The sequence below is a fragment of the Rhinolophus sinicus genome, chromosome 2 (assembly GCF_057876585.1).
Source record: "Rhinolophus sinicus isolate RSI-liver-muscle chromosome 2, RSI-T2T, whole genome shotgun sequence".
Classification (NCBI taxonomy): domain Eukaryota; kingdom Metazoa; phylum Chordata; class Mammalia; order Chiroptera; family Rhinolophidae; genus Rhinolophus; species Rhinolophus sinicus.
Genome location: NC_142502.1, coordinates 183,273,563 through 183,345,501, shown reverse-complemented (window position 1 = coordinate 183,345,501; position 71,939 = coordinate 183,273,563). Strand labels below are relative to the sequence as shown.

The window sequence follows — 71,939 nt, the reverse complement described above, 5'->3', positions numbered from 1 at the left end:
GAGTGGGCATATTTGGAACTAGCTCTCCTTTTTAGTCAAAAGTGTCCTACTGTGGGCAATAAATTATATGGTCCCCTTTCTCTCCCCCACTGGAAAATATGTATAAATGCATGTAAAAGCTCAGAGGGCTCCCGGAGTCTTCTAAACTCCCCTTTCCCGGTCCCTTGGCTTGCTTTATTTATTTATTTATTTATTTATTTATTTATTTATTTAGTTGTTTGTTCCCCAACCAGATTGATTCTGATTTATCAGGATACATTAAGACCTGGAGTCTCATGCCTCTGCCTGAGTTCAGGCACCTTTCCTGTTGTGTTTCTGCCCAGACCAGAGGACTGGGACCTCCAGAGGTAGTTAAGAATAAATGCGGGTGGGGTGGGAGGCGGGAAACATCAACCTTACATGACTCTCAATGTTGAATTAATTTGCGATCCAGGCAGGTGTAGGAGTGGGGGTGCGCTAAGAGACTAGGATCCATGCAGCCCAGCACTCTGGTTAGGAACCAGGAGCCCTGGTGTAAGGTGTGGGTGCAGAGGTTTGTTTCACTCAGCCACCCAGGGCCTCTGGGCACTGTCCTGGAAGGGGAAGAGTGAGTGATTAAATTTGGTCCGAGTCAAAAGGTGACTTCAGCTGGTCTGCTGAAAATCATCCAAGCCCGGAGTGGGGGAGGGGGCAGGAGGAGGGTGACACGAACTAAAAGCAGTCAATTTTTTTAAATTTGGAAGATGTTGGAAAAAGATGATGAAACTAATTTTTGAAACCCCATTCAGCACTGATACCAACACATTGTTCACCAGAGACGAGCTCCTTGCTCGCGCACCATCTGAGTACCATGATGCTCAGAGGGTGCCTGGCTTTCTGGGGAAAGGCGCCGGGAAGATGAACTAGGTGTGAAAAAGTACACTAGGTACTGCAGGAACTGCTTGCTAGGGGGAGACCGGTGGGCAGTTGCCGCGCCACCCCACCCTCCTTTTCCAAGGCCAGTGCGCTCACTCCCTAGCCCCGGGCCGCGGAAGGATATTGCACTTTGTTTACAGAGCCCAGGCCTCGAGCCGCTAGGCCAGCGCCCGCGCCCCGGGCCGGGAGCTGCAATGGCAGTGGCAGCCGCCGGCGCCGCCGGCGGGCGAGGGGAGCCGCCCGAGGACTGGCAGCCGCGAGGCTGATTGATGGGCGCCCGGCTCAATGAGGGGGGCCCCGGCGTGGGCGGGGCGGGGCCGGCTCCGAGTCGAGCCAGTCGCGGGTGCCGCGGAGGCTGGGGGGCGGGGGGGCGGAGGCTCCGTGGAAATGTGTCGGTGACATTGAATGGGGAGACCGAGCGCGAGCGAGGCGCGCGCGCGCACACACGCGCACACCCGGCCCCGCTCGCTCCGAGATCCCCGGCCACGTAAGTAACTATTAATACCGCCTCGCCGGGAGATGCGGGCGTGCTGAGCTCGGGGATTGGCCTCGGGCACCGTCGGCCATCCCCTTCAATTTTAAATACACATTCCTCTTACCTTTGAGGGGGGAAGAAACAAATAAAAGAAGAAGAAAAGCCCTCAATTTCCTCCAAAACCTACCCGGCCAGGCAATCGGGTGTAGGGTAGGGGGAGACCGAGTGGTTGCAAATTCTTCCAAGGCAAGATCCAGTTACCCAGCGGGAAAGGAGCGCGGCGAGTTAGCAGGGCTGGGGGCGCATCCCCAACCAGCGCCCGGAGGATCCCTGGAAGCTCGGGCTGGGGAAATCGGAGACCATTGATCTGCCCGGGTCCCTGCCCGCACTTCTCCCAGTATTCGGAGGACGACCAGGAGCGCGAGCGAGCGGCGACAGCATGAGCCTGTGCTGACCTCCGCCCGGCCCGCCGAGCCCTGGGCTTTGTCGCGGTACCTGCGCCTGGCCCGCGCCACTACTCTGCACCCAGCTTTTGCAATCTTTTGTTGGCAGCGTTGACCGCTCTAAGTTAAATGCTCCCTTGCTATTTTTTTTGTCTGTTTGTTTAATTTTGGGAGAGCTCTTGCGATCTTGGAAAAGCCTCAGACGCCATCTACAGTTAAATCGTAGGTAACTACCCTCTCCGGCACCCCCCCCTTCCACGCCCCCCACCCTTTCCACCAAAAAAGGGGGTGCAGCGCGGATTCCGTCTGCCGAGCGGCGCGAGCCGGTAGACCCGTGCTGATTTCCTTTTTCTTTTTGTTGGGTTTCTAACGCGCGGAGAGCAATCCGCAGCCGTGCGCTCGGCGAAGATTGCACCAACTAGAGCAGGGCTCCACCGCCTCGTCTGCGAGTCGGAAGCCTGCGTGGGGATTGCTCCGGGGGACCCGGCGCTGCAGCTTCCACCTTAGCAACCCAGTTCCTCGTCTACATCCACGTTGGGAAGAGAGGGAGAGAGAGAAACTAAAAGTGCGGAGATTGTGCACATCGCTGGCTGCTTTGGGGTAACAAAAGGACCCGAGCTGCTGCCGACCGAGTACCCCTGGGAGCCGGGCTCGGAGCAGACCAGGTGCCCCGCGGCGCCCTTTGGGGGGTTCTAACTCTTTCTCCACGTAGCCCCCTTCTCGTTCCTTCCCCTCGCGTCCCCTTTTAAAATCCGTGGCACGGAGGCGCCTGCAGCCGCACTCGCCAGCGACTCATCCCTCCAGAGGGTTTTTTTTGTTTGTCGTGTGCGATCCCACACTCATGAACATACACAGGTCTACCCCCATCACAATTGCAAGATATGGGAGATCGCGGAACAAAACCCAGGATTTCGAAGAGTTGTCGTCTATAAGGTCCGCGGAGCCCAGCCAGAGTTTCAGCCCGAACCTCGGCTCCCCGAGCCCGCCGGAGACTCCGAACTTGTCGCATTGCGTTTCTTGCATCGGGAAACACTTATTGTTGGAACCTCTGGAGGGAGACCACGTTTTCCGTGCAGTACATGTGCACAGTGGCGAGGAGCTGGTGTGCAAGGTAAAGAGCCCGGGGTTGGCTTTTGCTTCTTGTCTTTTCAAAACATTTCCCGGCGGTGTGGAGGGGGGCTGGATGGTGCGGGAGGTCGCGGAGCCCTGGAGTCTGGGCGAGGGAGACTCGCGGGATAATAGTCCGTGGCCTCGTTACATAGACATATTTATTTATTTTGTTCCTGTGCGACTAGCTGTGAAGTTTTTAGAGCGTTGCAGACAATGGGGCGGGCTGTGGCGGGGCCGTTTTGGGGAGAGCCGGGGGCGGGGAGGGCGGCGGAGCCGCGCGGGGGCCACAGACACGCGAGCTCCCAGGATCTCGTGGAGCTCCTCCGCGCGAGGCCAGGTTCCACTGCCCAGGGGATTTCTCCCGGTGTCTAGCCCCCTCCCCTTCCAACATGGAGCAGGGAATCCCCCGCTAATTTTAAGGCACTGATGACTTGGTTCCTTTTGCAGCCATTGTTCTTAGCTGCGTGCAGGTGTTAAACCTTTGTTCCGAAGGTGCCCTTTAAAAGGACACACAAAGGTGTCCCTTCTGGCTGAGCCTAGGGGCCCAGCGCGGGGTAGGAGTTTACAAAGAGCTTTCTTGTGCCTGGGTCTTTGAAAGGAGGGTTGGGGGTGGAAATCAAAGCCGCCTGCGCACCTTGGGGTGTAGGAAACAGTGACTCCTTTGGGTCTTTCTTGTCTCGGTTTCTTCTCATCCCCAGACTTCCGTGCTTGAATCCCCTTCGTCCTCCCTCACTCCCCGACCCCACATATACCTTTGCGTGTACGGTTTGGAGCTCCAGGGATACGCAGTGCTAATACAGAGCTGGACACTGCAATTTCCTTTTTGTCTTTGACCCTAAAGAGTGACTGGTGTCTGTATGTGTGTCTGTGTGTCTTTGTATGCACCCGCAGGGCTCCAGACAAGCCGGTGAGCACGGGAATAGTTGCAAAAAAAGAGAAGACAGTAGAGCCTACCAGCTACCCAGGAATTGGACATAGATCAAGAATTCATTGTCACTTAATTTTAGATTTTGCTCACTGTTGTTTTTTCCTGGGGGGAATGTAATTGGGGGGGTCGTGAGTAGTGGGGACCCCTGCTGTCTTTGAAATGGGCACTCAGCACAGCTTTGCTACAAATAATGTGTGACACTTTTACCATTAACCACAGACTGCTTTGTGGAATTTATTTGGTAGGGCACTGGAGTATTTCATTGTAAAACATGGGTTTTGTGGAGGTCTGCAGTCAGTTTTGCAATTGTTCAGTTCAGACCTTGGGGGAAAATAAGAGACTCTTTTAAATACTACTCTGCTTGTAGTGAGCATTTGGTATTTTGCATCTTCTCCAAGTTATTGACACCCAGACCAACTGTGCCTGGTTAACCAAAATGCAGTAGGCTGTTCAGAGCTGGATTGAATTCTCAGAAGACCTACACGTTGCACAATAGAATAGTCATCCTTTGAAATGAATGAATTCCACAGAGCTGCCACTCTCTGATGAAATATGCACAATCACCCAGCAGTGAGTGATTTCACTGCTTTTGCTCAACTTCGGGACAGCATTTTCATATTTTTCAAAGGCTGGAGATGCTTTTAAGTGCAGGGACTCTGCCGCCAAATTCTGCAGGAACATCTTGCTGTTATTTCTTTGTTTAAAAGCAGAGGTAACTCTGGCCCTTGCTCTTTTTTTCTCCTTACAGATTCTTAAAGACATATTTCACTTTGGGCTGACCTTACAGTGTCATTTGCAGACTTGCTCTGTGGATTGAAACTGTACTTAATCTGCTGGTTTAGTTATTGCAAAGATTGAATCAACCCCTCACCAATTACTGTGTGGCTGCAAGTGGATTTAAGTGCAGTATCATTGTTCTGCTTGACAGAGGTCATCCCTTTAAGACACAGCAGCTTCTGTTTTCCTCCCTTTTTACCAGAGGTGAAGTGGGTGACTTCTTCTGCAAGCATAGTTGTACATATCCTAGGAAACTCCAAGTGGTTTTATAAGGCTGCTTCTACGAACTACTCTCAGATGGTTACTGTGAACTCTTGGCTTACTGCAAGGATCAGTGAAATCTACACATTGATCAAGTTCCTTTTGATGTCTTTAGGATATAGTGTTCTTGTCTCCTAGTTATGTGTTGAGCCAAGAAAAAAGTCTTTGCAAAAACAGATCAAATGTAAAGATGCCAATTGTCGTAGGAGACTATATAGAGAATTCTATAGGACATTATTTGGGGGGAGAGAGATTTGAGGGTCATTGAACCAAAATAATCAAGCCTGTTTATTGTCTTCATGTGACTACTTTAAGCTAGGCAAAGGAAGGAAGGGGGCTTTAGGGGGTCTTTAGCTTATTGTTTTCATGGCAATACTGGTAGCTACTGTGTAGGTTGACATAATTATACTATCTTGGCAGAATGGGTGCTTTTTTTTTTCAGTTGCTATTAAAGATGGCCCACTCTTACTGCTTTATCTGAATTGTCACATTATATAACTAAGGCTCCAAATTAAACATTTAAAAGAAACTCGCAACCAGGCTTATGGCTTGATTTTGCACTTGAGGGTGATGGTTTAAATACCAATCCAAGCCCATAAATGCCTGTTACAGCTACTAATAAAGTTTGGTTCCTACCCATCTGGGAAAACCTAAGTCCTTGCTTTATTTTTCATACTCTGTCCACCATCTTGAAATTTGGTCTCTTCTACAAAGGGTATGGCTATATTTTGAAGCTGCCATGAATACGTTTTCTTTTTCTTTCTTTCTTTTTTTTTAATGTTATGTCCATTCAGTTTTTCAGCAGTGGGGCCGGATAATAGATGAAAGGTGCTGAGCAAAAATCACCTTTTATTTTTTCAAAATGCACTCGAAGCAGGAAGTATGTTATAAACAATCCTACTCCATGAGCACTGGCCGCAGAGCATGCAGCCTGTGGCTTCAGAATTCGGCATCCCGTTATATAATGCAGTGTTTACATTAGCCACTGCAAAGCGTTTATTACTCTCTCTGAAATTTTTGAGGCTTTCCTACGGCCCTGCTGCTTGCAGTCTGGGTGTTCAAGTTGACTCAAGCATCTCAGATTGTTAATTGAACGGCCCTCGGAGGTCACTGCTCGGAGGTCATCGTTTGACAGTATCAGGGTGTGATTTGTGGTCTCTGGAGATGCTGAGCGAACTCATTCTTAAATTCTAGGTTGTAGTGGCAGCAGCTGTGCCGCTGTCCTGAGATGCCTCATTATGTTTCATTCACAACGTTACTCTGCTTCCTTACCCTGGGTGCAGCACCAGCTCTACTGAGGTTCTTGCTGACCCTGTTTGATTCACAGATTTTATTTTTCTGAAGCGAAGTGCGACTTACGGATTCTTAAATGGCAGCCTGTATCCCATGGGTTTCAGAAGGCCTGGGAATCCCCTTAAATCTGAAACCGTGCATGCATTTGAGGATGGGCATTTTCTGCTAAGGGGACAGAGCTTTCATCAGATTCTCAGGTGGTATCTGGACCCAAAAATGGTCAACAGGGTTCAAAATCAACATCTGCAGTTTACGAAGAAGAGGGAGGTTCTATTGACCTGAAGTGCTGTATCCACCTCATCCAGATTAGTGATGGCTGAGCCAGGATTAGGGCCTCAAATTTGGTGATTTTTAGGCCAGCATTTTCCCACCGCCCTGCAAAATGATGATGAAGGAGAGTATGTTCTAACTAATGAAAGATTTGAGAAGCTAAATGATGGTGAACTGATAAGATGACGCGTATTGTTGTTAGAGCATTCCGGCCTTACATGCTTTCCAGCAAAGCGCCCCCACGCCTGCCCCCTCCTGCAGGCTCAGAATAGAGATCCACATTCCTGAGCAGATAGTAAAACCACATTCCAAACCCAGGGTTTTGTAGTCCTGATTTAGTAGAGGTCTGCAAATGAATGAAAGCTTTTCATTTTAACCTCAAAAATTTTCTGTAGGCTAATTCCTCTTACTAGGTCTGTTTCAAAAAGGTGTGGAGGGTGTTTTTCTCTTTAAATAACTCCCGCAATGAGGTGGCATTTCACAGGCTCATTTTGATTCATAGAAAATTATTGCATAACTGATTCATTGAGCCTAGATATCTGTGGAGGGAATAGAAAAAGAAGCAAGCTTTGGCTTTCCTCCTAGCAAGGACTGCGTCCTGTTTGTTCTCAGCTCTGCCAGGCGGGGCTTGATTTGACTTGTGCTCTGAGCCTCAGTTTCCACATCTGTAAAATGAACATATTGAATTAGGTCACCGTTAGGCAAAGCCAAGATATTTAATCTGTTAATTGCTAACATGTTGTGTGATGCTACACTTCACAATTGTATAATACAGAGTAGGTTGGCTATACATGGTTGTATAGTGTTGATATACATTTTTGTTCTTTTGTTGTTGTTGTTGCAGGTAAATAAGGTGTTGTCTATGTCGCTTGGGGTGGGACCCTCTCAGATTTTGCCTTCGTTCTTCTATAAACAGAGGCAATTGGCTTAGAGAGAAAAATAATAAAACGTACCATTTGTGCAGTGTTTTGCATCTTGCAAAAGCACTTTTACCTTCATTTCTCATATCCTCCCAACACTGTGAGTCAAGTATCATTGGCCCGTTTTACACATGAAGACTTGGGGGCTCAGAGAGGTCAAGTGACTAATTCAAGGCCACACAGCTGATAGGATGCAGGGTCAGTGTGATCTGGGTTCAAGTTCAGCATACCTTGTGTCATCTCAAAAGCCTGTCCTATGGAAAGCGACTGCATTCTGTGATTTGGTTGTAAGAGAGGCACCTCTGACTCTTGGTCTTATTGTCAATCCTGCCCTAGGTGTTTGATATCAGCTGCTACCAGGAGTCCCTGGCCCCGTGTTTTTGCCTGTCTGCCCACAGCAACATCAATCAAATCACTGAAATTATCCTGGGGGAGACCAAAGCCTATGTGTTCTTCGAGCGAAGCTATGGGGACATGCATTCCTTTGTCCGCACCTGCAAGAAGCTGAGGGAGGAGGAGGCAGCTAGACTGTTCTACCAGATCGCGTCGGCTGTGGCCCACTGTCATGACGGGGGGCTGGTGCTGCGTGATCTCAAGCTGCGGAAGTTCATCTTTAAGGACGAAGAAAGGTGAGTCTCATTCCTGTCCAGACCCATGCAGGCTGCTCAGAGCACCTGCTCGAGAGGTTGGAATAGAGACTGTTTTGCTGCGTGTTGCCCAGGTGGGGAGAGGAAGCATGGAGGGACAACGGGAGGTGCGTATTGCTGTGTTTGATGTGCCCTTGGAAAAGAAATCACCACTACTCTAAGGGCGTTAGCCAATGCTCAAAGGACAGGGGCAGGAGAATCTGTGACCCCGTAATTATTTTTGGTTTGGTGTTGTGAACTCTGAAGGTGGCTGCAAGCCTGTGTGGCATTTGCAATGTGCATAAGGCAAGATTTTGAAAATTCTACCTTCAGAATGCTCAGTGCCTGACATCAGTCATTCATCATTCATTCATTCACTCACTCATTCGGTAGTCATTTCCTAAATATGTATTAAATATTAATCACAATTCTCAGTACTATGAATGGGAAGATGCGCTCGCTCGTAAACTGACCTATAAAGTGTTACAGGTCCTAAATAAAGGTATGAATGAGTTAGGTGGGAACTGGGGGCTGGGTTTCAGTTATAACTAGGATTCAGAGAGTTGAGAAAGTTTTTTAGAAGAGATGATTTTGGAGCCAAGACTTGAAAGATGAGTATGTTATAGTCAGTGTGGGAAGGTCCCAACATTCCAGGTGAGGAAACTGCCAGTGCGAACGCAGGGCCACGTGAAGGTCTCGGCTGTGTGAGGAGACAGCGGGGACGGAGGCTGGCATCTGGCTTCCATTCACGGTTCTTCCATTAACTCATTACATCCTATTTAGCAGACCCCACTGGGGCCCTGCTTTCTCCTCCAGCTGACTTTGATTGTTAAAAACTCTTTCAAGTGACTTTTTTCCTTTCTGATGTGCTTTTGTAGAGGGGTGGAGGCAACTGATTTATAGTCATTGTTGACTATGCCAAGAATTGTTCTGGAGGCTCTGCATACATGATACCGTGCAATTCTCATGACTGCCTGGGCAATCCTCATCTCCTTTAGGAAGTGGAGAGTCCACTGCCACAAAGCTATAAGGGACCATCTGCATACAATTCTAATACACGTCATTCATGCCCTCTCAGCACACGTGTCTGGGATACCTTGTGTGTGTCTTGCTCTCAAACCTTTCTGCCTTCGGATTAGTTGGCCCCGCATCCCAGGGTCCTGTGATACTTTTAGGCTACTGCTTATAGAAGGCTGATGGCATCCAAATCAGAGCTAGTGGTGTGTGTTTTGGTGTTTCCACCTTCGTGGTTTGAGCTATTTGGGAAATAAATGTCTGGGGAGCATTTTGGGATTCACAAAGGTAAAGTGCCTGTGGTTACTTAACCCAAATGGGATAATTTCATGAGCACTTATAATCCAGCTGAGTGTACAAAGTGCAGACGGCCGCTGGGTTTCCTAGGCCCACAGAGGTTGTTTATCGTTCCATATTTTTACCCATAAAAGGGTTGTCAGAGGCATGTGTGGCAGCTGACATTCTAATCTTTGACAGTGGATAGCTTCTTGTTTTATTAACAAACTGAAGAGGAGGGAGCGACTCTAAGATCCAGAGTGTGGGGCAACCCTTGGAGCTTGGAGCCCCAGGTCCTTATCCTGGTATTGCCCTTGATACACCCTCTGTGATCTGCCCTCAAGTTCCCATCCTTTTATTGTCCTGGCTCTGTTATATTGGCTCTAACTTTCAGGTGTGTGCTGCTTTGAATATTCTCATTTGGAAGATACATATGGGGATATATATCTTCCAAATGAGAATACTCAAAGAAGCACATACCTGAAAGAGCCAATATAACAAATATATATATATATCTATCTATCTATCTATCTATCTATCTATCATCTATCTATATATCTGTATATATATATATACACAGATATATATCCGACACCCAACAGAATACTGACAAATGTATCCTTTTTGCCCTTCTGTGTTCCACTGTCCGTGGAGATCTAATAACTATAACTACAACTATAAGAGGTACTATTTGGTGGCTTCTATAAGATCCTACTATCAGGTTATCATTTAACTTACCGCTCTACAAATTGGAGAGATGAGACTCTGGTTTTGTCACTGAGCATATTTCTCCCTCTGTGTTACCCTGCAGCCACTGAGTTTCACAGCAGTCTCTCCTTGTTGGCCTTTACAGTGGCCTGAGGGGCACAGGAGTCAGGGGCTCTGGGACCACATTGGAGCTTACGATGCTGGCAGCCTTCACCTTCTATCCCAAGAAATAGGACCGAATCAATAGGCATTTTAATAGGACTAAAGCTTGTTCCTCTACACCTTTGAAAATGTGAGGAAACAATGGGTTGAATTGGAAGGGCTTTTGAAAGTTAAATAATGGCATCTGTCTGTTTTCTGAACCTTTATGCATTGGTCCTCTGGGGGAACAGCCTACAAGAGACTTGGAAGTACTGCTTTATTAAGCTTCAAATCACCAGACACCGTTATCTGTCTTCTCTCAAGGATGTGCTTCTTGTTCCTTGATCTTGAAAATGAAGGTGAAAGCATTGCCTAGTGAGACTGGCTGAGCCCCGCCTGGTTCAGAACGAGATCTGCCTATGGGTTGACTCCCTGTGCGTAGATTTTAGATTCTGGACCATCTGTATTCTGAATCCATGGCCATCCATGAAAACATTCTTAGTGGAACTATCAGCACCGTAAGTCCAGATTCCCACGAGCAGCTTTGCAGACATTGTACAAAGATGACAGTCAGCATTATGGGAGACCCCACGCCGGTGTGCCTTCTGCTGGTGTTGAATCAGGGGCACCTCAGATACTTACTTCTGCTTCTGTTTGTTCTGTGTTGATTTGGGTTCTAGATTCAGCTTCTGGCTCTGCCACTTACTGGTTCCCAGGTCTTAGATAGGTCATCGAATGCTTCTGAGCTTCAGTTTCCTCAATGAAAAATAATAATAATTGTATCCCTGTAGGCTGTGAAAGTTAAATAGGATGCTTCTGTGGCTCACGGAGCAGGGCGGGCATTCACTCATGGGCAGCTGGGCCTAGAGTTATTGACAAAACGGTCCCATTATGGGGAGCAGTTCCCAGGGCTCTGAGTTCATGGAGAATGTGGTCTGTCTCTTTAGCAGCCATTTCTGTGAAGAGTGGGGTCCTTGTGAGGTAAGCGTTCGGATTTAAGCCACACCCTCTTTTGTTTGTTTAATTATAATCACTGAACCAGTCCTTAGAGGGCCACTGAGAGATCAAGTGCCTGTGGTGTGGAACCTGCAGCGTGGAAAGGCCAGAAGGTTGGCAAGATGTACGTGAGGCTCACTTAGGAATGAAGGGTCCCATCACCTGGACCGGCCACTGTGCTTTGCCCTGTGTTGCTGCTTCTTTCTCTCTGTCCTGGGATGGGGATGTTTCTGCAGAGCCAGTCCTCCTTTTGTTTGCATTTTGAGGAAGTTGAGCCCTTACCCTGATTGAATTCACCCTGGGCACACCCTCTGCCCCTTTGCATCCACAGTTCCTGGAGAAAAGTCCCAGCAGGAGGGCCCCCCTGTGGATTGCGGCCCAGAATCTGATAGAGGGCAGTGTCCACATTTCCAAAGGGCGTGCCCATGTCCTCCCGCTTCCCTCGCCCTGCTGTGGCATGAGTGATCTGCGTGGTCAGCTGTTCTTTGAGGCCTTGTGTTTCAGGGAAGGGCTGTGACTCCCCTGTGGGGTCAGAGTCAGGGTCTCGGTACCCAATAGCTCTTGCACTTATTAGTGAACTTAACCTTGACAAGTTACCGAACCTTTTCTGCTCAGATTGCCTCTTCTGTAAAGTGGAGATAACAAGACTTTTCTCTTGGAATTAAACGAATTAGTGCAAGTGAACCCCGTGTTTGGCACATAATCAGCCATCAGCAAGCGGTAGCTCCTGCTGTCCTTAGCCTCCCCTGCACTGAGGTCTGGCCCTCTGGGTGACATCAGGGCAGCTTCCTGGCTCAGGATGTGGCGTCCTTAACCTGGCGCACCCTTGCGCTGCAGTCAGGGCTGCCTAAGGAAAGTTCCTACAGCAGTCCTGTTTTGATTTCTCTTCTCCCTGGGGACAAGGCTCTTTGCCATCCAGTCGAGGTTCAGTGTTGACATTTCTTGCACAGAAATACCCTACGTGAACTGAGAGACATGGCTCTGTACACGTTTCTTCTTTGGTTAGAAGATCTTTATCTCTTGACGTCAGAGGTTTCATTTCCTCTGCTTTGTGGAAGCTGATGGTGTTCACTTCTGCAGGAGGGAGCCGGGACCCTTTGTAGGAACCCAGCAGCCCTGGGGCTTTCTGGGTAACAAAAGCCATCTGCCCCGTCCCCAGACCTGCACTTCCTGGTGGGGTGGGCTGAAGGTCTTTCCCCTCCCTCTCAGCCGGGGTCAGCGCTCTCTTTCTCAGGTGTTAGGATCTCTGTTGGCTGTTCCTTTAGATCCCCAGGTTGTCCCACCTCTGTTGAAGCTACAGTATGTGACGAAGACGTGCAGAGGGCAGGCAGTGGAGCCCTGGAGACCAGGGTCTGCTTTCTTTCATTAATAATGATTTACATCATTTCAAATTGCAGGCTCATCATATTCTAGGAAAACACCTTGCTTTTTCCTTTGAAGGAGACAGAGGTCCTGGAATTCCCTTATTTACGTTGACCACTCTTATGTACTTCAGGCCCTGCCAACCCTTGGGGAAGGCTTACCGCCATCCCTTCTTCCCAGGATAGTAAGTGATCCCCTCCCACAGCACCCACACTCACCTCTGTCTCCCCTCTATCCTAATTGTCCAGTGTGCAGCCTGAGGCTGTCCTCGCCTCATGCTGGGCTGGGTGCTTCTTTGGCACCAAGGCTGTCTCCTGTTCACTGGAATGTGTTGGGCATTGAATCAATGAAAATCTCCTTTACTGAGTAGCAGCAGCTCCGATTGGATTCCAGTGACAGAATGAGAGAGACAGGGGTAAGTACAGATCATTAGCCTCCAGGCCATTGCCCAGAATGTGGGCCCTGAAAGATGAAAACGTAGGAATCTGCCATGTGGACACCTTTTCAAAGGAGCAACTTTCAACGTTTAATAAATTACCCATCATCCCCATTTTGATTTAATAATTTATGCGAAGGTGACTCTTAGGTAAGACATTGTTATCAGTGTCTGTGATGGGGTGTAATTTCCTTTATGAAGATCTCTTCTAATCACAGTTAGAGGGGAGACCTTCCTCAGGGTTCTGTGTTCAGGACTTCTGGCTGGGCTGGTTACTATTTGTACTTAATAAATTAGTTGATGGGCTGAACTTAGGCCTGAAGCAAATGGAACTGAGGATACAGTGGTAGGAATTTTGATTTCTCCAGTTAGCTGTTTGACCTTGGCCTACCTTCTCTGTCATGGGTTGGACGCGATGAACTTCAGGTATCCAGCACGGTGCACTGCAGGGACTTAAAAAGAAAGCCGTCGTGATTGCTCTCAGTCGTCATCTGGTGGCTTTGGGCCTCCCAACCCAACAAACTGGAGATGCATTTATTCATTCAACAAAAATGTATTGAGCACCTATTATATGCCAGGCAGTATTCTAGGTGCTGGAGATACTGCAATGACAAATGAGACAGAAACCCTTGCCCTCATGAGAATTATATTTTAGTGAAGTAGTGTTTAGGATCCACCATGTGCCAGGCCCGATTCTGTGACACTTAAATGAACTAATTCAATCCAAATTAACTACTATATTTATTTACATTAGTTTAAAACCAGTAAGTAAGGTAGTGTTGTTATCACCATTGTATGTATGAGAAAATTGAGTCGCAGGGTCTCACAGCTAATTGGTGGTGGACCTGAGATTTGTACCCAGTATCCCTGACTCCTGAGCCTAGGCCCTCAAATACCACGTTGGCTCCAGGAAACAGACACCTTGGGAACAAGGTAGAATACCACCCCTTGTTCCCAACCCATAGGAGCAATTTTCTCGGTCAGTCAGGCAGCAAGTGTGCACCAGGAGAACGTCATCGGCTGGAGTCCAAATGAAGCTCAGTGCCTGATTTTCTCTGGGCAGTCACGACAGTCGTGGACTGGGCTACCAGCCCCATGGGCAGCCCTAGCATGTGTTGTTGTTCCAGTTAATGGAGTAGGTTTTGTTTTCTTTACAGAATTGTGAGATGGGGTCCATTTATCTTTCTATCTCCCATGCCTAGCTCAGGACTAAGCCTTGTAAGTACTTGATAATGTGTGACAATTGACTAAATGGGTATACAGATAGCCCCATATGCTCTGGAGGCATAGAAAATCCCCTAGATATATTGATGATAGAAGGCAGGGGATGGAAACACATTTTAAATGTCCTTTACCCAGCATTCTTGGGAGTTTCTCTAAGCCATGAAATAGAGTCCAGCCCGTTTGAAATGTCCTTGGACTCTAGACATTGCAATTCTCAGGCATAATTGTGCCTAGATGCCCTGAGTCTAGATACCTGGCTAGACATGGGAGTCACACTATCTTGCAAACATTTATTAAGCACCCATTACGCACTACTCTCAGTACTAGCTGCTGGGCTTGCCAGTATCAATACTGGGAATCCTTGCTTAACGGAAGACACAGTGTAGAAGTTATTTTTCATACCATGTTGCAGAGGACAGGTGTGCATTAGAGAGCTATCTGGGGCAAGAAAACAATGTTCCTACAGTGGAGTGGGGTGTAGAGAGTGATTGGGTCAGGGAGGAGGTGGGCTGCTTCATGGGTTGGTCTGAGTGACATAGGGGAGGGGAAGGAGTCCAGAAAGTGAGCGAAGGCCAAGAGGCCGCACCCAGGTGTGTGTAGGGAGGGACATGCTGTGGGAGGGCACCGTGTGGAGGGGACAGATGAGGCTGAAGAGGACAGCAGAGGTTTAGGGCCTTGGATACACGCCCCTGACCTTGAACTTGACCTAAAATCCAAGAGGAGCCCTTGGAGAGTTTTTCTAGACAGGGCGGGGGTGGGGTCAGGTTGTGGTTCCGGAAGTGTGTGTGAAGGATGGGCTTGGTCTGGGCATTGACTTCAGGCTGAACCAGGACTAAGTTAGTGGGGTTGGGGGCTGCGAGTAAGAAGGGAATTTAAACCCAACTGTTTTATGTTTATAGATAAAGAAATTGGGAGGAAGTTCCCCAAAGTCCCATAATGTGTTAGTGGCACAACCAAAAGCAGAACGCAGGTGTTGTGATTCCCTGAGCTTTTTCAGCGTGTGCCTGGGGCATCTCGGGGGACCCGCATGTTAGGGCTGTCTGCCTTGGGGACCATCCCAGTCGGGCCCAGCGTGTGGACTGACCAGTGGCTCACAGGGTCGGAGGGACTGGCCTGAACGCTGCTCCCACCCAACAATGGGGCCTTGGAAGGAAGGTTCTGGACCCCCAAATCAGCAATATCAGCTCCCTGGGAGAGTCGGGGCTGGGTGGGCCTGCCACTGTCCAGCACTGAGTCATAGATTGTGTGCAGAAGCTTTTCGGAGAGACCAAATCAATTGATGATTGATTTGGAGCCGGGGGATCCTTCAGGAGCCAGGTGTAAATGCAGGAGAGCGGGCTAGAGGCGATTGGCGTGTTGATGAGGAGTCTGGTTCTGCTCTGCCTTTCTTGGATTCCCTGTTTGTTCCTCTGGAGCCCGCATGCAGACTGCATCGTGCGTGTGCGTCAGTGTGGTGTCTCCCTGCAGTGGGAAGGCGTGGGAGGTGGCATGGCTTCCCCGTTCTCCCGGTGGCCAAGTGGCCATGATGAGTCAAGTGACTGAGCCTGCAGGCAGACAACGCAGCTGGTGCTGTGCAAACACCTGTGTCCTTGAGTGGGATTGAGTTTCTCATCCCAACTATGGGATTTCCTAGCAAGTTACTTCATCTGTCTATGCTGCGATTTTCTCCTTCGTCAGTCTTGTTCAGGAACCCCCACCGCCCAGATTGTGTAACGTGCTGAGAGGACATACCGCCCTGTAGAACTAAGGAGTCCCTCCCCTGTGGCCCCTCGACCCTCCGCGGGCTTGGATCTACCCCATAGCTTTGGACCCACCCCATAGCTTGGCCTTCAGTGGCTTCTCCGGATTCTGCTGACCTCAGGCCACCGGACTTCCCATCCTGGCCAGGCCTACTTCATCTGGCTGAACGCCCAGCCTGGCCCTACCCTGGCCCGTCCTGTCCTGATCTCTTCCTGCTGCGAGCCCTGGGCAGTGTTTAGAGGTTTAAAAGCAAAGCATGATGTGCTTGTGTAGGCTAGTTTTGATATTTTGGATGGAGCACTAAATTTGAAGGTTGAACACTTGGGTTTGAATCCTAGCTCTGCCACTCACTTGTTAGATGGCCTTGGACAAGTCACATCTGTGTTCTGTACCTCAGTTTCTTCGTCTGGCAAATGGGCAGGTGCAGCTTCCTCTATCCACCTCAAGAGCTACAGCCATTAGACCATGTATGTGATGGTTTTGTATGTGATTTAGTGCTGAATAAACCGGGGGCCATATTTGTCTCCATACACCCAGGGTCTTCCTTTAAAAGTTTCTCTGTTTTTGACACTAAGTAAATCTGTGATGTTGGTGCCAGAGTATATTTTGGAAAGTGTACCAACATGAGAATCCTCCTGACGTGGATTCAGAGCTCAGATTTTTTCAGTTTGCCCTATAGAGGACCTAGGACATTTAATTCTGTCTCAGTTTCTGTGTTTTTTTTTAGAAAGTTTGCACATACATATATTTGCCTTTCAGGTTTGTTACAAGAAATAGGGATGTACACTGAAAAAAGTATGTCATGGGTGTTACTTGTCATATCTGTACCCTCAGTGCCTTGTTTAAATGCCTGAATGGTTAGTGGGACATTTGGATTACTAGACCACCGATGTTCCTGTTGATTTTTATGAACACTGATTTCTTTGCCTGGAAATTTGTAATCCCCAGACTCTTGCGGGGACCTCTGGTGTTTAATTCATGGTTGCTGTTGTTGTTACTGCAATTATCAGCGTAACAAGATGTCATATAGGAAGTGTTGCAATCCTTATAGCTTAAACATGAAAATCAGGAGTTTTGGAGCTAGAAGAGCCCTATTCAGTCCCTGTAGCCATAGGTTCTCACTTTACAGAAGGGAAACTGAGGCTGAAAGAGCCTGAGGCCACACTGCACATTCAACTTAGTGGCCACAGGGAGCCCTTGGATCCTCTGCTGAGAGTGGGCGGGGCATCGGGACTCTCAGGGCCAGTGTTACTGCTCCACAGAGGCAGGGAGGGGGCTGTATCCTGCTGGTTCTGGCTTCCTCACCTGGCGCCGGTCCGATGACACACGGCCTGGCACTGAGCTGGGCAGGCACACAGGCCGCCCTGTGGAAGCCTTGTTCATTCAGAGGTTGAAAGCAAAGCAGGCTGTTCCTGCCCATGCCAGGGACAGGTTGCAGGACACATGCTGGGATGCAGCACCTCGGCCAAGTCCGCCGTCCTGCCCTGGGCACGTGGCTCTTTCCTCTGAGAAACTGCAGTCGATAGCCACTGTCATTTACAGCTTTTTGGTCACAGAAATCTCCACCATCCCCCCTTGTCACTTTCAGGCATCTGTCTTTGACACGTACCATCTTTAGTCCCGCCACTTCCATGAGCTCTGTCCTGATGACCTTACTCAGGACTGAACAGAATGAGCAGGGGTGAGCTGGACACTTGGCGGGAAGAACATTCCAGGCAGGGGGACAAACAAGTGCACAGAGTGCCGAGGAAGGAGCCGGGCACAGAATTCACATCCACTTCAAGCTGCCTGAGGCTTGTTTGTCTTCTGCTCTAGGCTGCAGGGTTGAAGGTGGGGCCTTCTCTTAATCCTACAATCCATCATAGCTGCCGCAACTGTTGCTAGGTTCTTCCATAGACAACTGTACACGTACTGTGCAAGCCTTGTTCTTTTCATCCTCACAGAAACGGAGCAGATGAGTGTTGCTTGTCATGTCTGTACCCCCGGTGCCTAGTTTGCATGCCTGAATCGTTAGTGGGACATTTGGATTACTAGAATCACTCACTTATTGTCCTGTTGATTTTTATGAAAATTGATTTCGTTACCTGGAAATTTATAAACCCCAGACTCTTCAGGAGATATTAGAGGTTGAAAGCAGTTTCATTCGTTTCCTCATATTTGGACTCGTGCAGGCGCTCCGCCAGGCCCTCCTGACACACGCTTTTGAGAGGAGAGGGCCGTGGCTCCCATTCCCAGAGAGGGGGCCATGCCCTAGAGACCTTCCTTGCATAATAAGTCCGTGGGGACCGGAGCCGGAACTCCAGCCAGGCCTCAGGTCCCTGACTTGTGTGCACCCTGGAAGGTCCTTGTTTAAAGACGCAATCCAGACCTCTTGCCTCGACCCTTGCCTAGGAGTGATGTAAACAAGTTCAGGACGTTCCGAGAAGTCGGTAAGGTCAGAAGAATGCCTGCGATGCTGTTTCCTCCCGTCCTTTTCCAGGCTTCTCTCTCCCTTCTCCCTCCCCAGCGAGGCCCGCTCTCCCTGACCGGGTGCACGTGCGTTGCCCACTCTGACCTCTGACGGAGCCACATGGACTGAGCCCTGCTGGGTGAGGTTTCAGGTGCTCGGTGCTGGTGAGGGGGTTGGCTTGAGCGCCAGGTGCTCACAGCGCGGAGAGACGGGGGTGCTCCGCCCCCAACTAGCCTTACAGCTTCGCCAGCTGCGCTGACTTACCCTTTCTGAGCATCAGCGTCCACATGAAGGAATGATAATTCCTACTTTGGAAATTGACTTTATGAACTTTAAAGAGAAAATATATGCAGATACCTAGCACACGTTTAGATCCGTAGATAGTATTTGATATTTGGTGCCTGGTAATTTTCATAGGCAGAATTTGAACCCAGTTTTCCCTGACTTCATGACTGAGTTGACCTGGTTTCTGGGTGGCTGCCCTGCCCCAGCACACACTGCACCTGAAGTGACAGGCAGGTGCAGGCACTGAAGACCCAGCCTCTGCAGAGAGGAGGATGATGTGGCAGATGGGGGAGCTGAGGGGCCGCTGAACCACAGCAAGTAGCACGTCTTTTTATTTCACAGATTCCTTAGGTATTTGCATAGCTGCTTAGTCCTGTACTGAAGTGTGGGGGGCGGGGGGAGAGAGGTGAACTCCACTGAAGGGGTTAACTGATAAGGTAAAAAAAAGAACCCTCCTCATTTTCTAGGGCCCTTTTTTATGATCTGGAGAAGGATTCCAGAAGAGGGGTTACCATGCAAGTGTGGTCACTGCTGCCTGGAAGTGGGAGGGGGCTGGGGGGCGGGGAACTGGGTGAAGGACCGAGTCAGAACCTTGGGTTGTGACCTGGAAGGGGATAAGAATGAAAAAAGGGCTATAATTTGGCTTAGCATAATGAGCTGGAGGTGGTGAAGCCTGTCCCCTGAAAGGGCTGAGTCACAGCTTCCTGGGGCACTCACTGAAGGTGCCTGAGGCGTTGTCATTTACAAAGCCTAGCTTTCATAGATCCTTCACTTGACCTCCACTGAATCCTGGCCAGGTAGGCAGAGCAGGGACCCGTGTTCCATGAAAGGTGAGCACATGGAAGCTCCAAGGAGTTTGCAGTGTGACTGTCCCCTTCACTTTCGGATTAAGGGTCTGCTGTGTGCTCGGTACTAGTTGAGCTGCTTCAGGTGTGGCAGTAAACGCAGGTGGTGATCTCTACGTGCAAAGTGACCCCAGCCTCCTGCCCATGGGCTCCTGGGGGTGAGGAATGAGGCGGTCCCCCTGCGATGAGCACTGGAATCCTATAGAGTGAACATGCATAACTGGAAATGCGGCGTTTCGTGTGGTCCTGAGGGGCCTGGGGAAAGGGGGTGGGGTGGGCGTGCTCCTTTATATAGGATCGTTGGGCAAGGCCTCGTTAATAAAGCTCATCTGAGCAGAGACCTGAACAAAGTGAGCAGGAGGGAACTGTGCATGTGTCTGGGGAAAGAGTATTCCGGGTGGGGAGAACCTGTACAAATGCCCCAGGAAGGATGGAGGGCAGGCAGCATATCTGAGGAGCAGTGAAGAGGCTGGGATGGAGAGAGGGAATGTGGCTGAAAATGTGGTTGAGAGCCTGGGGTCACTCTGCAGCCTTGGCAGACGTTGACCCCCACTTGGTAGAGCTGAAACGGCACTGCAGGGTTTTGGCAGAGGAACCCAGCCCCAAACCTGATCCCCTGCTGGACAGTCCCTTGTCACACAGATGGGTGGGCTTATTATTTCCACTGCTGTAATTACTCCCATAGCTACTCTGCTTCCAAGACAGTGAACTTGGAGGTGAGGAGTCTGCCTTGCTCCTGAGGCTCGAGTTTAAGGGTGAGATGGGGAGGAGGAAGCAGCAGAGAGAGCCCACTTTTGCTGTGGCTGTGTCTCCCTCCCCACCCCACCCCCCGCCCCTCGGGTGTCACTGACTCCCCTCCAATCTTGGGACATCTAGCCAGGCTGGAGTGAGTGGGTCAGTGCCACCCGCCACTGTAAATGAGAAAAGGCAAAAGGAAGGAGATTTGTGTTTAATCAGCTCAATTCCAGATTAGCACATCTAGTCTCTTCCTGTTTTTATACATCATTAGCTGGAGGGAGAGGAGAAGAACACGTGTCCTCTGGATGATAATAGAACATGCGAGAACAAATAAAGTTACTCTCTGTGCCTTGATGTTCTTATCTGTAAAATGGGATAATGAAATCTTCCATGTCAAACAAAAGCACTGGTGTGAGGCTAAAATGTAATGAGTAATGTGAAAGGTCCTTGCAGCCTATGTTACATCATGTTAGCCAGGAGTTTGCCAGAAGTGGACAGAGCTTCTGTGAGTGTCCCAGTTGGTTGGACTTGAGTTCAAATCCTGGAAATCCCCATCACTCGGATGTGACTTTGAGAAAATCACTTCACCTCATGTTCCCTCAGCACTAAGACAGGACGATGATGTGATTTATGGTTTGTTTACTTGCTGAAGGTTGAAGTCCCCTAATAGATTGTAAGCTTCATGCAAAGTCCTTGGCAGTCTGTTCGCTCCTGTGTCCCCAGCCCTGGAATGGTGTCTGGCACCTAGGAGGTGCTGCGTAAGTAATGTTTGGCTGGTTGAATGAATGAATGAAGGGTCATTGGAAACTTAGCAGGAGCTGTGATCTAAGGATGGGATTCTTGGGTTTCAGAGTACCCTTGGAGCTCATGTTTTCCTCCCTTTCTTGCAGGACTCGGGTCAAGCTGGAAAGCCTGGAAGACGCCTACATTCTGCGGGGAGACGATGACTCCCTCTCTGACAAGCACGGCTGCCCCGCTTACGTGAGCCCGGAGATCTTGAACACCAGTGGCAGCTACTCGGGCAAAGCAGCCGACGTGTGGAGCCTGGGAGTGATGCTTTACACCATGTTGGTCGGGCGGTACCCTTTCCATGACATTGAGCCCAGTTCCCTCTTCAGCAAGATCCGGCGTGGCCAGTTCAACATTCCAGAGACTCTGTCACCCAAGGCCAAGTGCCTCATCCGAAGCATCCTGCGGAGGGAGCCCTCCGAGCGGCTGACCTCGCAGGAAATTCTGGACCATCCTTGGTTTTCTACAGATTTTAGCGTCTCGAATTCAGGATACGGTGCTAAGGAAGTGTCTGATCAGCTGGTGCCGGATGTCAACATGGAAGAGAACTTGGACCCTTTCTTTAACTGAGCTCACACCCCACAGAGACTGCGCAGGTACCAGGAGTGAGAGAGGGCAGCAGAAAGGAGTTCTTCCAGGGAACACATGTCACCTGGCTTGGTAGCAAGAAAGACACTGACAGTCACAAGTTTCTTGGTTCAAAGAAGGAGAGCCTTCAAGGAGCGGACTGAACATGTAGCATGGGGGCAAGAGGTGTGGGGTGGGGGTCGGGCTCTGGGGTCGGGTCAGCTGGGTGGGAGCCCCTGGAGCCCCTTTTCCCTGATGTAGCCCCAGAGACCACCCCTGTCAGTTGGGCCACTTCCGCCTACCCCACTTTTCAATTTTTTTCAAAAATAGTTGTAGATCCTAACAGATTTGAAACTCTCTGCCTCAAACACACATCTTGGCATCGCACTGTTAGCATTTAACTTCTTGTCATGATTCAGGGAAGGTACAATTGGCCAAGGGTTTTTTATGTTGTTGTTTTTTTTTTCTTCTTCTTCTTCTTTTTAAACAAGCCAACCACCTATCTGATAATTAATGGGGTTCATTTAAAAAAATTCGGTGCACACAGACTGACATGAAACCTGGGTGCTAAACTAAAAGAAAATAAAGTCCAGTTTGTGTCTCTTAATCGTTCTCTTCAACTCCTTTCTTCTAAACAAAGTATTTAATATCCTAGTCAGGAAATGACGTGCTAATGCTTTGCTCCCTGAAGGGGAAAAAAAAAAATCTGTCCTCTAATAAGCTACTCTGTTTTGTGTCCATTGGTTTGTGGCAGGAAGCTATTAGAAGTCAAACTTCCAGATGCATTACTGCTATCATAATTTAAAGAAAGAAGGGAAAAAAATGGAAAAGAGAACTTGAACTTCTTAATTTTCTCCTTTCGACTGATGAGGGTTGCGTTACAAGCATTCCTCTTGGCTGAGATGATATCAGTGGTCTGAGATAGCAGGAAGCTTCTGGAGTCTTAAGCTTTTGCAACCCTCTGCTCTCAACTAAACATTTGTGTTTTATTGGAAACTAGTGAAACAAAGCAGGTTGTCCCACATGTATAAAATACAGGGCAGCTATTTAGTTTTCTTTATGAAGAACGATGCTTTTGGCTTGGAAGGCCCTCTGGTTTGGACAAAAACTCTCGGTAGAGACAAGTGGGAAAGAAAATAAGCTGAAAGCTAGGCCGATATAAATAAAAACAGCTCTCTATCCCAATACGCACCTTCGTATCTTCAAGAATTCTTCTATTTATTAAGGAAAATGTCACATTGTGATGTATTAAGCCAGTACTTCAATTACGGGTTGACTCGGGATGACATGTTACATGCTGTCGTTAACATTTATATATATTTTATTTCTTGTTTGAGTATTTCTGTCCCTGAAATAACCTTTAGCTTTTCCAGGTAGCTTTATTTGATTTTGAGTGGCCAATGTTTTTTTTTTTTTGTTTTTCTTTCTTTCTTTTTTTTTTTTTTTTTTTTTAATTAACTGCTTTTCTATTGCTGTATGATACAGAACTCTTTTGGCATAAATATTTGTGTTTCCAGTACCTCAGTTGTTTGGATTTTACTGCCTGTATACGTTTTGTGAAATGGTCATGTTTTTGGGTAGGTAACACGTGGACTCTAGTATGTAAATGTTACTTGAATCTGTGCTTCATTATAGTATGTGGCATGTATGTGCAGACCTTGGATGCTTTATGCCTGCTCAGCAGGAGCCCAGCCTTCACCTTCCCACGGGGGCGGCTTAAACCTTCACGTCAGGAGACAAGGCGGCCATGGATTTGCCCTTGATTCTATTTTGCTATTGGAAGATAGAAAGGAGAGAGGTTTTTTTACATTCTGAAGCTGGTGCTGTGTCAAGGAAGACCTGTTTTTCTTCCCTCTCCCCTATTTTTTAAGTACCCTGGAGGAGGAAAGATTGGTGACATGCATGGCGGGAATCTATGGCCTCTGGTGCTTTGTCCTGTATTTGGTTTAATGTTTTTGTCCTAATCTCTTCAATCAATAAAATTGTGCGTATTTAACTAAAATTCTGGGGTCCGGCAAGTGATGATTTTCTGCCACCTGTGGTCTATGGCCACCACACACACCAGCCGGGAACTCATACATTCTCTTAGGTCTTCACTTTTTCAGTGTCAACCATGCCTACTATTTATATAAAGCAAAACTTACCTTCTGTCGCGATTGGGCATATGCTGGCCAATTTACATATGTAGTATCTCACTGAAGTTATTGTCACCAACTACCTTCAGAGGTGCTGTTTATATTCCTATTACAGATGAGGAAATAAGCCCGGAAACATGCATAAATTGCCCAAAGGTAAACCATCTGTAAGTGACGTGTCAGGAACGGACCCCAAGTCTGTTGAATCCAGAAGTCTGTTACTCTTGCTATGATTTTGGAGCTCAGAGTTTCTCAGGGTGAGTGTAATAAAAAGCTCTGGAGTAGCCAGACTTACCTGGGACCCCATAATCCAGGCTTCCACACGATTCCCCAGGAAAAGCATCTACTGCAAACCTGATTGGAAACCTCCAAGGAGGAGATCATCCAACTCCCAGAATGAACCTCCTCCCAGTAGCCCTTCTCGGTCAGATCCACGGGGTGTCAGAGCTGGGTGGGTTCTAGCAGCAATCCCATCCATAGTGCACCTCACTTCATAGAAGTAACTATAACCCACAGAGTCAATTCAATCCTGAAACTTTTGGTGAGTGCCTCCTTTGCCATTTCAGTGCAGGTTGGGGAAACAGACATGGACACAGACAAAGGCAGTGGGCAGAATGGAGTGTTGCAGTAGGCACACGGAATCATGGAAGCCCTTACGATGGGCACACCTGTCGGAGTCTGTCAGGAGGTGTCCTGGACTCAAAGAAATGGCTTAGGGAGTGAAGGAAGAGAGACAGCAGAACCTCTAACTGAAAATTATCTAGAGACTTGCTCAAGTGAACGCCTTTGGTGCCAAGCTGTGAGTAGAGGTCATCAAAGGCCTTGTGAAGATGGGTTTGTGGAATACGAAGACATGGTGACAGGGAGGCTTTTCAGCTGATTGGACCAGTCTTCTGAATTCGCAAAATGCATATCGTCCAGTTATCTCTGCATCCCTACCATCACCCAGCCCCGTGCCTGTCACATGGGAAGTTTTCCGTAAACAACTGTGTTAATGGATGTATAATTCATGCCAGAGGATTCTCTATGCTATAAAATTTCCTTCCAACCCCAGGTTTCGAAGAGATGCATCATTAGAAAATAGCCTTTGCAAGTCTTAAAGCCCACCAGTGGCTTTTGCTAGGGCACAGATAGGCTGATCCAATTTCCTTGCTCTTTCACTGCCTGTGATTAAGCAGCAATGGACCTGCTGCCTAGTGAATGCCAGTTTGAATTGTGTTCTGTCAAACCTTTGCATGTTTGGTTGCTGGGGAGAGAGAGTTGCAGGAACACACACTCCCAGCCTGTATGTCAGGAGCTTCCACATTGGTGGGGACCCAGAATCAGCAAGTTCCTTCCCCCTTAATGTCTCAAGGCTTAGCCGGCAGAAATCTCATATTTTCTAATCCTTGTGGGGAATAGGTACTTCTCTCCTTTGTTACTTAATCTGGACCTGGGTTGGAGCGAGGAGCCTGGGCCACTGGGAGTGAGGCAGGGTTTGGGGAGGGAGGTGGCCTGGGCTCTGAATCCTTACCTTCATATTAGCTGTGACCTGTAGCCGGGCAAGTCACCTAACCTTCACAAGGACCAAGGCTGTTGAGAGGATTGACTGAATTAAGATGTGTGGGCTTCATCCTGTGCTGGGCTGAATAGTGACCCTGTGCTCAGCCAAGGGCACGATAGGGTGGAGTTCTTTCACTGGGGATGGTACTGGAGTTGAGAATTGATCAAGCACGTTCATGGGGAGGTTACAGGCACTCCTGCCACACGAAAGAAGTTCCACTTTTACGGTTTTACATGTGTAGTTCTAATGTAGATTTATAGGGAGGAAGACAAAGGTTCTGCTGCTAGATATGTTTGAAAACTACTGATCAAGTCCAACTCTTGATAGAGTTGATAAAGCAACAAGGTCCAGAGAAATAAAGGGTGACCCAGAGAGTAGCTAATGGACTCTGCATGGAGGACCGAGGTGTGTAGGAGCTTTGTAAGCGGGTGACCCTATACACATTTTGGGGTTTTGTTGTTCACCCAACTCCTCTCACCATAATCTTAGGTCCTTTCCGTGGGGGCCGTCTTCCCTGATCCAGTCCATCCTCTTTGGTGACTAGCCTGATGACCAGTCTTTAATGGGTGTCAGATGATAATCGGCAATAATTAGGAACCACTGTGGGGACAGAGCCCCAGAGAGCAGTTTCCAGGCTCTTGGCCTCACGTGGAAAAGTGCTCGCTCGGGTAGTAGATGGCCATCCGCTGTGGCTGGGAGGCCATCAGCTGTAACCAGTTAGCCAATTAGCCACTGATATAACTGCCATGACTGTGCTGGTTGGTTGGTTGGTTGGTTGGTTGGTTGACAGGCAGAAAAGTGGACGGTGGATTAGGGATCGTGTGGATCCTACTTCCTGTGTGTGTCTTGCCCGGCCGCCAACGAGACTGCGGGTCAGGAAGACCCCTTGTTGGGGTACTGGCGGATGTTTGCTCCCTGTATTTCCAACCCAGCCACCAGTGAGAATATAGTAGTGTGACTCTTGTCGTGCGGGGCGTCTGGTGGGGTCTCTGCTCCCGCTCCCCATACAAGAACACAGGATATGGTGAGGCCAAAAAGGAACACCCACGGAGCCATAGGTAGGGGAGTCATGCCACTATATTCTCTCTGGCGGCACTATACTCTCACTGGAGGCTGGATCCACACTGTCCGCAAACCGCCATCCACACTTGCCAGCCCAGCCGCCATCTTCTTGCTAGCCCCCATTCTTCCTCTCTCTTCTCTGCTGGCGTAGCCACAGCAGTTATATTAGTGGCCAATGGCTCACTGGTTACAGCTGACGGCCAACTAGCCACAGCTGATGGCCATGCAATCACAGTTGGCCATTTACTACCTGAGCCAACACCTTTCTATGTGAGGCCGAGAGCCTGGAAACTACTTTCTGGGGCTCTGCCCCCACAACTCCCCTACCTATGCCTCCGTGGGTGTTCCTTTTTGGCCTCACTATGTCCTGCGTTCTTATGTGGGGAGCGGGAGCTGAGACCCCCGCATGACACCCTGCATGACAACTATGCACAACAGAACATGTCTAAATCAAAGTGTTCTTATTGTTTGTGCCTTTTAGATGCTCCCATTTATACAAGTCGGACAATTGAGTAGTGTTGCGACAGCAGACAAAGACCCGTAACTTAGCTTTGGAGACTGAGTCCCTCCTTGAGCCCATGGATGACCCTTGTGTCATTTCTGTGCAATTGAATTCCAGGATATATATATGTGTGTGTGTGTGTGTGTGTGTGTATATATATATATATATATATATATATATATATATATATATATATATATAAATATAAATATATACCTACTGTCATTGTGAAACTTTGAAACAAAACCTGGTCTAAGAGATGACGGGAAGGAGGAAATAGGAACCAATATCTATTTAATCCATTGATCAGCCTATCCGGGCAGGTAGCAAGTTTTACAAATGAGTAAAGTGAATCTCCAAGATACTAAATTAATTGAAGAATGCCATACAGTTAAGGTCAAATCTTCCGTTTGAACCCTGGTTTCGCAATCCCTAAAGCCATTCCATGCTGCCAAAGGGAAACGCCGATGTCTCTCAGCATAGGGACCTAAATACTACTAAAACTTGGGAGCTGTGACCAGGGCCATCTCTCCCCTCTCCCACCCATGCTGAGAATGTTTTCTGCAGCTCACAGGAATTAGGCAAGGAACTGAGGAGTTTTCTGGAAAATCATTCCAGCCCACACTTCTCTCGGTCATGCAGCTGGGCTGTGCAGCTACTTAAGTTAGTGACTTGGCATCCACAAAGGGGCTCTCTGGTCTTCCATGTCTTCCCCCACAGGTAGAGTGCCAGTTCTTAATGGGAGAGGAGGCGCACTTCTTCAGAATTTGAGGCATTGGGATTCTGGGGAGCCCAAATCTTTGGATGAGTCCACAAAGATGCATCAGGGACTCAGATTTTCCTATCCAGGACCTTGACTTTCGTGTAACAGATCTGCCTTAGGGCACTTGTCTTTGAAGCTTGACAGCAAGTATTAAATCCTGAGTTTGAGCCACAGCATTTTGTGTTCTCTCGTTGAACTAGATAAGAGCTTCTTGGTGAGCTACCCAAGTGGCCCTCTGGTCTTGACACTCAGTTTAAAATTGTGTGCTAACTGTCCTCAACTTTTCATCGTCCCTCTGTACTGTGATGCAATCGTATTGTCCTTCTATGCATTCTTCTCCCATTCTTTCCAAATACTTGAATTGGTGCATTGGCCAGGGTGTCTCTTCAGACTTTTTCCTTCAGTTGCCACTACTGAAAGTTTTGGCAATTGGGCCACAACTCTGTACTAGAAACTATCTGTGTTCCACATACCACCTGGTGTGGGGTCCTCAGTGTAGCAGAGGGATGAGTGATCCAGTCCCCAAACCCCACCTGTGGGGATAAGACTCCCAGAGAGTGGTTTCCAGGCTCTTGGCCTCATGTGGAAAGGTGCGGGCTTGGGTAGTAGATGGCCATCAGCTGTGAGTAGTTGGCCGTCAGCTGTTGCCGGTTAGGCATTAGCCACTAGCCACTAATATAGCTGCTATGGCTACGTGGGTGGGTTGGTTGGTTGGTTGGTTGGTTTGTTGGTTGGCAGAGAAGCAGATGGCAGATTGTGGATCGTGTGGCTCCTGCTCCCTGTGTCTCCACACCAACCGCCAGTGACAATGTAATGGTGTAACTCCCCTATCAATGGCTCCATGGGTGTTCCTTTTTGGCCTCACCATGTCCTGTGTTCTTGTGCAGGGAGTGTGACAAGAGACTGTGCATGACACCACCTTACCACCTGTTTTCTTGGATCACCCCACTTCTAGTGTCACTGATTCATTTGGGTTATCACAAAGCAGGGGCTAAGCTGGAATCGCAGATGCAAGAAATCTATTGGGGAGAAACCCCTGTGGAAGGAAGTGGAGGATGCAGCATTAGGCAGCCCGCACACAGCTATTACTGCTACTAGAGGCTATGCCCTTGTACCCCAGTCTCGCTGAGTCACTGGCCGGGCCACCCGGAGACGAGCAAGAGTTCAGCTCCAAAGCTGAGATGGACTTGAAAGAGTTCCCAGCTGCAGGCTCCCCACCAGCCACACTCAAGGGATCCGTTCCCGAAGGGGGTTCTGAGAGGCACCTTCCTGGTGGATGGTACCCTACCTCCATCCACACTGTGTGTGGGGTAGATCAAGCAGACAACACTTAGGAAAATGGAAATTCCACTCCAAAGATTTGGTTTCTCCCTTTCAATGTGCCCTGATCAGTTCTGTGTGAGCCGTGGCTCATGCTGTGAAGGAGCTTGTTGGCTTGTTAGGGAGACACAAGTTTAAGGCATTACCTTCTCAGAGCCAATGGGATTCCCCATTCTCTGATTATTCCTTATTCAAAAGAAATACATTTGGACTTCAAAGGGAAGTACACATCCTCCCTGGAACAACCCAGCCCATAGGAAGGAGGAACAATGGGGTTACATCCTTGGGCAGCTTTTCCTTTCCTGCAAAGGAAGTGGCCATCTCTGGGGTCTGGCAAGAACCTGACATCCAGATCCCCTCTCTACCCTGCTGTGGAGCCAGAGGCCTGAGGCCCTGAGAGGAAGCTGGGAAGGTGGCCTGGGAGGACTTCCTGGGGGAGGGGCCTGGGAAAGATGTCGGAGGGGGACACACCTACCTCATGAGTATGGCTGATATTTATCTTCTGCTGCCAGCCCTGCTGTTCCCACAGTGCCCTGGGAAGCAGAGATGGGAGATGAAGAGATTGGCCCCGTGAGGCCACATCTGGGTCACTGATTAGCATCTTTTCCCAAGAATACAGAGCCAGGACCAAGGCCAGGGCCCGGTCTTTAGACATCTAGTGTGTTGCTCACCTAGCTGAACCAGACTTAGGGCATTCAAAGGAATTTAAAAATACAAGCTCCTTATTAATATATCAAGCACATATCTTAACATCGTTCACATGCCTTACAATGTACAGGTATTTTCTTTAAATACAAGGTCAGACAAATAAGTTCGCGAACTCATCCTAGAAAAAGTGCCCCATACCTCATTGCTGAATATCACTATGGTCACCTTTCCTTCGAAGTACTCCCCTTGGGAAGCTATGCACTAATGCCAGCACCTAGTCCACCCTTCAAAGCAATTCTGGAACTCCTTTTCTGGAATGGCCATCAGAGCTGTCATCATATTAACCTTGATGTCCTGAATGTCATCAAAATGTCTTCCTTTCAATATTTCCTTTATCTTCAGGTAAAGAAAGAAGTCATTGGGGGCCAGATCAGGTGAGTAGGGAGGGAGTTCCAATACAGTTATTTGTTTACTGGCTATAAACTCCCTCACAGACAGTGCTGTGTGAGCTGGTGCATTGTCATGATGCAAGAGCGTGAATTGTTGACGAAAAGTTCAGGTTGTCTAAATTTTTCACGCAGCCTTTTCAGCATTTCCAAATAGTAAACTTGGTTAACTGTCCAGTTGGTACAAATTCATAATGACTAATCCCTCTGATATCAATAAAGGTTAGCAACATTGTTGCAACAAGTTCGCAAACTTAATTGTCAGAACTCCTACTTGCTACTTGGATGGTAAAGAAACTTAAGATTCATCTAGTTTGGTCCCCATTAATGCAGATGAGGACACTAAAGGTCAGGGAGGGAAAGAAACATAGTAGCTGTCCTTACAACAGTGTCCTTCAAGGCACAGCTCCGGAGTCACCTCTTCCAGAAGGCCATAATTGAACTGCCACTCTGCCCAGGGGCCCCACCTTACCTCTGGACTGTGGTCTCCTTGAGGGCAGGGTCCAGTCTAACTCTCTCTGTCCCCAATAGCCCACACAGGTCCCGGCCCAGAGTCTGTATTCACCAAATGTGTGTGGAATGTGTGAGGATGGAGCAGAGACATTCTCAGGGTCGGAGCAGAGACATTCTCAGGGTCGAACCAGAGACATGTGTTTAACACAGCTTTTCAGAGCGCTCTCAGGAGTCTGAGACGAACCTCACACCTGAGGTGACTGTGCGACGGCAGGTCGACAATCAGGGAGAGGCCCGCAAAGAACACCTGGTGAGTTGGGCAACATATTCTTTCTAAAATTGACCCACAATTTCTTCCTCATGTGGAACGCTTTGTCGTTTTTAATGTATTCACTCTGCTGCAACTGGGTGGTGCAGAGTTGTAAGTACTGAGAACAGCTTGAATGTCTCAACTCTTTATACCATTTAAAGGACTGAAACCGAGACTTCTTGAGCAGGAACCATGTTATATTTATTCTTGAACCTCCTAGAGGGTCTGGGAAGGGACTGACCATCAACAAATATTTGCAGAAAGAAAGAACACTAGGTTTAACAGAATGTTGTTTCGTTACAAAGCTGATGCAGCTCGATGCCTTTTTGCCAGGGATGTTATTCTGGAGAGCAAGGTAGACTTTGTCTCAATGTGAGGAAGATTTTTTTATATGATTTTTTACAATGCCCACCGGTGTCAGTATGAAATGTATCAAGATACGTGGAGGGATGGCCTGGGGTTGTTCAGCCCAGAGTACATCTGAGGTAGATGAAAAACCCCAAAAGGACTGTCAGGGCTCCTTTGGATGAGCTGGGCCATTTCTGCACCCCACCCATCGAGCTGGATTTTCTGATATTTCCCCCAAGAGTTTATCTTCAGCTTATTTTCATGAGGAGGCTCTTGTTAAACTTTATTTTCTACACTTCATACTTTTGTAATGCATAGCTCTCATTTTCTAATATAAACTTGCTATGTTACTAAACATGTTTTTTTAAGCCCCACACATACCATCCACCCCAAATGAGATTCTGACACTTGCCTGCAGAAAAGGCCTCCGAGTCTTAACCCACCAGATCACCGGAGCAGACCACAGGGCTCTGTAATCAGCAGCATTAAGTCCTGCAGAGATTTCAGTGGCCCTCGGCAATTAAAAGGCAGTATGATGAATGAGAAATGAGAAAATCATGGTTCAAATTTCAAATGCTGTTTCTTTTTCAATATGTGAATTTGGCCAAATCACATAGACTCTTTGAGCCCAAATGTGATTTACAAAATTGGAATACTGACAACTGTTTTGCTGATTTTTAAAATACTCTGTTGCGAGAGTTAGCTTTGTGGGAGTGGTAGGTGGAAACTGCAGACATTATGGGCTGGGGGTGGAGAGGCTAGGCTGACAAGTGGCCTGCCTTTGCCCTGGAGTTTGAGCTGCTTGGTGGCAGATTGCGCCTCTGGACAGTCTCAAGGAGGGACACTCTGAACCTTCCCACTGAGAGGAGCCTGGAAGTTGCATCTTTTTTTTCAAGATTTTATTGGGGAAGGGGAACAGGACTTTATTGGGGAACAGTGTGTATTTCCAGGACTTTTTGTTGTTTGTTGTTGGGGAACAGTAGTGTGTTTTTCCCAGGACTCATCAGCTCCATACAAGTCAAGTCGTTGTCCCCTCAGTCTTAGTTGTGGAGGGCACAGCTCAACTCCAGGTCCAGTTGCCATTGCTAGTTGCAGGGGGTGCAGCCCACCATCCCTTGCGGGAGTCGAATGAGCAACCTTGTGGTTGAGGGCACACGCCCCCAACCAACTGAGCCATCTGGCCACCTGGGAGCTCAGGGGCAGCTCACTGACTTCACTCTAGTTGCGGAGGGCACAGCTCGCTGACCCATGCAGGAATCGAACCGGCAGCCCCATTGCCCAGAGCTCGCGCTCTAACGAGCCACCTGTCCGCCCCGGAAGTTGCATCTTTTATATAAGATGCAGTTTATGGTTCTGATCCATAATGGCTATTAACTCAATTTCCCTGTGGCCCATCTACCTCTGATGACACAGATGTACCAACAATTTACTTCTGTGTGGTTCTGGTGCTGTGGTGAATTCTGAGTTAGCAAAATTGTCAGTCATAGTGGTATTATTACAGCTAAGACAGCCCACAGAGATCTTATGCATATTTATAAATTTACTAAGGTCACTGTACTTCTTTCTTGATAAAATAATTATATGCAACTTTAAGGACAGAAACCAAAGAACAAAAGGCTAAAAGAGGAAAAGGTAAGTAGCTTAAAAATCTAGGGTGATAATCTTTAGAATTGAACATAAATTTAGTTCCAATCTCCATCTATCTTTATTTCCTCGCTCTCTCCCTTCCTGTTTCCCTCCTTCCTCCTCTTTCCTTCCCTCCCCTCTCTCTCCCTCCCTCCCTCCCTCCTGTTGTGTATTTATTCACTCAGACATTAAATCAGCAAATATTCCTGATAACATTTTCTGCATCACACATTGTTCAGGAAATACAGACATGAAGGAGCCATCATTTCTGCCCATAAGGATCTCAGAGTAAAATGGGGGAAGCTGACAAGAAACTAGACCCTCGTCGTGCTCCGTGAGAATGGCTGTGACACAGGCAGCTTGAGGAGTCATGGGGCCATTTGATCCAGGCTTGGGGGAGGTAAAGCAGGACTCACTGAAAAACAATGTGGCTAAACTGAGTTCCGAAGAATGAGTAGAAATTTGTGAGGCGAAATGGTAGATAAGTACTTTTAGGAAGAGTGATCAGAAAGTCCATCGGTTTGAGACTATGGTATGTTCCCAGCCGTCACTTCCTGAAATCAAACACAATTGGTTATGAAATGCAGCATGTGTGAGTAAATAAACTTTATTAATTAGCAAAAACACACTTTTCCTGAGAAAACACAAACTCTGGTATTGTGAGCAGCATACAGTATGATAAGCAGTGATTTCAGGATCAATTTTGTTATAGACATAGATACCAATTTTACCTGATTATATTGTACAGTCCTGCGCCAGGTCCCCCAAAATGTGCGCTCAGCATAGAAATGGTAACTACAGAAATTTCCCGAGAATATATAGCTTACTGAAGGGAAATATCCCCATAGGCACTGAGGCCATCTCAAAAGACTCTCAGGAACGATGCCCCTAGAATTTGAGTTTTGATTGATTTCCTAGGATTAAAGTGTCTGCCAACAGGGATTATGACTGACTCCTGTTCCTGGGTTTGCTGTGAGCCGGGCCTCAGCCTCTCGTCGTGGGATGCTCACGGTGTAGAACAACCCAGGAGGACAGCCCAGGTTTGGACAGTGCCAAATCAGCACAGGGACACTTAGAGCAAACCCCAACCCGCACCATCGGCTCAGGTAACCAAGTAGCACTCGGTCCACTTAGGCCAGTTTTCTTTCTGGATCCCACATCTAACACAATGACCTGCTTTCACCAAACTCACAGTGTATGTGGCCAGTATTGTATCAGTTGAAGAAAAAAGTTTCATCCTGTTTTTCAAAAAGCTTACTTTCTCACATTTACCAAAGGAAAACATAGCTTCACATGCCTGTAGATATAATAGGGATTGAAAACGAAGGCACAGGGTCAGACGACGGTCTTGGTCTGAGTTCTGGTTCTGCCTCTTTGAAGTGGAATGGTATTGTCTTAAGTTACTTAACTTTTCTGTGTTTCAGTTTCTTCATCTGTAATCTGGGGATGTTAATACCTACCTCATACATCTATTGTGACATTTGTGTGGGATAGTAGATTTAAGAGATGCAATAATGTCTTCCTATTAGTATTAGATGGCTGGTGCCACTCTCTGTCTTAATTTGCTTCCTTTGCATCCTGGGAACCCCTGGGAGAAACATTTTCTTAGAGGAGAGAGAAAGGAATCATAATTACCAACTGGTAGCGGATGAGTCCATGGTCTCCCTGGGAGGCCTTTGGAAGAGGGTCCGTGCATGCCATCTACCCAGTAGGCCTTTGTGTAGCGCTGTGGAAAGGGTGTCCTGGGTTGGGTGGGACAGGGCCAGGGTTGGAAGTGACCTCAGGTGTCCTCATGCATAGCAGTTAAATCACTCAGGAGAGATCCTATGGAAACAAGGATAGGAATGCCAGGAGGTGTTGCAATATTATTTTAGAGGATTCATCTGCTTAGTATTATAGTTCCCCTCGCTTAACCCTCAGAGGTTTTGGACTCTGTCTGGTGTGAAAATTTTTTTCTGTTTAGAAAGAGTTCCGCTCATTGCTCATTACTTTAGCAGACTGCACATTGGGAGAACTTGTTTATCCTGCTGAGTGAGTCATCAATATCCCACTCTATACTGAGCCATGGAATGGCAGATTTGGAAGGATCTCAGGGCTCCTCTAGCTTAGCCCCCTCATTTTACCAATGGGGAACTGGAGGCCCAAAGAAGAGTAGGGCTTACATAATGAATCTGGGCTTAAAAACCAGGTCTCCTGATTCTCTAAGTCTTGTGTGTGATTGACTAAATGTAACAGATATCTACAGGGTTTTGGAGGAGCTAGGTGGAAAGGAAACCATGCTAAATTTGATACATGTCACGTCCCAAATCAACCTCTGAGCGACTATGGAAGAAATTCATATTTAAGAAGGAGAATGTGGCACTTAGTTAAGGAGGAACAAATAGAAAATAACACTGTGGGGACAGAGCCCCAGAAAGCAGTTTCCAGGCTCTCGGCCTCACATAGAAAGGTGCTGGCTCAGGTAGTAAATGGCCATCAACTGTGATTACATGGCCATCAGCTGTAACCAGTGAGCCATTGGCCACTAATATAACTGCTGTGGCTACGCTAGCAGAAAATGGGGGCTAGCCAAAAGATGGTGGCTGAGCTAGCAAGAGCGGATTGCAGAGAGGCGGATGCCGCCAGCGAGAATATAGTGGTATGACTCCCCTACCTATGGCTCTGTGGGTGTTCCTTTTTGGCCTCACCATGTCCTGTGTTCTTATGTGGGGAGCGGGAGCAGAGACCCTGCCAGATGCCCCGCACGACACATGGCGTAGTCGGCAGGATATGGTGCCGGCCAAGGCTCTCCCAAGAGTGGTGGAGCAGTTTGTGTGCATGAACACTCAGTGTCTGGAAGACCAGGAGGAGCAGCTGCCGGAGAGCTGGACCCCCGTGGAGGGGTGGGAGGACGTGGATGGTTCTCCCACCAGCACAGGAAAAGCCATGCAGCCGCTGGAGAACTGGACCCCCGTGGAGGGGTGGGAAGATGTGGACGGTTCCCAACCAGCATAGGCTGGAGAAAGCAAAGGTTGTTGCGGCCCTATGGGCTGGGAAGTGCTTGCTGAGGCAGCCCAGATGCGGGACTTGTCCCAGGAGGAAACGCTTGCTGAGTCTTCCATGGGAGATGAGGGTGAGGTCAAGGTTGTCCCTCAACCCCAGGACAGCTCTGGCGAATGACTATGGACTATGGGGAATTGCCTTCCATCCCTAATTTAATGGACAGCTTGACTGTTTGTTTGGGAACATACCACCATGTAGTGGAACTGGGGGATATTTGCTTTTGTGCCTTGACTGGCCACCATTGAGAATATGTAAGCACCTTGACTGTGAGCTGCTGTTGTTCTGGCACAGTACCCTGAGAGGCCCAGGGAGAGTGGCAGTGCCCTGAGAGGCCCTAGCTGAGTCCAGGAAGTCTGGCCATGTCCAGAGAGAGTGGCAGTGCCCTGAGAGCCCTGGCTGAGTCCAGGAAGTCTGGCTGAGCCCAGAGAGAGTGGCAGTGCCCTGAGAGCCCTGGCTGAGCCCAGGAAGTCTGGCTGTGCCCAGAGAGAGTGGCAGTGCCCTGAGAAACCCTGGCTGTGTCCGGGAAGACTAGTGGTACCCTAAGAAGCCCAGGAAGTCTGGCTGTACCCAGAAGCACTGGTGGTGCCCTGAGAAACCCTAGCTGTACCCGGGGAAACTAGTGGTACCCTAAGAAGCCCAGGAAGTCTGGCTGTGCCCAGAAGCACTGGTGGTGCCCTGAGAAACCCTGGCTGTGCCCAGAGAGCCTGGCTATGTCCAGGATATTGCATTCACCTCAGGTTCCTCAGACAGGGCCCCTCGTGGAAGACGCTTGTCACGTAGATTGTGAGGCGAGAGCCTGTAGGGGTGGAGGGTGGGGACAGAGCCCCAGAAAGCAGTTTCCAGGCTCTCGGCCTCACATGGAAAGGTGCTGGCTCAGGTAGTAAATGGCCATCAACTTTGATTACATGGCCATCAGCTGTAACCAGTGAGCCATTGGCCACTAATATAACTGCTGTGGCTACGCTAGCAGAAAATGGGGGCTAGCAAGAAGATGGTGGCTGAGCTGGCAAGAGCGGATTGCAGAGAGGTGAATGCCGCCAGGGAGAATATAGTGGTATGACTGCCCTACCTATGGCTCTGTGGGTGTTCCTTTTTGGCCTCACCGTATCCTGCGTTCTTATGTGGGGAGCGGGAGCAGAGACCCCACCGGATGCCCCACACGACAAACACCATCCTTCACTCTACGTAAAATTTGTTTGTTCACTTGCTCCCCAGCCACTGGGCTAAACATGCGATATGGAAAAGAACAAGACAGTTATAGATATGGCCTCTGCCCTCACTGAGTTCATAATCTAGTGAGCTCTAGAATCTATGCTACTCAGGTGGTTTTAAAATTGGTTACTTGAAGCACTAGACTCCCACAGAGACGACTTAAGGTCTACTGTGAGCTACAAAAGAGATCAAGCTGGGCTCCGCGTCTCCCCCACACCTATCCCCACATCAACTACAGAGATGCCATTTTATCTCTTTCTATCCTGGGACTTCAAGTAAGATTTTATTTGACGACAAGATTCTTTGATTAATCCATTAAATTGATTCAGGCTGCCTCATCCTATTATTCAGAAAAAAGCTTCATCTGTAAGTGCAAAAACTCAACTTAAATTAACTGGCCATCAGAAACAATAGAATTCATTGGACACCTTTGGATATATCACGTTTTAGGCTCAGCCAGATCAAGAAGCTCAAACATTGAGAGGGCTATGCCCCTGTTGGTCTTCAAATAAGTCTGGATCCAAGATATCTCAAATAAGACTATCAGGATTTGTTTTTGCCATTTCTTTCTCTCTCTACTCTGCTTATCTCTGTGTGGCTTCATTAGTCATAGTCTACCTCCAAATAGCAGGTGATATAACTGTTGGCAGCCCCAGATTTATAACTTCCAGCAGAAAGAAGTATTGCCTCTCTATATATGCATATAACCATCTCAGGAAAGAATATGATTGGTTCTTCTTGGGTCCCTCGCTTATCTCTGAACAAATCAGTGGAGCCAGGGACACAGGGATACTTTTCCTGGCCAACCAGTGCTCAGGTGCCAACCCCTGTGGAGGGAACTGGGCGTTATGAGAGTCCCACCAGCATCAGAGAATGGCAGGATAGTTTTATAGAATGAAAGGAGAATATGCAGGTGGGAAGACCAAAGCCAAGGTATCATATATTTTCTTTCTCTTTAAATTGATGTAATATATTCCTTGATAACCTATCACCTTATTCTATTTATTTTTTCTTAAATATTGACTAATTACAACAATGAGTCCAGGCAGCACAAAATAAACCATAGGGAAGATAAAACTCAGATCCCTGATCTCAAGTTAAAAGGCAAAATGGAATGACCTTTACCTTATTCCTAGAAGCCCTAGCTGGGCGAAGACACAAATATTAAGAAGAAAATTTTTGCCTTGAGCTTCTAGTACCCCAATCAAAAAAGGGAACAGTGGGTGCCTGATAAGCCTTGTCTGATATTAGAATCTAGTTGCCAACGGGCAACAGACTTTTTTGTAACGTGGTGATCTGACTTTCGTTTGTCATAGACACTTTCGTCTATGAGGCATTTGTGTAGATTTTTTGTTTTTGATTTTTTTTAAACCAGCAGGTAATTCTTCTACTCGATCTCTGTCACCCTGCATGGTTATTTTCTAAGCCTTTTGTGAAAAATAAATAGAGCCAGCATTTTTTAAACTGATTTTATTCAAAAGAGAGCAGCACCCTGCTACGGGGAGAGACAGAGAGCGCGGAGGAAGTTTGACTGTCCTGAATACCAGCTGAGGTGTTTCAGGGCCACAGGGAGAACCGCTACAACCAGCTTCTCTTCAAAGGAAACTGTTCCTTTGTGTCTCAGTCAGAGCATGGGAACCATGAGAACTCATTGTAAATAATGTCAGTTTCCTTGATAAAGTCATTACAAATGTACATTCAGAATATTTTGACGTCAACGGTGGTTCTGCTGGGTCCATTCTTACTGTGTGATCATTCTGCACACACCACATCCAAACAAGAAGCAATCTCTCGATTTTCCACGTAGGAGAATGCATGCAAAGTCTATGAAAGTCAAACAGAGCCCCGCACACCTGAAAAGTCGTAATCCTGAGAGCTGGGCAAACTAGATTCTGTTTCTGGCTCTGCGCTTATTTGCTATGTGGCCCTGTCAAAACCCTTCTTATTTGGACTTTGGTTTCAAAATCAGCACAATACAAGTCATGGCTTACGCGATTACTAAGATCTCTTCTGGCTCTACGTGTCCTTATCTAGACAACATTTTTAAGAATACAGATTCTAGAAAACTATGCTTCCCTATTTGATTATTAAGCAACAATATTGTTTTCTATATGGAGGTTGTTGGAAATTGGTCTCGTGAATTGGCAATAAACCCTCACATTTCCAAAATACTCTTGTTTTCCATTTTTTTCTTAACAAAACTGACATTTTGCTGAGAAAGATTTTGAATGTCTCTTACTCTTAATAGTTTGATTTTTATGAACAACCCCCTTCCTCAAGATACAAAATAAACAAAAAAGAAAGATTCCAAATTTCCTTGAAGATCTTTTTTCTCTGCAGCTTCTCCTTATGACATACACTTGTATCTGTCAGTCACGAGAGAGACTTGTCCCATGCCTCCCTGCCTTGTAAGTGGACCCCAAAGTCCAGGTTGGTTTTCCTGGCCTCCAGAGAAGGGCTAAAGATCCTCACATCCCCACCTTAAGAACAAGACTTAACCTTGGAAAGTCTGTTCTGTGCATATGCTGAAAATGGGGAAGAAAGGCTTCATCTAAAAAGATTGAGATTCTTCTCCTAGTTCTGCCGAAAACCTACCTAAGAATTGCTAATACCGATATGCCTCTGTACAGTTTCCAGCACCCTTCCATGCATATTATTTCACATGATTTCCACAAATCACCCTGCAAATCGACACTATTCATCGTGTTTCCTAGATGAGGCCCAGATGGTTTAACTAACGTGCCAAGAGAGCTAGTGGGGCAGGAGGGGATGCAGGGCTGAGTCCGGCTCTCGCCAACCCATCGCGAGAGCATGGGCTAACATTTTACATGTCCCTGAGGCTGGGCTCCTCATTGGGACACCAGGAACCGTAACCCCAGTCTACCTAATTCACAGGAACGAGTGTGTTTCGAGAAAACACAAATGCCATTCATTTCCTACTAACTAAAATCCAAGTCTATTTCAATAGCTCAGAAGCGTGGTCAAATATCAAAGACCTGAATTTAGCAACTCCTAAAGTCAAAACAAACCAAGCGCCACACAAGCTCTGCCTTCTCCTCGGAACAAGGTAGTATTAAGTCCAGAGCTGACCTAGGACTCTATCCAGTGGGACCTCACAGGGCAGAAATGAACTTTACATTTGCAGTTTTGGTGTGGTTTGGGACTCCATCTGCAAAAAGAAGTTACTTAAGATGGACAAGAAACATTTTTGTGGATACAAAAACTAGAGACGGAATAGGGGGAAAAATCAGAGATTTGAAAATCTCACAAAAATAACAAATGGATAATTTACAGTTTTTCCTTCATTTATTGAAAAACACTGGGACATGATCTTACTCAGTGCAACTCTTGAGTTCTCTTCCTGCAGCGATTACTCACTTAGTCATCTTCGTCTTCTTCTTCTTCTTTTTTTTAAGGCATTTATTTGGAGTCTGTTGCTTCTGGCTTTTCATAAGACACCATCTGAGCACCACCTACATGCCACCCCAGCTTTCAGACGCAGTGTCCCCTTGCCTCTGCTGTCTCTCAACCTCCACCACCCCCAGTCTGTCTCCCAGAACCACCCACCCCCTGCTGTCTCTACCGCGCCCCCCCCCCCCCCCCCCGGAAGCTTGTGAATATTCCTGGTCCTGAAGCGTCATTAATTCACCTGCAGTCCCTCCATTTGAAACCCCCAGGTCTTAGCCTCCCACCCAGAGTACCCAGCAACTTACAGTTGTTGACTGCTGTACTGTACAGCGGGTTACCGGATTTAAATAAAATAAAATACAGATACCCAGTTAAATCTGATTTCAGATCAATAAATGATTTTTAGTATAACTACTTCCTGTATATACTTGTGGTGTTACACTTGTGAGAGAAGCAGAGTAAGAATTATTCTTTCCATTCTACAGAATAGAAAACTGAGACCCTGGTGGGCAAAAGAAATTGTCTGAGCACATGACTAGGAGGTGATATTGGTAGAATTTGAGCCAGGGTTGGCTGACCTCAAAGCCCTGGCTTTTTCCTTGGCCTGTGCGCTGCCTGTATTAAATATAACAGTGTATTACAGTACTTGACAGTTTTCAAAACACTTTCAGATGCATGATCTTAATTACTCTTCACAAGAACCCTCTGAGATAGGTTCCACATTTCATTTGTTTGAAGACTTTTTTTTTTCTTTTTTAACACTTTAACATTTCTGGTCTCAGGATGTATTTTATTGTCCATAGTGTATCAGTCTAATTGGCAGCATTTTTTTTTTCTTCCTCAGAAGAGTATAAAATAATGGCACCTTCGAGTCTATTAAATGCAACATTATTACGTATTTTCTGCAGCTGAGGAAACAGGCTCAGGGAAGTCTTGCCTCTAGAATAAGGTGGCAGACACTGTAATTAAACCTGTCTTTCTGACCTTCTATTGCCCTCACACTGAAAGGAAATGACACAGACTTTCTCCTCGAGACACACAATGGATCAGGGTGGGTTCAGTGAACTCTGCCAGATATCAGACTTCGGGAGGAGGGTGGAGTCGTGTGCTCCCCTTTCCGAACTCTCTATGCAAGCCTAGAACTGAAAGACGGGGCGGATGAAATGTACTATGCTGCAAGGAACGGTTCCCCACTTTTGTTTGTCTAATTCTTCCAGGGGCACGACACAGAGAAAACACAGCCAGCTGCAATGATAGACAAGGGAAAGAGTCAAAGAAGTGGGAGACACAGCTCACCTTGGTCAGGCCATCCTGTACCTGGCCCTGCCAGCTGGAGAGCACCCCTGGCGTCGCGCGAGCTGCTTGCTGGAGCCTGGGTCCTGGCCCACAGACTGACTGAGTCAGGCAGCGCTGCTACCGCCCTCCTCTTGGAGCCTCGGTCTGCAGTCTAGACTGTACTGGAGGCGATCGTTCTTGACATTGGGCCCACATTTTCCAGCTTGTATTCACAGAACCTCATCCCAAGTTGTTGTATTCCTGGGCTCAAAACAGCCAATGTGAGGGGGAAATCGTCATTGGAAAAGACAAACACATTTTGCAGGAAAAAGAAGGAGGAGGCAGAGGAGGAGAAGAAGAAAAATTATGCATTGATTGCAAGCAGACAGGTCTGAGATGGAATTGATTTGCACTTTCAGAGCTTAAGGGGCAAGAGGCATCTGCCAGAAAGATGATCATTTCGGAAGAGATGGTTTGAAGGCTCTAGAATTGAAGGCATTCAGCACGGTCCTTCCTTTAAAGAGAAAGAGCTTCAAGCTGGAAGTTTGCACGGATCTAATGCACAGCATGGTGACTGCAGTTAATACTGCTGTATTGTATTCTTGAAAGTTGCTAAGAGAGGAGATCTTAAAAGTTCCCACCCCCACTCCCCTTACAAAACAGAAACCGTGTGCGCCATGGATGTGTTAACTAACCTCATTGTGGTAATAATTTCCCAATATGTCCGTATATAAAATCATCACTTTGTGCACCTTAAACTTCCCTAATATTATATGTCAATTACATCTCAATAAATCTAGGGAGGAGAGAGCTTGTTTCAGATCAGAAATCTATCTGCAGATGGCCCTCTATGCTGATACCCATCGGATGCATGACACTTCCCCGGGCTCTCAGTAATAAATCACATCATTTAAGCCTCACATTGAGTGTCCTGGTCAATGTTAATGGCCTCCTTTTAGAGACAAACGGACAGAGGCTCCAAAACCTCAGTGACCTTGCTCACGTTGACAGACTACTCACGGCAGAGTTGGCAGCTGAGCCCAGATCTTGTGACTCCAAGGGTTATGTTCTATTTACTCCTTGTCCCCATAGAGACTGGCACCTCAGGAAATAAGCCCAGAGATCAAGTTTGGGTGGGTGAACTTGAGAGAAAGTTGGGGAGGATTAGGTAAAGTGGAATGAGCCTGACAGAGGTTTGATGGGGCTTAAGAGTTTGCCCTGTGTCCTGTAGAGACTGACCGGTAGGATAGGAAAGAGAGGTTAGCATCAGGAAAGCCATCTCAGGGACAGCTGCAGTCTTAATGTAGGAAGACAAAGGCTTAGACTAGGGAGTTGGTTCTGGAATAAAAGGCCTTTGATAATGAATGAGAGGGTTATGAAGAGGATTATTTCCTCCTTACTCTAAGAATCTTGATGCAGAAAAGGTGGGTTTGTTTGTTTTGTTTTTTATTGTTGCTGTTATTACTGAATAGCATCATACTTCCTCCAATGTCGCCAGGGTTATGCAAAATGATGTAATGGAAAATGAATGAGTTTTGGAACCATACACAACTGAGTTGAGTCCAGGCTACACCACTTACTGACTTTTGACCCGAGACAAGTCATCCAGGCTTCCTGAGAGCCAGTTTCTTCATCTGTAAAACAGAGGTGATCTTGCCTCTCTAAGAAGGGTTCCAGGAGGTCTTTCACGTAAAACTGATCCGTTCACTCCCTCCTCAGGCTCCCTGAATCTGGTACTTGTTGTGTCATACCCTCACACACTATAGTTTAGTTACTTTATACCTCTGTCCCCCCTTTTACTCTCTTGGCCCCTTGGCAATTTCATATCTTTGTGTCTCTAGCATCAGTGTCTGGCAAAGGAGAGACATTAAGTCTCCTCAAAGGGGAATGTCGAGACAGAAGGAAACAGACAAGATGGGAAACAAAGGATTTTGCAAATTCCGGAAATCTAGAAAATGTCCCCCATTTACCCTAAGAACTTCAACTGTCTCTCTCCTTCCAGCCTCCCAAGCTCTCAACACAACCCCTGCCTCCAGCCCACGTGCTCGTAAAGACTAAAGGGAACAGCTTTAGGATAAACCAGGAAGTATCTTTTCATGGGAGGGGATAAGTTTCTAATCATTAAACGTTGGTGTCTTACAGCTGACAGCACTCTTTCACATTCATCCTCATCTCTTTTGAGTCTACCAACAACCCTCTTTGATAAGACAGGAGGACAGTACATTTCCATTGCACAGATTAGGAAACTGAGTCTCAGAAAGGTAAAAATAAATGTCCAAGGTTTTGCAGTTACTATTGACAAAAGCGGAACAGGAAGCCAAGCTGTCTAACGTCCTCTCTCTATGCCTCCCTGTGCTTTGTTTCTCAAAGACAATTTAAAGCTAATAAGGCTAAAAATAATGACAGGAGAGCCGTTCCCCCAACCTCTCGGATGTGAGTAGGCCCTCCCAGCGTCTCAGATGGAGGCAGCACAGCCTCCACTTCCTGCTCACTCATCAGATGGCCTCCCAGGCTTCCGAGGAGAGTGCAAAACCGACACGGGAGCTGAATCATTGCAAACCCGAGTGCTGGATCGGAAGAGAATGGCGTGGGTGGTCGCGTCCCAGACAGAAGACGCTCCGCCAGATGGAGAAGAGCCTGTAAACTTGGATGGGGCTCCGGGTGTTGCCAGATCCCTGGTGCTGCTCTCTTTTGATTGAATAGAAGGCCGAGGAGGCAGCAGCCAGGAGCTGCCCACCGCTCATGGAGTCCCTGGACCCCTCAAGTGGGGACATGTCCAAGGATGAGCGGTGCCAAGCCAGACAGGGGGGAGGCTGGGGCACTGAGCAGTGCAGACACACCTAGTGCTTGGGAAGGAAATTTGGGCAGTTACAACAGCGTGGCAAAGATGCTATTTATGCAACACCCATCTGGTGAGCATTCTGGGTGCTTCCCTCCAGACACACAACTCAAATACAGCAAGTTCTGACGCTGAAGCTAACTCTGCCATGGCTGAATAGTCTTCCAGTGCCCTGTCCGAAATGCTCCCATGTAAATGGAGGAGTATTTGAAAGGACCCTCCTCTTCTCCTCTGTAATGATCATAATAATAATCAGGGCAGCTGCAATTCTTCTATACTCTGTGCTTATCATTTCTAATCTATTAAACCTGCTAAGACAGTGTCATCATATTATATATGTGAGGAAATGGAGATTTACCAAGGTTAATTACCTTACCCAAGGTCACACAATTGTGAGTGGTGGACCTGGGGGACTAAGACCAGTCCACTAACTGCCCATGCTGGGGTCACTCAGCTGGTTGGTGACCGATGGGTTGGAATCAGGTCTCTCGTTCAAAGTCCAGCCATACTCTGGTTCACACCCTGAACCCCTCCCCACTTACCATCTCCTCCCTGCGACCCTCCTCAAGTCCCCAGAGGAAAAGAGCCCCTGGAAGTCACCACCAGAGGGAGGCAAGAAGATTATTGCTCTTACTGGACTAGCATTGAGGTTTTATACGGCTTTAACCCTCTGGAATTTGCAGGCAAATATTCCACTTTTGTCTTTGGCAAACCTCACTGCACATTTCATATTCACAAAGCCCGACTGAGACACTGAGAACTGGAAACCCCTCCTCCTGCCACCTCCGACTTCCTTGGCTCTTTCTCTGCCTGTCTTGTTTTTCCTCGTGTGCACACCAGGCAATGCTAACAAGACAGGAGCCTGCAGCACGCCTGCAAGTGCGTCTGGCTCCTCGGTGCTCCTTCAATCCTGCTGGGGGCCCTCTGGCAGCCCATCAGGGTTTGAAGATAATCTAGGAAGTCACTGGTTTAGTTTTGCCCCCAATGCTGCCTAGGATGGGAAGAAAAGAGGGCCAGAGGATGGAGCTCAGAACCCCTACGAGTCTATTTACAGAAATGAATGAAAAGAGAAAGTTATACATCTATGAATCTAACCAAATTTGGGGAAAAAAATCTCAGGAAAACAAGCACTAAGTGTTTATAAATTACTTTAATCTGATGAGAAGGAAGGAAAGGAGGGGATAAGAAAGGGAAGAGGGGAAAAAAAGAATAAAGGAAACCAGCATTTCCTGAAGACCCTGTGTGGCTCGCACAATGAGGGGAGATCTGAGACTGGAATGAGAGACAGACCTTGTTGTTAGTTCAGAGTCGTCATTAAATATACGTGACTTTTGGCAAGCCATTTCCCTCTGTGGGCTTTGGTTTCCCACTGCCAAAAGTGTTGGAGTAGATGATGACCTCTAAGCTGCCACCCAGGCCTACACACCTAGAGATGTGTATATAGACCATCTATAGAGATGTCTTTATAGACCAATGCTTCCTCCTGCAATGCCGGTGAGATAACAGAAGCAGTATCCGAGCCCTCATTTCACATGAGGGTGGCTGGAGTCCTGGGATGAGTGTTTGTGCTGGAGTTCAGGGCTGGTGCCGATGGGGGATGCCTCTTGTCTTTTCATTCTGGCATGGTATTCTTTTTTCTTATCCAGGACAAGGACCTGCCCCGGAGGCTGGGAAGGCCACCATATCATTAGTAGATCTGAGCTATCAGTCAGCATACAAAGGAACTGAGAAGGTGAGTGCAGATCAGGAAGGAGAAGTGGAGAGGAAGAAGCAGGAGATAGGACATGTGAGGAATCACAAGAGGACGGTTGCCAAGATGTCTTGGTGACAGTGTAGAAGCCAAACCTCTCACCAACATCAGTTTGCTCTATTTAGGGAGACAGTTAAGTGAAATGGACTAAGATAGTAATTATAGATGCTCTTCGATGTAACGATGGGGATTACCTCCTGATAAACCCATTGTAAGTTGAAAATATTGGGCATCAGAATGCATTTAATACACTCACCCTACTGAATGCTATAGGTTAACCGAATCTACTTTAAACATGCTCAGAATACTGACACTAGTTTATAGTTTGGCAAAATCACCTCACTGTCACTGCACAGCATCATGGAAGAGTCTCCTACTGCATATTGCTAGCCCGGGAAAAGAGCAAAATTCAAAATTTGAAGTTTCTACTGAATGCGTATTATTTTCACACCATCATAAAATTGACAAATTATAAATCAAACCATCGTAAGTCAAGGGTCATTTGTACTTTCAAGAGATTTGGGATCTAGTTTTAGTTCCGTGACTGACACATATACCTTTCCCTATCTCTCTTCCTCTATAAAATGAGGGACGTGAAAGGCCTTTTGAATTATACTCTTACACAATAGTATCTTGCACAATTACCATCACACCCTATGGAACACCTACAGACCACTTAATGTGAGCAGCTCACTTTGCCATGACGATTTTCATATCTCTTAGCTTCCTCTAAGGACCCAAGTCATTTGTAACAAAGGGTGCCCACCTTAGAGCTGGCTGCTTTCAGTAGTGTCTCTACTCTTCCAGAGTGACCTGGGTGCTGTGCTAGGATACACTTGCTTCCCCAACCCTTCACTTCTGTCTACCATACCTGAGTCCTCTTGACCACTCTTTGGCGAATATCTGTGGAGTGTGTTGCCAAGGTAATTCCTGGAACAACTGGGAATCGAACAAGATGTTCTCTGAGATTCTCTCTAATTCTGAGATAGAGAGACCAAAATCGTTGCCAGACTCAGGAGAGACAGAGAGAGCAGGACATAGCTTCTAGGAAACCAAGATCTTTAGAATATTGACAATACATGGCTAAGCCTTATTTTATTTTATTTTTTTGGTAATGTGTTGTGAAGAACACTAACTGGGGAGCCTCAGAAAGCAAGAAAGTAAGCAAAAATGTAGAAAAAGGGAAAGGAAGGAAGGGAGGGAGGAAGGAAGGGGAAAAGGAAGGGAGGAAGAGAAGGTGAGAGAGAAGAAGGGAAGAAAGAAGTTGAAGAAAGAATGAAATGAAAGAAGGAAGGAGTTGGAAGGAAATAGGGAAGAGGAGTAGCTTGTAGAAAAAGATACAGGGAGGTGGTAAATAAAAGATGTTAAGAGGAGAAAGGGGGAAGAGAAAGAGGGAAGGAAGAGAAAAAAGGAGAAAGAAGAGAGCGAGGAAAGGAAACCAGAGGGACCAACAATGTGCGACTTGAGGACATGCTCCCAGGCTGAGCTCCTGTCCGCCCCCCCCCCCCCCCCCCCCCACAGGCATCCACCCCAAGATGACTTCCTCTGGGAAAGGACGGTAAGTGTGGAGCTGATCAGGCTGCTCTGGCTGGTGTTCAGCACACAGTGTCGGCTGTCTCTGAATGATGCTGGCAGTGCAGTAATTAGCTCTGCTCCCCGGCCAGTGCTGGACCACGAGAAAGGCTGCTGGAGGACACCGTTTGGCTGATGGCTTAGTTTGACCTCTTGTACTGCCCGAAAGCTTGTCTGTGCATTTGAACTTCTCAGCAAAGCTGGAGAGAACATGGGAGGACGATGCTGGAAGTGGACACTCCAGGCACAGACTTCCAGTCAGTGTCAGGAGCCTAAGCAAAGTGATGGGATGGTAAAGTAAAGGTTTGGAAAAGGAAGGTAGCGGAGCCCTGCACCAAGTTCATTCAGAGTCTATCAATTTCATTAAAAATCATTTAAACAACCTCTTTTGAAACAAATGAATCCTTAGCTTTGGTATCCTACCACCCCGGATGTAAGCCCTAGTTCATCCCTTCATCTTGAGTTAGTAACCTTTCAGAGCCTCAGTCTTCTTACCTGCCCAATGGGGCAAATAAATACTTGCAGAACTTGCAGGCGTCAGAGATGTGCTGCGTGGCACTCAGCAGGTGCTTGGCAAAAGTTGCTTCTCCAGCCCTTCCAGCATCTGACTGCACATCTTTCTTTCCGTTTCTAATCGATGAGGTACACCAAAGCATGTGAAGGACAAGGAAACGGTTATTTTAAAAAGCAAAAGAAGATTTTATGTGGCAGATATATTCAGGAGGAAGTAGCCATAATCAGTAACCAAGGGGGCCTCACCATGTTCATTCATTCGCTAAGAGGTGGATGGTATCTGAATGTCACGTATTTTCTACCAGCCCTCTGGTTACTTGGCTGTGGTGTCGGATCACGAGCATTTTTCACCTGTAGGTTTGCAAACTACTCACTGTGGTACCTCAGGCACTGCCCCCGACAGCCTTGTCCCAATCCTTTTTCCCATCAAGTTTAACGTCAATAATTTGTTTTCTTAATGCACAGTTTTCACTCTCTTCTGCACAATTTTGGTTTCCTCTCCTGAAAGTTTGATTATTTTTGTGTTCTTCTATTTCCTGCCTTTTCTTACCATTTTTCCCCCTAAGGAGATTCAGCTGTTCATACCATCTGGTCATAGTCTCAAGAATTAGAAAAGAGTTTTTAGTGATAAGAAATTTCATCTGTTTCAGGAACGCAGGCAGGAATTAAGATTCAGAGGACACATCTCTCACACTTTATCCCGCTGTGTGAAGCTGTTGTTTAACACAGGAGAGTTGTGTGAAGGTGGTGTCACACAACTACACACAGAGATGTAGAGAACATACATACGTACAGAGAATAGACAACGGACAGGCAATGAGATCAGACTTCTAATTCTACCTCTGCCACCATTTGCACTGTGACCTTAGAATAATCACAGAATTCTCTTAAGAAAATCCTATTATTCCAAATTTATACATGAAAATACTGAAGCACAGAATTATTATTTTGTGTTCAATAACACATTTCTATTATGTAGGCCAAACATGCATTCAAATTCAGCCTTCCTGGTCTCTAAACCAAAAGCTTAAAGTTTAGGTTTGAAAAGAGGACAATTTATGTATCGGTGTCTTTAAGTTGGTGCCTACACTGGCTTGAATCCCTTTGGTCATACTGCCTGCTTCTGCAGGTATGTACCTAGTCATCATACAAGAGAAGTCTGGCACATCTGTTTCATCCATGGACTCTACCCTCAGGTACACAGCTCACCTTTCATAATTTTATTTCATCAAATTTATCTAGGGGCAAACTTGTGGCAGATGTAATTTAGACACTTGGAATAAAAATGTGAAAAAGATAAAAATTATCTCACATCATGAATTTACACTACAGTGGGAGTTTAGGAGAGGCAGAATAGAAACAAACCATTAAATAAGATAATTTCAGATAAATAAAATAAAGTGCAGAAGTTTATGAAGTTCAGGAATTGAATAACCTGTTTTTTTTTTGTTTGTTTGTTATTTTTTTATTTTTTTATTTTTTTGAGATACCACTCTAGCTTCTGTGTGGAGGATGGTTTTCAAGGGAAAGGCAGAAACAGAAAGATTGCAAAAGATTGCTGTGGTTATCACAACAGAATGGGCAAGAGATGATGGCAATTTGGTCTGGGGTGGTAGCAAAAGAGAAATAGGGATTTGGAAGGCTTCAGCATATATTTCCGACAGACAATGCCTTCTGATGACTGGATGTGGGTGATGGTTGGTCCTTTTTCTAACAATCAAAATGGACAATTTCTAACAGTTGGATAGAATGAATAACCAGAAGGTGGCCTACAGGAGGTGAAAGGTGAGAGAGATCTGCAAAAGAGACTGGGAGAGAACAGACATCGAGGGGAGACCAGGAGAGACAGGATCACAAAGAACAAGGAGGGAAAAGCATGGGGAATAGTGGCAAATGATGCTGGGTGATCCAGTACAGAAGTCAACACTGGAAGGAATAAGCTCAGTGGAGTAGCCGGGATGAGTTATAAGTCATCGTGTCTTGTTGAGTGAATGTGTGGTGAAGATGAGGAGTGAGAAAATAGTCAGATCACACGTGAGAGGTGCGATTATGAAGAGGAAGGAGGTGTTGTCGGGGAATGAGGAGAATGCAAAGCTAGGTTCTCCATGCTGCCCAGAAAGATTCAGGAAGATGTTGGGGCAAAGTTTCCGAGGAGGTGGCAGGGACTTAAGAGCCATGGCAGGATTGCCTGCTAACCCACAGAGAAGTGCTCCCTTTCGGACACCGACCCCTTTCCTCTCAGGAACTTTTGGTTCTCTTCTGACTTCTTAGTCCCTCTTCCTCTCCCTCCCAGCACCACCCTTATTCACCAAACTCTACTCTTTGAACTGATTACTCAGAGCCAGGTGTTAGAAAGAAAGCACATGGATTAAATAAATTTGTACTCAAGTGTTGGTGAAGAAAAGCCTTCACACGTTTCCTGAGGTGTTTGCATTCTAAAAGGCAGCATAAGTAAACCCAATTGATATTCTAATAAGTTATGGGTGCTTGAGACTCTGTGAAAGGTGCTGTGAAAAATCTGGTGCAGTAGACTGAATCTGAGTGATTTATGAGCAGAGAACATGTAGCTATCTAGCTCAGAATCACCCCCAGGGACATCTGCTTTGCTCAACCACTCCTGAGCTTGGGCCTGTGCGCCTAAAAGGCACTTCTAGAGAGTCCTTCATTCTACAATGTGAGTGCCTAATATTGGAAGAATCCCATTCAATGTGTACTTTATCAAGTCTAGATGTTTTTTGCATTCTTGGGGGTGGGGTGTGGAGGATCCAAAGTAATGCTGGGAAGGCCAAACATGAAAAACAGGAGGATTCAATTAGGAAGGAAGGCTCAGCATCGTCCTCTGGGACCTCACTGCCTCATTCCTGCACGTGATTCCATCTTTGAAATATCTTCTATACAGAACTCCCGCCCTGCAGGCTGCCCCCCCCCCCCCCCCCCCCCGCCCCCTTGAAATTTTGCAGCTGTGATAGGGACTTTGAAGGGCGGAAAGACAAGAGGGATATTTCCTTCCTTCATGGTTGTACTTAACAGCCAGTTCCCAAATGGTATTAATAAACATTTAAACTTCAAAAACTTCACTTGACATTTCTACATCCTTGTATTGTTGCTATGTTTTTGTCTTGGTCATTGCACAAATGATTTCTTATGGTACAACTTGGGATTAAAACGGGTTCACCTGCCTCTAGGTTTAGATGCAGGTATGTTTGTTAAGTTTCTGTATAAGTAGGTGCTTGAGAAGTATTGGAGTAGCAACTGTTATTCCAGGGATAGGCATTTAGGAGCATGAGTCTCAGGATTGGGAACTCCAAGATGGGTACATGGGACATAGAGAGTAAAAGTGCACATATTCTTTTGACAGAAGGGCCAATGACACGGGGCAGTAATACAGTGGGTGCCAGCTTAAAACCTTGCACTTGAATCCCAGCTACCTGAGTGATTTTGAGCAAGTCATTTAATCATTGTCTCAGTTTTCACTTCTGTAAAATGAGGGCTGTGTTGGAAATTATGTGTGCATATATGTATGTATACACTCACACTCACATGCACACACATAATCACATGTTTAAGAAAATAACTGGAAAATTGTAATAGCAGGGTCTCTATTTTGTTAGCATTTTGGATTATTGCAATTGACTAGTACAGACCCATAAGCTCCTGGACTTGATTGACTGTACTTCTACCTGGTACTGATGCCCTAAATAAATGGTGCTGTTACTAGTAAGGAACTCAGAGTTCAAGGACACAGAGCCAGGTGAAGGAGGCTGAAGAACCTGAGACTTCATTTTTCTAAAATTGAGCTTAATCATGCCACTGTCCTGATGAAGACCTTTCCCTTGCTCCTGGTCACCTTCCGAATAAAGTCCCACCTTCCTCTCAGAGCCCACAATGAGTCAGAACTAGTCCTTGTTCAGTTCCAGCCTCGCTTCCCCCCACACTCCCTCAATAGCCTTCTGCTTGCATTTCCTTACAGTCTCCAGGTTCCCTTTCTACCCTGACTTTGCACATTCTACTCCCTCTGCCTATATTGACACTCGTGCTTCAGGAACAGGAATTCACCCTTTAAAACTAGGCTCTGTGGTTTGTGCCACAGTTCAGCCAACCTTGATGGGCTAAGAGCCCTTCCAAGTGCAAACTTCTTCTTGCCTTTGGTCCCACATGGGTGATTGTGAGCTCACTAGATCATGAACATTCCAGGATAGAGGGGTCAACGTATTTCATCTCCGCATGTCTCGAATCTTGTACCTAGCCTGGAAAATATTTGTTGACTAGAGAGATGATTGAATCTCTTGGTTTTCAGCCCATAGCATCATATTTCTCACAGTGTGATTCTCAGACCACCTGCATCAGCATATCCTTGGGGAGCCTGTTAAAACGGGGAGGTTCTGAGCCTCACCCTAGACCTACAGCATCTCTGGGGTGGGACCCTGATAGCTGTATTGCTAACAAACTTCCCAGGTCATCACAGTTCCCCTGATGTGGAGAATCACTACTATAGCAGATTGAAGTAGGGAAAGGCGGCTAGAGAAAAACATTGGCAGCACTGAGAGCCTGCTGGGTGAGCAGGAGAAGTGGGCAGCCAGAACAACTTTAATATAGAGCTTTATAATTGATAGTCATAATAGTGTAATAGATAGTCATAAAATCGACAACACATCATCAAGAAAAGTTTATAGTCAGTAACTTCTATTAAGAAGGAATAGTAGTATATAAATCATTTTAGGAAGATTTTCATCCAAAATGGAAAAGCTAAACATTTTTAAAAGCCAAAGCATAAAGAAATGCATTACTTTGAATATTAACTCACAGAAAAGCTTATGGGGGAACTTCATAGGGAATAATGCATATGAACTATAGATGTAAGTTCATTTTAGGTAGTTCAATTTTGCCTTTGCCACACTCACCAATTGGCCTCACCAACTGGGCCAGAGAGAGGAGGGGGCCAGGAGAACCAAACAACCCATGGATAAGTGTTTAGCTCACAGCAGACAGTGCTACGGAATGGAAACCCAGGGATTTGGAGGCTGGCAAAACTGGGCTCAGATCTCACTTCCAGCTCTTACTCACCTTGAGTCCCTGAGTATTTATTTCTTCCCTTCTAAAATGGCAGGCGATGTCTTCATTATGCCATTGGTATGAGAATTATGTTTAGAACTACTTAAATGCCAGGCACTTTATATATATCATTAAAGAAACTGTTGTTATTCCCTAGATGAGAAAACGGGTTGGAAGAACGGAACCCTTTCCCATTGGCTTAGATAGCAAATGTTGGAGTTCCACTTCGATTCCAAGTCGTTTGTGAGAATGGATGTAGCATTTCCCAGTGCGTTCGTAGGTATCAGATAATTTAAATTCTTCCTTTCCCATTGCTAACAAGATTCTAAGCAATGAGACAAAATGCACGGATCATATCAGATCTCTTTCAAACCACATTTTTGGCTTCAACACAGAAGCAGCCAATATCTCTCCCAGTTCCTCTCCATCTGGAAATATTCAACAAGTCTGTCTGAAGGCACAGGTGCCTGACATGGTAGGAAGGGCCAGCTGCAGAAAGATTGACCCCAAAGGTGAGCAGCATCAAAGTGGATGTGGGCTTTGTAGATCAAAGGTGTTGCCTCCCCCATGGAGTGACCCAGAGAGCCAAAGTCAGGGCAGCCGGCAGGCCCAGGCTGCTGGAACATCGTGCTCCTATCAATTCATGTTGTAATTAGGCAGCCGGATGCATCAGCTAAGGCTTCTGGGTGGTCTGAGCGGGACTCTTCAGTTGTGAACCGTGGCCGAGCTCTGATGGGAGGTCCCTAGGCAGGCAGAATGGTGGTCCGGCCCAGCCAGGGAGACAAAGATCCTATCACACAGACAGGGCAGTCGGCCCCCAGCCCTGGGTGCATTATGGCTGTGGAGGCTTCTGTTGTCCTCAGGAGCCTGTTTTAAAAGAGCTAGTGGTTTCATAAGCTGGGCTTAAAGAAGAGGTGCTCAGAGCCCTCAAACTACTTTCACCTCCCAGCGTTGGTTTGCCGACCTTAATAAGGAACGTGTCTTTTGAAGGTTTGTACTGTTAGAACCATTGGGTAAGGACCCTCACCTCCACGCAGAGGAAATAATAATTAAAGCTCCAGTTACAGAGTGCTTATTAAATACCTGCACTTTACATGTCACTCAGATCCTCACACATCCTGCTGGTGGGCATGGCTATCCGTATTGTGTAGAAAATATCACTGTGGCTCAGAATGATGCTGAAAGCGCTTTCGCAAGAACACATCGCTCAGAAGTGGAGGTACTAGGGCTTAGATCGGTCATTTGAATCGCAAACCTGCATTGATTTTCTGGTGCCACAACCACCAGGTATGACAACAAACACAAACCGCCAGTGACAACCTTCAGCATTTATTTTTGCTCGTTCATCTATGGGCGAGGTGGGAAGGTCTGCTGATTTGAACCAGGCTCCGCTGGTTGGGGCTGAGCTCATTCCTGGGTCTTTGGGCAGCAGCTCGATTGGCTGGGGCAGGCGGATTCCGCATGGTCTCAGCTGAGAAGACCACTGTCTGTACCACGTGACCTCTCAGCCTCCAGCATGCCAGCCTGGGCTTGTTCTCTGAGAATGACAGGGGTCCATGGGCAAGAGCCTAAGTGCACAGGCCTGGGTGCCTTCCTGTCACACTGTCACATCCACCTCATCCGACAACACAAGGTGGATTACTGTGTTGAATGTGCTGGGAAGAATACTCAGGCATAGGAATAGATTCCATCTGTCAATGGTAGGAGCTCTAACGTCACACTGGCAAATATGTTGTTTGGATGTAGAGAGGCTGTTACTTGGGTCCCTTAATGCAATCATTTTACAAAAAAAACTGTAATCTTTCCACTGTAGCAGTGTGCCGCTCGCATAGAATAGTGACTTTTGTATATTTATTTTTAGCAAAGAGGCTAGAACTTCAATATTGCCTTTCTCTTGGTTTAAGTTACACACATCCTTAAGTTGAAAGATGCATCATGAAATTTTCATGAAACGTCTTGCTAGAATTGACACCAAATAAAAAATGGAAGCAAATGAAGTGTACAATTCTTTGTAGGCACTGTGTTTTAGGATTACAGACTCGGACTTTTAAGCTCACAGAAACACTGCAGTGGCACCTAATTGATTTTAGGAAAAAAGGAAAATCTTCCGTTTGGTACTTTGAAATGTTACTCATCTGGCCTTATGTTCTCTTCCATTCCATCTCCTAACAAGTCCACTCTCCTCTCTGGCTTCCTTCTTCAGTCAGGAGTGATTTGTTGCCCCCCCAATATAACCTCACTCTCACTGTCTCCACTTTTCTGCGCATGCCGTTCCCTTTGTCTGCGTCTCCTTCCTGTTTTCTTTCTTGTCTAATTCCTTCTCCTATTCGCCCTTCACGTATCCAGGGGACAATTTCTAGTTAGCTGCGTTGTCCTTGCTCGAGCCCCTCCCTACATTGAGAGCCCTGGGGACAGCTTTCCTCTGTATTTCCAGTGCCTAGCCCAGTCACAGTGAATGCAAAGTGGTTATTTGTCAAATAAACAGAAACACAAATAAACCATTCACCTGCTTTGAATGTTATTTGTTCTTTGAGGAAACAACATTTATAAATACATAGTTTTAAATTTCATAACACCTCCAATTGCAATTTAATTTTTGCAATTAAAATGATACTTTCCTTAATTGTCCTTGCACATCGTGGGATGAAGGGGCCTTTATTTTTTCAGCAGTCACACATGGTGGATTGGCTGGAAAGCCACGGAGGTTGAATAGAAACACCTCATTTGAGGAAACCAAGCTTCTGGGCCCGTGATGCAGCTCCAGGTCTGCAAAGACTGTCGGAGCTCAGTGAAATATCTTTATGAGCTGTTTCTAGGGTTTCTTCTGTCCCCAGCCTCATCCTGTTTGTTCCAACTTCTGGGTATGTCTGAACATTTGGGCTATTGGACTTCCACTCCAGAACATAGCCAGCACCCAAACAGGGCGTGCAGTTTAAAGAACGAGGGTGTGTGCAGGCATTTCCATAAATAACCCCATCTTGGAGGGTTTACTGATGAAGTGGGGTGGAGTGAAAGCTGTCAAGGATCCAAGGAAGGGAAACCAAATGAACGAGCACTGAGTTTTAAAATAATTCATGTGGATTTATATGTAGATTTATACACATATATTTTTGTCTTAATATATATACATGCATATACACATTTTGTGTTTACCATATAAATATATATTTAAATGCATCCATTTATCTCTCTGCTTTGTATATGTACATGTATTCATTTAAGCACGTGTCAGTGTGTACACATGCATCTGAACACATGCATAAATGTACACCTTGCATATGACATACACATTACACACATATCATGAAGCGTGCACAGCTCTTGCTTTCTACATAGAGGCAGAGCAAGGCTCATTCCTACACACGCACATACATAAATATCTTATGCATAAATGCGTAATACTTTATATCTGTAGTTATTTGTGGGAATATACTTATGTGGTGTAGCCATCTGATTATTCATGTGAGTAAGTTTGCATAAATGTTTTTCTACATATGCAAATGTATAGACACACTTGCATGTAGCCTTATCAAGTCCCGGATTTAAAATATAGACTATGGATAGTTTTGTACAGGAAACATTTTATGGAGGAAATTCAAGACTGTGTTTGTTTGTTTTTTCCCATTTCCAAGAGTGTCTGGCAAAATACTTTGCACACAGTAGGCACTCCCTGTGATTATATCTTTCAAAATGAACTGCATTTGTGAAGGTAACGCTACTTACTGGAACAAATAAACCTATAATCTCCAGTGGGACACTGGAGACCTAGGTCCTTTCCTGCTCCTTGGCTGTGCTCATTTCCTTCTCTTGGATTCGGTTTCTTCCTCTTCAACATGAGGATGTTTTATGAAACAGCTCCAGATTCTTTGTTAGTGATTACAGGCTTTGCCTTTGTATTTTTGGCAGTCGTTAACTGGACACCCAGGCTCAGTCTTGCAACGTTTTTAGAAACAGAGGTGCACGGACAAGGAGAGAAGAGCTCCGAGACTCAGTTTCTTTTGCACACTGTGTGAACTCAGTGATTTCCTGAACAACCCACCGAATGATCTCTTCAACCGAAGTTCATGAGGATTATGAGGAAGAGAAATCTTAAACGAAGCAGCCACAGATGTTCACTAACCTGCCGTTCTTGCCAAACTCGGCTTTTGGAGGGAGGGAGGTAGGAAGACAGGGGCAGGAGAAAGGGATGCCCTTTCTATATCATCCCTTACTTGTTCCTTCCTCCAGAAAGCCACCTGGATTTTCCTCAGACATGAGATAAAGATGGCGGAGACTTGTCACACGAATTAAATGAGATCGCTTATAAGCTTTGCAAAATGCAAAATGATTTGGTTGAGATGACCATGATAACTGACGTTTGCTGTTCAGGTTTATCAAATGTAGTCGTGAGGTAAGACAAATACGTTTGAGCAGTGACTAGAACAGTAAATCTGAAACCCCACTGATTCCAGTCTTCTGGGGTAGTAACGGTGCCGGGCAGAGGGTTTACAGCCATGACTGAAGAGAAGACCTTGGGATCTGTGGTCAGATGAGGCTTCCCGAGGAAGAATGGATTGATCTGTGCCTGGAAACATGGAGCTCTCCATCAACAGTGAAGACATGGTACAATGATCCCCGATGAGAAGGTCCCCAGGTACCTAGGATAGTCCGGTACCCATGCGGACATCTCATGGGAGCTCAGTGGAGAGATGCTGGCTGCAGGCGCCCTGGAAGATGCTGCACCAGAAGAGCAAGAGTGGTAGAAGAAGCTAGAAATCAGCCGTGGGTGGGAAGAGGTGAGGAGAGCCATTCATTTAGGTGAGTGCGTGGCCATGAGGAGGACGTTAGCCATGACCATGTGAATTAGACTGAAAAGCTTAAAGGCCTTCATTATATGAGTTACAGCAGTGATAACAGTGCCAACAGCCAACCGAACCAAGCATTTCCGTGCCAGGCACTGTGTTAAGACTCTCACATGGGTAAACTTAACTCCAACAGCCCCTGAAGCTCACAGAGATTAATTACCTCGCTCACAGTCATGCAGCTAGAAAGCTAGGATTGAAACCCAGGGAGTCCAAATGCACTGGGGTTTATTACAATAACAGAGAGTTTCCTCAAATGCTCAGCCTTCATGTAGGCAAAATACAGAGTCGTTCCCAGAAGGCTGGGACCCAGGACCCATTCTTATGGCAGAAGCTTCCTCAGCCTCGTTCCCAGGTCCACATGATAATCTTGAGGAAAATGCAGGAAACCGTGTCTAGATACAGGGGGAAAAGTTACAGCCACACATGGGATGTCTGGGGGGCAAGCACGGGTTCTCGGGGCTGTTGGAATGGACCTTGCAGTTTGAGGCTTTCCTCGGTGGGGCCACTTTCTACCATTTCATTTGCTACATTTCTGAGTCACTGTAAATGGAACCTTGGAGGATCCTAGGTGAATCCAGAGGGTTCTTCTAGGAGTCGACCAGTAGGATGCCTCAATTAACTTTGGGGAGGGGGCAGACTGAGGGAGGAAGTTCTGTGTGTAATAGAAGTCAGAGACAATCACCTTGTAACTATTTTTAAAACCAAAATTAAAAACAGCAACAACAAAATAACATTGGAACTAGAGCACATATTTCAAAATTCAGCACAATGGACTCAGCTCATCCCTTTCCCTTTGAAGTTTAACAGAGTGTGAGCTGGTGGTGAGAAAGATGGCATCCAGATCCCACCAGCCTCCCTTCTAAGCAGAGCAAAATTAAATGGATTTCTAGGATCCTGCTGTGCACCCAGGGGGGAGGGGCGGGGAGGGGAGCTCAGCCTGAGATGCATAAATTCCCAGAAATAGGCATGACGAGAAAAGCCTCAATTTCTCTCTCAAACTTCACTGTCAACACTTGAATTCTTTTTACTGCGTGTTTTTGACAGGGGGTCCAGGAACATTTATTTGAATTGTTTTAGTGGCAGGGAAGTTGCTATCTCCAAACGTGGCCTAGTATATGCTAGACTTTATTCTTACAGTGTTTTTCCTCATGTAAATTAATATTTCCCTCCTGTAGCTTCCTCTTTTGTACTTGTGATGACGTCTGAGAAAATATTTTTAAATAATTTTAAAATAGTTTTAACTGTGATGGCAGAATGTAGTTGTGGTAATTGAACCAATTAGCTGAGCAATCAAGTAAGGTCTGACAAATTTCCCCTCTCTGCCAACACACACACACTTTCCTTAATTATTAATATTTTAGTTAATTTAAGTCTTACTGGGTCAAATACGTAAGTCTAAGTACTTAGTTCAATTTTTGTGTAATTGAGTCACAAAAATGTGAAACCTGTCTCTATTTTGGTTTCTTAACCTGGGTTTAATTTTGAGAAACTATTATTGTTATCACTCCTCTTACAGCATAGGCTGTGGCAATATTGGGTTCTCTTTTCAGGCCATATGCTATGTGCTTTTATTCACTGTTCACAACGACAATATGGGTAGATATTATTATCCAAATTTTACAGATAAGAAAAATGAGATTCAAAAAGACTGAGTCCTGCGTGAGGGTGTGCATCCAAGTAAAGGTGAAAGCCAGGCTTCAAATGCAGGTTAGTTTGTCTCAAAATGTGCAATTCTTACACAGCTATACACTACCTACCTCTTACATAATTTACCGTATTATTACACAATGCTTCCTCTACAAGATTTTGGTGTCATGTAGAGAGACTATTAACTTACTCACCTTTGAGTTCTTCGTATTTAGTAGAATGTCTTGTGCAGAGTGAATAGTTAATAAATAAATGAATGACTAATTAAATGGATAAAAGTAAGCATGACCACTTCATTTAACCATCTGCTGGATGTTCTATGCATTAAAGAGAAAGCGTTAGACACCCATGACTTTCCTAGATACACTTATTCCGAGAAGATATGGAAAGCTGAATATATGGATAGCTAGAGAATTTTGCTGTAGACAATTAGAGTGTGGTTAGAATCTGTTGTTTTCTGTCTTGAGGCAAACCAGGTGATTCATCACATGGGGTGGGAGAGGATTCTTGGAAAAAGGATCTGAGAGGATGTGAGGGTCAAAGAGAGGATGTAGAAGTTGAACCATGGTTTACCCAAGAACTGGGAACAGCTCCAAGGAGAAAGGAATTCCAAAAGCAAAGAATTTACTTCTATCTCATTAGAATTCCACTCCATTGTATGAGCAATGTGTGGAGAAAGGACAGAAGAGAGACAGAGAAACAGAAAGACTGTGCTTTCCTCAGTTGTTCTTTGTTAGGCAGCTGGAGCACACTGGAATGAGAACTAGATACTGGGTCTGAGAAACTGGGGTTCAAAACCTGTACTCTGACATTTATTAGCTGTGGGGAAAAAAATCACTGAATATATTCACTACTTCACTTCTCATCTGCAAAATATGGTTGATTACATCCAACTGAACAATTGTAATGAAAATTAAATGAGATAATCGTCATGAAAATGTCTAGCCTAGTTTCAGCCACATATTACATGTTCCAAATGTGTTTACAGAAACAATTCAGAAAAGCCCCAGTCTTCCTAAATATTTTCCAGGAAAGACCATTGTGCTGGGAAGTGTTAGACAAGCTGGTTCCTGAATAGCAAGAAAGATTTGACCTTCTGTGTCTCCACTGGTCATATGGTTGAACAGCCTTGGTGAGCCACTAATTTGAAACAAATGTCAACTGGAAATATATTTTAGAAGCAAATTCTCTATTTGAGGGAGAGTGAAGGGGGTTCTTTAAATTCCTTTCTATCTGTATTCAACACACATCTGGGGGGTGGGGTCATGGGCTAGGCATGGTACTAGACTCAAACAGGCAAAGATAAAAAGACGGTGCCCCAGTTCTCTAGGAAATTACGGTCTGGTGAGTCATAAAAATATTTACTGGGTGTTTTTATATGTCTGGGAGGGGGTCCTGTACTGACTCCTGAATTATGTATTCAGGTCCAAGTGCCACTTGTTGAGCTTCTTCTCCGTTCAAGTTACTTTCACATACAGTGTCTCATTTAATTCTCACGGAAACACCATGTATTGTAATGTCTATCTATGTATTTAGATGACAAAATGGAAACTCAGAAATTAATAGTGGTTTCAAGTTATTAAAATCAAAAGAAACATTTAAAAGTGAAAAATGATGTTGATGTTTAAAGGGCAATGATGAAGAATATTCCCATACAATCTAGGAAAATATTATTAAAATTATTCAATTTATTTGGGGAAGTTAGTAAATGTTTCTTAACTGTTGTCTTTGGAAAATTTAAAATGAAAAAGAAAGGGAGTAAGAAAGGAAGAAATAAAGGAAATAAAACTATATTAAACTGAAACTAGGGAATGAATGTGAACCTCAACAATAATAGTTTAATACCTACTATTTTATATTAACTAGTTTATCTTTCAAAATATCTATTCTGACGTGATACCATACTTAAATTGATTCCATATTTACTATCTCTATTCATAAACCATAAATTCCTCACTTATGACATCTTTATTTTGATTATTATTTCAAGCACATTTTTCAAGATCACAGATGTTCTGGTTTTTAGAAGCTTTTATCATGAGAATCATTTCATTGCTGTCTTTATGCACAGGACTTTGCTGGTGATCGAAACATTTTGGGTCACACAACTTTCCTTTCAAATCTCTGTAGAATTCTTTTTTTTAAATTATGCCATTTTCTAATATTGCTGAAGCAATGTCTGAACAGGAGAAATCCAGTTTCCTCTTTTAGTAGTCTCAACCTAGACACTGATTTCTGGTATGTTTCTTTATCCTTGAAGTTTACTAACTTCATCAAAATATAACTTGATCTTATTTCTGTGGTATTTTTTCCTGTAATACTATGCATATTTGTTTTCACTGTGATGATATAGTATTAGGTTGGTGGAAAAGTAATTGCGGTTTTTGCAATTGTTTTTAACCTTTTAAACCACAATAACTTTTGCACCAACCTAATAAAAATCCAACAGTATCTTACCAAAATAACATTTATTTCTCACTGTCTGAGCAGCTGTGGCTTCTCTCTGAGTTAGGTAAACTCTGTTGGCTCATGCTCACGTCACTGCCCTGGGCTGGGACACGTGTTTATGTGTCTGGAGCTCATGCTAAAGGAGCCTTGATACCTGGAGCATGCCTTTCTTTTTTCCTTTTCTTTCTTTTATTTTTGGCGAATATTGGGGAACAGTGTGTTTTTCCAGGTCATTGTTTTCAGTGTAGTTGTGGAGGGCGCAGCTCAGCTCCAAGTCAGGTCATTGTTTTCAATCTAGCTGTGGAGGGCGCAGCTCACCGGCCCTTATGGGAATCGAACCGGCGACCGTGGTGTTATGAGCACTGTGCCCTCACCAACTGAGTCAGCCGGCTGCCCCAAGGAGCATGCCTTTCTTATAAAAAGTTCAGAAGCTCAATATGGTGACTAAAATCATGTGATGCTTCTTCAGACTTTGACTTGGAAAGGCACCCATATTCCATTGGCCAAAGCAAGTCCTATGATCAACCTTAAATTCAATGAGATGGAGAAGCATTCTCAGACAATAGGGATGGAACTAGGTGGAGTGGGATTCCGGTCTTCTCTTATTTCAAGAAACATTTCTTTTAGTATCTTTAGAGTATGTATATTTTTTATTTGTTCTGTGATCCTTTTCAGATCTTGGTTAAAAAGGTGTTGGATCTCCAGTGGCTATTCTTCATATTTGCTTTTAACCCTTATTTTTTATTTATTTTCCCTTTTTTCTTTCTGCCACTTTGAAGATTGAATCAAGTATAAAATAAATGATTAAATAGACAAAATTAAAAGTTATAAATATTGATGAGTAGAAGGCAAATTTGTCATTATTTTTGGAGAGATTGTCTACTTAGAAATCCAAGAAGATCAACTAAAATTGTTTTATGAAGTTTTGGTAATTGTAAGTTTGCACATTACAAAATATTTATAAATTAATAACTTTGATGTATTGCAATAATAATTATATATTACATGTGATAAAAAATTACCACAGTCACAATAACATTGAAATATGACATAACTAGGTATTAGCTTAAATACAAATATGTACAGCCTATGTGAACAAAATTATAAAACTCATTAGATAAAGGTAAACAAGATTGGAATACATTGTACTTGAATAGGAAAATCTCAACATTGTAAAGGTGCTAGTTCTTGCTAAACTAATCTATATATTCAACTTAACAGAAATAAGAATTTTAATGAAACAGGAATTTGATTTTTTTTTTTCACTTCTCCAGGAAGAATAAGTGTATTAAAATGCTTAACACAGTTTTGTAAAAGTAGGAATGATGAGGGAAGACTTGCACCCACCAAATATTTAAACCTAATATAATGCCATTGTAATGAACAGACCTTGGTGTCGACACAGGAGTTCATCAACAGCTCAATGAAACAAAATAGAGAATCCAGAAATCTATGCGTGTACTCGTATATGGTGGGGTTGAGTGTGCCATAAAAGTGGTACTTTAAATGGCTAATGAGTAAGTATTTTCAGGACAACTAACTAGACTTGGGGAGGGAGTGGAGGAGGAATAATCCTTTATCCTTGACTCACCTATACATAATAAATTCAAAGCTTAATTAAGTTCATTAAAAAATCATACTATAAACACACTAGAAGAAAATATTGGCAAATACTTATAATCAGAGTTTGGAAGACATTTCTAAATTGTACCTCAAACCTCAAAAGTATAAAAATAAGCTTCATAGATTTCAGTATATTAAAATTTCAAACCTCTCAATAACAAAAACACCATATCTGAGGTTAAAATAAAAGAAGTTTGTAAAAAATAGTTGCCATATATAGATTTATACATATATACATACATACATATATGAATGATATCATACACAAAACTTCTATAAAGTAATAAGAAAAAAGAAAATCAAAATGGATAAAGGATATGAATAGATAATTTATAGAAGAAAATACATACATAAACATATTAATGGAATCCAACATCATTAATATTTTATTGTATTTATAATGAATTATATAATAAATAATAAAATCAGTAATATATTATATATAAATATATATTATATACAAATATATATTTTATAAATATAATTAATAATAAAAATTAGTAATAATACAATGAGATTACATGTCAGTACGTAATATTTTAGAAAATCAATCAGAAGTTATAGCTTTTAAAAAATGTATGTCATTTACCAATAACTTAATCTTTGATAATACAATAGAAACTCTCTTAACCCCCACTTAACTGTCTTGCCAGGTTAACTATTACTGTTCTTGGCATATTGGACCAGGATGGTACCCTCTTCACCAGTTAAAATTAATGCTTACCAATTTAGCCATGTTGGTCCCAGACCTGTTTTTGCCATTTTACTTGCTATGTTAATTATTTAATTTAATTAACTCCCTTTGAAACTAGTGAATGCAAAATAAAGACTTTGTTTTTGTGAGGTTGAATGCTTTGTAGAGTCTCTGAAAATGTGAATGGATTAAAGAACTGCTGACTTAGACTTGGAAAAGACAACACTAAAAGTTTAGAACCAGAATTAAAACAAACGAACAAAAACATACATATAAATCCTGAAGTAGTCTACATAAAGATTGCTTTACAAGTGCTTTGAAGTTTCTGTAACCTGTAGAGAAACTGAACTTGACAATGATAGAGAAGAAATCAAGATTAACATTTTCGGCAAAAAGGGAAATCAGATTGTCAACGAGTAATTGGACAAGAATTTTGAAAAGGTCTTTGAGCTACACTTAAAGATTGGCTCAGTGTAAATTTTTCAGCAAATCCGTGAGCTCTTAAATGTTGGGGAAAACTTCATAGTGTGTATATATTTCATACTGGGAACACTACTTTGGTCCAATTAACCTATTCAAACATTTATAAAGAAGCAGAGTCATTTTCCAATAGAGGAATCTTGATTGGAGAAAAACTTCACAATTGGGTGAAGTAGGTCTAAATTACAAATTATCATCCGCCCAAACAATGACATATAAAGTAGAACAAGAAATACCAAGAAACCAAAATTCTAAACAAAAATATTATGTTCCCTGCAACAATAATCTGACACTAACAAATGACCATTTCTTGTTTTTAGCAAATCAAAGAATCTTACCACTTTAGAAAACACAAACCACTTATCAGTACCAGTTTACTGCTGCTCACAAAAACAGCAAGAGGGATTCCAAACTATTTAAGAAAAGCTTTTAAGTTTTCCCCCCCGTGGATTTATACGTTAAAATTACCTGAACAACTTCTTATCTCAATTGTGATGAATCTGAAAAAGAAGAGGAAAAGGCTCTGTTGTTACCGGTGTCTGTGGTTCTAGAATGTTTAGTGAAATGCTACTAGAAAAGTATTTTAGTTATGTTTTGGAAAAAAAAAAAAAATAGGGGACATACATGTATTTCTTAAAGAATCATTTGAAGTTAGTGACACTATTGCTATTCTTTACAGTGTAGCATTAGCATGGAATAAATTTCCCAGGACATTTATAGCTTCAAAAAAACAGTGGTCTGAGACTGGCTTTGCGGCAGAAAACCCTGAACTATAAGACAAAATTAAAAAAAAAAAAATTGGTTTAATGACCCCAAACCAAATTAATTTTTTATAGTCTGTCTCCACCTCTAGAATAAGAAGTTCCAAAAGACAGGACTTTTTATGTCTTGTTCACTCCATTGCTCAGAATAGTATCTGGTCCATTGTAGGTACACAACAAATATTTGTTGAATATTTGACAATATTGAAATATTCAAAAAGATGAGTACATAAATGTAGATATCTCATCTCTGAGGTCCTTCTATGGGGTTCTTATTGTATATCCGGAAGAGCATAGACTTTGGAACAGGAACCCCACTCTGCAACTTTCCTGCTGTGTGATCTTGATCAAATTATTTTATCTATGGTTCTCAGCTTTCTCATGTATAAGAACGAAACCTTGTAAACATGTTGATCAAATTAATGAGATAATATATGTGATGCATGTGTTATAAAGTTCTCCATAAATGCTATTGATGTCTGTGACGACGATGATGATGACAAAGCTGGCGGAGGTGGTAGTGTAGGGACCTAAACTGTCACTGAGTGCCTTTGGTGAGCATGGTACTTATCTAGCCTTCAGAAAGCACTCTCATGCTCAAAACAGGCCACATTCTCAGAGAGGAAATGGCTCAGCCCAGAAACAGTTCTTCAGTGGGTCACATTGCAGAAGCACTGCTTTGGCGAGCTTAACAAAGGGGCCATTATTCTCCTCCACAGACAACGCCAAGAAGGTGCTGGGTGGTCTAGAATACAGGAGACAGATAATGTAATGACTCCATTCATCAAAAAGTCGAGCATTCACACCAGCTGCCCGCCAGCTGGAAATGAAGCTACTCTCCGTCCCGGGGATAATTTACTTCTGCTGGGGAGACTCTCCGATACCCTTCACCTTAAGGGACCAGCAGAATTCCAACAGTATCATGTAACATTGTGCTGACCCAGCAAAGAGACTCAGAAGGAGAGCAAAATAAAACAAACCAAGAAAAAAGTCAGTTACCTCTCATGTTAGAAAAAAACTAACAAACAACTGTTTCTTTGCATAAATTTACTCTTTTTTTTTTTTTTTTTTTTTTTAACCTATGGCTACTGATCATTTCTCTTCTGCCTTTGGCCTTTAGAAAGTCTAACGTCAAATTTTGGTCATTGTCTAATCATCGTATAAGGAACGATGTTAAGCATTTCTGTACAGGTTATTTCTACAACTTTTACTATTTTCTCCTTCAAACTTTAATGCAGCCCGTGACCCTCAATTATTAACTTCATCTTTTTATTTTGGATATATTTTTGAGATCATCTCCTATCCTCTCCTCTGCTGGATGACTCATGAGTACATATCACAAAATGAAATGAAATCATGATTTAAACACTTGATATATGGCTAACCTATAGGTGCTTCTTTCAAGCTTAAAAAAATGACACAGTTCTTACATATTTTCTATAAGTTAAACTTATGTTCAGAGCTACTTACCAAAGGCCACAAAGCTGAGATTCAAATTTATTTGATTTAAAAACTGGTTCCCAGGACCTTACTATGGATGTTCGTCGATCATCTAGCAATCTTCCTCTGATATGAATGTCTCCAATTTATTGACTGTTTTCTAAATTCCAATCAATGCTAACAATTTTATAGAAAAATTATCTCATTTAAACTTCACGACCACCCTTTAAGTGGGTTCATTTTTTATTGATATATTCTGGTGATGGTCTTGAGACTTAAAGGTATTTAGTACTTTACCCAACTCCCGTAGTTAGAAATTGATGGATCCAGGATTTGAACCAGGATCTGTCTGAAATGAGCATCCAAGTCCTGAATGAGTACATCAGATTCCCCCTATTGCTGCCTAAATGTATTTGTCTTTTACCAGTGGGCTTATAAGCCAGCCAGTGTTAGTCTGGTGATTTGAAAGGAAAGCTTTAACTTCTAAAAGAGCATGTGGTAACTCACACGCTGAAAAACACAAAACAGTTCAGGAATTGGGTGTGCAGTCCCCAGGGTAAAATAAAAAAAAGAAAGAAAAAAGAAAAACTACAATAGAACATGAAGAAGCAATGTCATGGAAATAATGAAGGCTTTTTGGCATGATTTTCCTGCCAGGAGGAAATTATTCATGAGAGAGAAAGGAAGAGGTGAAAGAGGCAAGATTCCGCTCTTGGAAAGCAGTGGAGGATGAAAATGACCTCCAGGGGTGGGCAAGTGAAAAAGACCCTTGGTTGCAACTGTAGAAGGAAACGCTGGACAGTAACTTTTAGGTTCTGTTAATTATGTTTACATTCAATTATTTTTCCAGGAGTAGGCTCCTTCCTGCTCATCATATTTTGCTTTACTCATCAATCTAGAAAGAAAAACTCCCCACACCCCAACATGGAAATAACCATCTTAATTGGGAGAAATTTAATCTCCAGGAAAAGAATCATCTGTTTTAGTTACATTTTCCATAACACAATTTGATTTCTCTGACCACTATTTTTGCCACAGTGCAGCCAGTTTTAGATATAAACTCATAATAAGTCATTAAAATCTTTATTATTTCCAATCCCTTCCTGTGGGACATCTCTAACCACCAGCCCACAGGAATGATGCCATCCTGGATGCCATCTGGACTTCCTTTGTATGTCTGCTGCTGCTATCTTGGAGGGCTTGTCACTGCCTTGTGAGCCTGTCCAGTCTTTGCATCATTTCCATTCTTTTAGTTGATACATTACACTTCCCCCAAACCCTGGTGCCGACCACAGGAAACAAGTTACTTGACCCCACTGTATTCATTCCAACAGCAAGCATTCACTAAAACCAAATCAGCGGTACTTGCCACCTTCCTAAATAGAAAAGTCACACTGAGACAAATTGGGGTTCTCACCAAACTGGGAAGAACTCTGAAGGAAACTCTGTTATTTACTTGGAAAACGTTTTAAATTGAAGAAACTGAGATGAGGTCATGGAATGAAGGAAACGTAGTTCACTCGTAAAATGGTAGACTTGTCCAAGCCATCCAGCAAGAGAATTGGGGCCATTTTGAGGAGACAGTCCCACTGTGAAGCAGACCGATGTGTTGTACATTTTGAAGTCATGACCAGGCTACAGATGATAGAGAATGTGGGGGGACAGAAAAGTTAGAGAACCTTCCAGAGCAACCCAGGGCTCAGTTTCCTGAGCGATTAGAAAAGAAGGATGCTTACTACACATTGTTTAGTGCCCGCTAGAATGTTATCTTCCAACCGACCTATGTTATAACAACATCTATTTATCCATTCAACAAACTGATTGTCCCAGCGCTTCTGAAGATGGGGCCACCATCATTGTGATCACCTATTACCTTTCTACAGTCCAATTCCTATGAAGACATTCAGTTGCTATATGTGTCATCTATTTACCTGCTACACATAAGGCAGGTCAGTGGAGAGGCCACGGTAGCCATGGAAATATTTAGCATCCATAGTCAGGATGAAGCGGGCATTACGAGTGGAGAAAGCAGGGCAAGCATTTATGACCAGTATTGGCAAAGCAAAACGTGGGTTCAGAAAGAAGTCTCCTGGCCCACCATGGACTGCGCTGTGTCCTAGAGAGCTGTGTCATGAACTTGATGACTATTCAACATTCCTTTTCTTGCAGCGTGCATAAGAATCCCGAGGACCCTGTTGAAAAGCAGATTCTGATGCAGTAGGTCTGGGATGAGACCTGAGATTCTGCACTTCTAAAAAGTGATGTCAATTGTGCTGGTCCAGGGTCCACACTTTCAGTAGCAAGGTTTCCCAACATGGCAGTCTTGCTCACCTCTGTATCCACTGCACCAAGTACATATTTGTTTAGCTTAACTAAATTGTACTAAAGCAGCAATCTTTGTTCTCAATGATCTGTCACTTCAGGCAGGGAGTAGCAAAGGTGGAAATAGGGCTTAGAGAAGAGGGAGGATACAGACTGAACAGATAAATCGGGCACAATCCATACGGATGGCCAAAGACACTGACAATTGTCTGGCTCTGGTGGAAGGGATGTTCTTAGACTGTACCTGCATTTCCAGGGATCCTGTGAGTACGTAGGTAGGCTTACTGCCAGCTCCTACATCTCTGTGCTTACATTTTACTATCTGTTTGGTATAATTGAGGAGAAGGCAAAAAACTCAGGTCTTTCAGAGAAAGTACTTTCTGATAATAGAACAGGGATATTCTCCAGTCCTGCCCTGTACATTTAAACCAACAGACTAGTCCTTGCATTACCTTGGGATCTTTGCAGCCCTGTTTATTCCAAGTCTTGTCATAGAAGCACAGAGGACAAAACAGAGCCCCGTTTGATGGCCAGGAACTGAACGTTCTATAAGAGGTAATGCCTATACTAAGCTCTGAAGGATAAGTAGGGATTAGCTCAGAGATGTGGGGAGTGGAGGCAGCTGTCCCAGCTGAGTGAACAGCATGTACATAAGGGCACTTGGGGTCTGCAAGGAACTCTGTGTGGCCAGAGGGCAGATTATGGACTAGGGAGGAGGGCAGCAGATGACACTGAGAAGTAGACAGAGCAGACATTTGACAAAACATGAACTTTCCTGAGAAAGCATGAAGACCTCTTTGGAATGGCCTTATTTTCAAGGTAGAAGCTAGACTTTGAGGTCCAATCACATGTCTTTTCTAAGAGACTGGCTGTGAGCCCAGTTCCCGCCATTTGCTCTTTGATGACCTCCCTGGTAGACCATCATGAGATGCAAGACCATCCCTGTCTCCCCACCTAATGGTTTTCATATCTTCCTTTCACAAGGAACATAGAAAACAGACCGTTACAAACCAATATTTCCATCCCTGGAAAACAGAATTTGAAGATGGGAGGTTTCAAGGCTCTAGAATATCTCACCCTTTATGATCTGTACCTGACGTTAAATACAGACAGCTGATGAAGTTGGGTTTCTCATACAAATATGCCTTACCACATACGAGAATCCCGACTTACATGTAGTGTTGTTGTTGTTGATTTTATGTTTTTGTTTCTTTTTCCCCCTTAACATACTCTGAGCATAATTTGACATAGTCACAGCATGAGTGATAACCTGAAAATAGAAACCGTGACATGAGTAACACGAATTTCAATGCAAGAAAATCTTGCGGTTTGTTTCATATGTATATTTTCAACCAAAATAAGACAATCTCTTGCTATTTACATTAACCCTTTAGAAACAGCCGTGGGGCATCTGTGAAGCCAGTGTAATAAATTTTGCATGTGCATTTGAAAAAAAAAAAGTTATATATAACATCTGTTTTCATTCATGGCTATGGTGCATTATTTCATCATGATGTATTCTTTGTGGTATTATTTTAGAAATCTATTATCCACAGATCACCAGAAGCTCTCCTGTCCTGTCATCTTTGGGATAATGAACACTCTCCATACGTGTAAATCTGTCAGGTCATGCCTCCCTGGAGTGACAGTTTCTAATTTACAAATTAAAGAAATCATTCTTACCTTTTTAAATCAGTGACTGTTTTACTGCAGAAATACAGAAAGGGTTATTAGCTTAAACTATAAAACATCTCATCAAAGAATTTATCAGCAGAGAGCAATTTAATCTTTCCTGCTGTTTTTAAGAAAGGATTTTTAAAATTAAGACATTCTAAGATATATTCAAGTTTTGGAAAAACAATTGATAGAAGAGTCCTGCATCAAATTCACATTGAAATTCACACTGTAAATAAAGGTGTCAAAATTAATGTAGCAGTAAATTAGTCGTGTTGTGATACTTGGAACTTCTACAACTGATATCCCGTCTAAGGTTTAACAAGAGCTCTTGTTGGTCTATTTGAGAACGTTCGTCAGCAAGATATTGAAATAGACTTGGTTTTATTCCTTGGATGGAGTCTCAAGAAACAGAAATGATGGATAGAAGATATTCCCCTGGAAAGAGCAGGGGCGCTAGCTGATAGATGCTCAGTTCTGTGGGACAATGTCACAAGCCTTTCATTCTCTGTTGCAATGAAGCCATTAAATGAACATTTATTAAATAAGTACTTTGTGACAAGCTCTGTGATAAGTTTTGAAGGAAGTTATTCTTCCCCCCGCCCCACAGGACCTCTACA

The 71,939-nt window shown here is 44.9% G+C and overlaps 1 protein-coding gene and 1 long non-coding RNA gene across 2 annotated transcripts; one reads left to right on the top strand and one right to left on the bottom strand.

Moving 5' to 3' along the window:
* Nucleotides 1-1,306: 1,306 nt before the first annotated feature.
* TRIB2 (tribbles pseudokinase 2) lies at nucleotides 1,307-23,569 on the top strand. The gene is made up of 3 exons (XM_019751665.3): nucleotides 1,307-2,923; nucleotides 7,708-8,000; nucleotides 21,102-23,569. Exons 1-3 carry the CDS (start codon nucleotides 2,654-2,656, stop codon nucleotides 21,568-21,570), a joined length of 1,032 nt encoding a protein of 343 aa, XP_019607224.1. The 5' UTR covers nucleotides 1,307-2,653; the 3' UTR covers nucleotides 21,571-23,569.
* Nucleotides 23,570-32,876: 9,307 nt separating this feature from the next.
* LOC141571502 (uncharacterized) lies at nucleotides 32,877-41,800 on the bottom strand. The gene is made up of 3 exons (XR_012496249.2): nucleotides 41,682-41,800; nucleotides 34,359-34,547; nucleotides 32,877-33,277 (listed from the first exon to the last, which is right to left on the bottom strand). It is a non-coding gene; the product is annotated as an uncharacterized LOC141571502 (long non-coding RNA).
* Nucleotides 41,801-71,939: the final 30,139 nt, after the last annotated feature.

Coding starts and splice junctions, on each gene's coding strand:
- TRIB2 (XM_019751665.3), top strand. CDS start 2,654: ATGAACATACACAGGTCTACCCCCATCACAATTGCAAGATATGGGAGA. Junction 2,924..7,707: donor GCGAGGAGCTGGTGTGCAAG/GTAAAGAGCCCG, acceptor ATCCTGCCCTAG/GTGTTTGATATCAGCTGCTA. Junction 8,001..21,101: donor ATCTTTAAGGACGAAGAAAG/GTGAGTCTCATT, acceptor CCTTTCTTGCAG/GACTCGGGTCAAGCTGGAAA.